The sequence below is a fragment of the Rhamphochromis longiceps genome, linkage group LG8 (assembly GCF_057381845.1).
Source record: "Rhamphochromis longiceps isolate RC_006_pf linkage group LG8, R_longiceps_female_GT1.1, whole genome shotgun sequence".
NCBI classification, from domain to species: Eukaryota; Metazoa; Chordata; class Actinopteri; order Cichliformes; family Cichlidae; genus Rhamphochromis; species Rhamphochromis longiceps.
Genome location: NC_140564.1, coordinates 14,843,016 through 14,900,656, shown reverse-complemented (window position 1 = coordinate 14,900,656; position 57,641 = coordinate 14,843,016). Strand labels below are relative to the sequence as shown.

The window sequence follows — 57,641 nt, the reverse complement described above, 5'->3', positions numbered from 1 at the left end:
TGCAGCAACATCCTAATGGCCAGTTTAAAATATAATGTTAAATAGAAAACCCTCATTTTTATTATCAGCCTTTAGAAATCTATACTGATTAAAAACTAACCCATACATCCTATCCAAGCCACAACAACATGCCTCATATGCTATAAAGTGTCCATCTGAGCCAGTGGCTCTTCACATTCCCAGAGATCTATAGGCAAACCATAATCCTCCCAACCCCCAGCCCATAGCGACACATCCCAGTCCTACCGCCCTGATCTTAGAGCCTGACACTAGGGCACAGGTAATAGATCACATTATAACCAACACATGAACATTTGCTGCAGGCTTGCTCAATAAGCAGCTAAAGGAAAAGGTGTAATATGCTATTGACGTAGCCACAATTACAAGGACGGTGAGAAGATGAATGTGATTTTTTCCGTGTGTATGCGTGTGCATGCAGTGTTCCTGTGCACACATGCGCGGCTGAGTTAATATATCTTTTTACAACGCAGATGTATCTTTGGTCAGCCTGACATGCCTTTGCATTTGCAGCATCCACCCTTCAGACTGTAGCTCTCTGGGGTTTAATAGTCAGAGTCACTGGAGTAGTCATAAGGCCTAAAGGAAATCAATTACACAGACACTGTGTTGTTAGTAGCAGAGAATTTTAGCAGAGAATTTGTTAGATGCACAAGCTTTCAGGTCAATAATGTGAGTAAATTTGTATTTACTGAACAGTCCGTGACCATTCCTGCTATTCTTTTAAATCGTACAGTATGCAGTAGCATTTGGGTTAACCAGTTGAGCTGACAGGATTGATTAGCAGTGAGTTCTTTCAGGGAAAATCCTTCTACATCAAATTATTCTTACATATAATGTAGGTAACCCAAGGCCAGAGTGGAATACCAGAAGTCCAACTCTGGTGGTCCAAAGTATAACGTCACTGACAGTGAAGAGGAAAACGACTTAGGTGGGGAGAGCAAATCAGGCGAGCCGGTGTCTCCTGATCCAAATATAACAGACTTGTATGTAGGTTCAATAAAGCAGGCCGGTTTTAAAGACAGACATGACTGTGAGCTGGTATAGAAGGCAGTATCGAGTGGCAAAACCCAGTTAAACAGAGAAGGAGATGGTGGCAAAATTGCTGAATTTAAGTCTTGAGTGAGAAGAAGCCCTGACTGCCACTGACTAAACATAAGTTTGCTGCCTTCACATCATGATGGAGCCATTAGGATTCCCTCTGTGCTGTAGGTCTAAACTAACCTGTCACCTCCTCCAGTGGCAGCCGAGCTAAAGACAGACATGTCACTGCATACAGAGACAAGGGTTAGGACCAGATCTGCCCACCCATGAAGTAAAAGCAGCCACTCTCGCTCCCAGCTGCTCTGCTCGTCTTCATCTGCTCTATTTAAGGGCAACATTAATCACGGCAAAGCTACTATACGTTAATATCTGTTATGTTATGTTGACTAGTGCAATATATCACTTTTAATAGCTCTTTAATCAGAGACCACTACATAAAGAAATATGCTAAAGCCAAAGGGTCATTGCTGGGATTTCTGTGAAAATCTGCAAAATAAAGATGTAAGCTGGGAGCCAGAATGTCTCCATGATCTTGACAAATAAGAATCCGCATGTGGAAAGCTTCACCAGCAATAAATAAACAAATACATAAATTCTGTGACTATTGTGTGTTTTCCTCATTATATCTGCTCCACAGTGCCATATATAGAATTTATATTCACATGTCAAAGAGTAATATTTTCTTTCCCAAACAAGTGGTGCAAGCACTCAAAAATGCTCTCCATGCATCTTCCATAATCCACTCGCAGATGAGACGGGGACACACAAGGAGCAAGGAAGAGGTCAGATCATCTGTGGGGGCAGCAGGCTAACGATTTAATAAAACGAAAACTGTGTCAGAGGTGTGTGTACTTGTATTACTTCTTCTAAAACGTGGATATATGTGTGTTTCTGTCTCTTTCTGTGGATGCACCTGGATGGAGTACTGCCGTTTTTTCTATTAATTACATATAAATCCCTACATGACCAGGCTCCTGCTCAAAAAGCAGACCCGCTGCTCATTCCAGAGCAGGGTGTTTTAACTGTTCCCACGCTCTTTATTTTAAATCTGTTGCTTTGTAACAGCCTTCCTCAGTCTATCAGGTCGGCTGAATCTGTGGTTTGTTTTAAGCGACTGCTGAAAACTCGTTTTTATTGGTTAGCTTTTCCTTAAGCTTTCTGCCCATTATTTTTGGCTCTTGTTCTCCTGATGTGTGTATGGAAGGGCGTATGCAGGATTTAATCTAAGAGCATATGTTTGACTGCGTGCTTGTATGTTTACACATCTACACTTACATTTGATGTGTGGGTTAATTCAAACTGTTAAGCACTTTGTAACCGTGTTTTCAAAGAGGCTATACAAATAAAAGTTATTATTATTATGAATTGAATCAAATCAAAAGTCGTAAGAAGAATTTTGAAAGTACCTCATTGACACACATTCAGTGGATCTTGGTTAAATTCAGTACAGATTATATTACCGATACTCTGTGGAGCACGGAAAAAGAAATCAAAGTTCTGCAAGCAAGCCTTTATTTTATTTGTATTCAGCACACAGCATGCTGAGCACTCGACACATCAGGGCAGCGTGCTGTTTAAGTAGCTTTTCTGTTCAACATTTGGTAACATTATTGCACCAATCAATTCAACAAGCAAGCCAACAAATTCAATAAAGGAGAATTCTAAAAGGTAAACATGGATGTGTACACCGATCAGACATTCTGACAACTGACAGGTGACGTGAATATCACTGATCATCTCATCATCATGGCACCGGTTAGTGGGTGGGATATATCAGGGAGCAACATTTTCTTCTCAAAGTTGATGTGAGAAGCAGGAAAAATGTGCAAACGTAGGGATTTGAGATTTGACAAGAGTCGAACTGTGATGCCTAGATGGGGGAGAGCATCTCCAAAACTGCAGCTCTTGTGAGGATGTTCCCCATCTGCACTGGTCAGTATCTATCAAACATTGCTCAAGGAAGGAACAGTGGCAAACCAGCGTCATGGGTGGCCAAGGCTCACTGATGCACATTGAGAGTGAAGGATCGCCCGTGTAGCTTAACTTGCTAAAAAAGTTAATGCTGGTTCTAATAGAGACGTGTATGAATACAGAGAATACACTTTTCATCACATGGATGGTTGGGTCCGTGCAAATTGCTTACCTGGGGAACATGTGGCACAAGCAGAGTAAGTTTGTGCTGAACATGGGGGTGGGGGTCAAGATCTGTGTCTAAATAAATCAATAAATCTTGGTAAATTCCCTGATGATTGAACATGCAACTACAGTGGAACCCCGGCTTACGAAGACCCTATTTAACGAAAGATTCAAGTTACGAAGACACTTAACGGCAATATTTTTGCCCGTGGTACGGAAAAATGCCCACGTAACGAAATCCGCTGGCTCTGATTGGCTGAGCCCACAATGCCCACAATGCCTTCCGAATCATGTGATAACCCCTTGGCTTTCGTACTTGCGTTTCGCTGTTCCACGTGAAAGATGTATTGTTGTTGCAGTTAGCAATTAGCCTATCGTTCATTCATAATGGGGCCGAAAAAACTTTCTGCAATTGATTCGAGTGATGCTCGTATGCTTTCTTCAGCCTCCACCACCTCCGCCACCTCTTCCTCCACCATGAACTTCGTCTAGGCCAGCATCGCCTCACTCAAAAGGCGATGGAAAAAGGTGATTCGACTTACGAAAATTTTGACTTACAAAAGACCCTCTGGAACGAATTAATTTCGTAAGTCAGGGTTCCACTGTATTTTGCTGGTAATACCTGAAATGAGTAAAGAAAATCAACAACCTATTTATGCAAGATAATACATAAATTTATTGGCGGGGTTATATTGGTTGGGTCTGACTATTGGGGGGGGTTATAACCCCCCTGGAAATTACGCACCTGTGTGGCACCAAGATGCACTATGCAAAGCAGGTATGCCAGTAGAGGCAGTGTGCTCATTCAGCAATGTTCTGCTGGGCAACCTTGGGTCCATGAGGATGTTACTTTGACACATGCCACTGACTTAAGCATTCTTTCATGGAAACGGTACTCCCTGATGGCTGTGGTCTCTTTCAGCAGGATAATGTACCCTGCCAGAAAACAAAAATTCCCCACATGTCAATTCACTCGAGTTAGATTGAGGCACCTGTGGGATGTGCCAGACCTGTGTGTGTGTGTTTAAGAGGAAACTAAGCAAACCTTGCAGAGTAATAATGGCTAAGAAGCAGAAGATGTTCCATTTTGATATTTTTTTCTTGCAAACCAAATTGTTATGGGGGTCACTGACGGGGTCTATCACCTGTCTGCAGCATGAGTTCTCTTCACTTTCACATTCCCTTAGCTCTGGATTGCTTGTTTTTCCTCTCATTCTTAAGTTCTTAGCTAAGAACATAGCAAGTTCTTAGCTCCCATTCCCATGGCATTCCTATGTTTTCACTTTTCTAGATGGGCGTGATTTTTTTTTTCATAATTTCATTTGGAAGACTCAGTTTAACCTTTGTCAAACTCCTCTTGATGTCCCATTACCTCTGGCAGAGGCTGTGTTTTAGCTGCCCACAGACTTCTCCCTATATCTCTCTGTGTGTTCCCCCTCTCAATACCACAGCACTGAACCCCAAGAGTCTGACTAGTTATTGCTGGGAAAGTCTGGTTGTTCCTAGTCAGCCCCCCCCCCCCCCCCCCCCACGCCCACCCATCTCCCCTCTCCGTCTCTGCTGGTCTGGTCTGGCTGCTGAGGCCACACTAATGCGCTGCAGTACATGATGGCTCTGACTAGGATGGGGCCATAATTCGTTCCATTCCTTTTTATTAAACCCATAGCCACACTGTTATTAGTGTTTGGTGAGGAGAGCTGCTCTGTAACAGCGTGATGTCTTCCATATGTGATGTTACTAGCATCCAAAGGAGAGACAGGACTAGAAGAGACAGATGAGGCGGAGCCTTTTTCCCTCTAATGGTAGAGTTTGGTTTAAAAAAGCCCTAAATGACATCCAATAGGATTTGGGATTAGAGTGGCATGTCTTGGTCTTGCAGGCAGATAAAGTAATATAGCAAAACACGACTTAAAGTCTGCATAAAGAAAAGTCAGTTTTCTAGAGTTCTCACGGGATGTCACCTGGATATTGCTCAAGACTTGACCAGCATATTGGATGTTTACAGACATGTCGGCATTTCCATGCAAGCGACCTTGGCAAAGTGCTAACAGCCAAAGCAAAGGCAAGGTTTTCAGTGCAACACCGTACACCTCTCTGCAACCAGTTTCTCATTGCAATTGCCATAAACCTCCAATAACCTTTCATCAACTAGGCAAGTTGCCCGAGCAACAGGTGGTTGCCAGAGGGATCACTGACCAACCTGTTTTCCTGTGGCCTTACTTGACCCCACAGCATCATATATTCAAAATGGCAGATGAGTTCAAGGGTCACATGGCAAAACCTGAACTATGTGAGCATATTTCCAAAAGTGCCAACAAGCACTTTTGTGTTTTAGACCCTTTTATGCAAACACATCCAATGCTTGACAACTTTTCAGTCAGTCACTGGAAACTGGGCAGATAACTTAAAACAATGTAGATCCAAAAGTGTAATGTTTCTGATGAATTAATTGGTTTCTGATGGATGAAGCTGCTTCTCAGTGGATAGAATTGATTTTTAATGGATGTGACTCATAAGCACAAACAGAGGAAACCTAATGACTCTACTCAACGTCCTTTGCAGAGACACGCTTGGACTCTAGAAATAAGCACAGCGCAGACAAAATGTATCTCTTGTTAAGGGGCAGAACAACGAGGCCCCTGAAAACTCAGAACATGAATGTTTCTGTTTTTCCTCATATTAAATCCTTAAAACAGATCGTAACGATGACAAAACTGAGAAGAATGAAAGTGCAACGCTTGAACGCACCACGCAATGAACATAAACGGTAGATAGGCATCGAAAAACTTATGTGGGATTCATGTTTTGTTTTGAATTGTTACAATAAGATTCTAGGCTGAAGATTTCTAACCACGGCACCAGTAAATTAGAGGATGTGAATTTCAGTTTGATCATTCTGCTTTTGAGCAAAAAAAAAAAAAAACACAAATGACTCATCCCTAAAACGTTCCAGATACCCAGTCTTTTTGATTTTTATTCCAAGGAAATCAGTGAAAAGTTGTTTTCCATTGTAAATAATACAGAAAGAGTTTATCTGCATTTCAACTCAGTACAGATGATTCTTTATATAGGACATTGGTTCCACATGCTAAAAAATCAGCACCTAATCAAAGCAACACTGAAATCATTAAACAATAATAAATAGCATTATTGTCATAACGCATGAAACTGTGTCCTGCTCAGTGCCATTTTACTCCACAATATAATGATTTCATTGTTCAGTGGAACACATGCAGCACAGAAAAGAAAGCTTCTGTTTCATATATCACTCGGCAATAATTGAAGAAATGTGTTTCTCACATATTTGAGGAACAAAAAAAAAAAAACAAAAAAAAAGGGGCTCTTTCTTAATTTGAAAGCGTTTGGGTCAAATCTAGGGCGCAATATTTCTGTCAGGGTTTGTCTGAGGGGAACTACCTAAGCAGTGGATATTGTGAGGACGTTTGTGATGGACTGGGACAGCAGCACTGGCTTTGATGTAGCTGAAGTACAGCTCCAGGTCTTTCCACAGTTAAAATGATGAATGGATGAAAAATCTCTCTGGGTAACATTAAATTGACAGTGGCTGTATATCAGGCCGGAGTTTTGTCCTAGAGGATAAAAAGTTTGAACTGAGTGATGCCCTTTGACTTGATATTAAAACCCCAAAACACACACACACACACACACACACGCAAATATTCATTCATATAACCTGAAAAGACACACTCGCTCCAAGTCACACAACTTCATACCAGACATTTGCGTATTACATATGAGGAAAAAGATTTAGTACTGCATGGACTCCAGACATAGTATTTCTGGTTTGTCTGTTTTTCTGGGCTGTTTCAACAGATATTGGCTCAATTACCATAAAATTTTTTACTATTAAAATCCATTACCCTGAGAAAATCTCCATTCTATTCATGGTATTGCATCCAGAACTGAAAATCAAGCCAGCATTAAAGGTCCAAGAACTGCAGTTCTTGGACTGGCCACTTGAGGCTAGCTCCAGAAGCGAGGGAAACTCCCATGTTAAAAAGCGCAGTTTTACAGCTGAACAGAGCATGTTTACAACCATGGATTCTGTTGATAGGTGTCGATGCACGCTGCTAGAGCACATCTCTGTGCCATTAGAGGCTTTTAGAGTATTTTTTTTATGGAATTATCTTTCAAATACGCCTGTTGTGTGTTTCAGACCATCCAACAAACTGAGCCCCAGTCTTAGCAACTCAAATTCTGATGTTACATTATTACTTTTTGCACCAATTAACACGTATCTGTGTATATCTCATAGCATTTATAGATGCTAGAGGTAACTGAAAATTTTGCACTTCTCCCGTCCAAATTTTGGTCTGTTCTGACTCAAAAAAATGCAAAACAACATGATGCAGACAATAAATTTCCCCTTAAGAAAAACTAGTAGCCGTTTTTACTACACAATCATCAAGTCAGTCTGCTACGTTGGCGACTTCTAACCAGCTGCCATCAGAAATAATGGCATTCCCACCAGCCTCTTCGTTCTAATCATCGGACTACGAAAAATAGTGAAAGCTGTAAACTTGAGGTATTGTTCAAGTTCTTTTCTTGCATTTATGCATTACCCACTACATGGACTCGCTATTTACAAAATGTAATTTCAACCAAATCATCAGTCTGTGAAAATCTGCTATTAGATGTATGCAGGGAATAGATGTCACAGTCTCTGACTCACTGCAGCTTTAAAGAACTTGGACTTTGTGTTGTTCTCGTGCCGTCATGTCTTTTAGGGGATCTTTGGTGTCTGTTCTTCCTCCACTGTTCTCATGTTTTATGCATGGTTTGCATGGTTTTACTATAAATCTTCTGTCTGGTGCCTTTACAGAGAAGTGGAAGAAGTATTCGGGACTTTAAAAACACTCAAATAGAAATATGTGAGTCTTAAAGTCAGAAAAATGAAGTTAAAGTCTGCAGGCTCCTGGAAAAGCTCCTTTTTAAAAAATTAATTTCCATTATGTTAGGTGCAGTTTTTGCTACTGATGCATTAACGGAGCAGGATTTTATTTTTTTTAATTAGTCTACAAACCAGTGACATCACTGCAGCTACATCCTTCTTCTATACAGCCTCGTCGTTTCATATTTCAAAATTATTTTTAGTCACAACCTTTCCATAACCCGAACCACATGTTAATCACTGTAACCACACTGTATACTCTATTATAACCCAAACCCTGATTAAACGGAACCAATATTTTTGGACCTAACTAAATAAAATCTTACAATTGATTGCGTTCACAGAAAAAATTAAAGGCGCACAGCCTCGAAAACAGAAACTTCTTTTGCAGAAAACAGCCTTTCTATAGTCACATTTTGGTTTAACTTCAATAATGAAAAATGGTTGATGAAGTTTTGCTTATACTCTTCACCTGTCCAGTCAAACCTGTGAGTCAGCACACCACAAATGGGATAAAGGCCATAAGTGAGCAAGCCTCACAAACAGAAAACACCCGTGATCTGGGTGTGTAAGTGGTGTAACCGGTTTTGTGAAAACAGTTTCATGAAAGCTCCTGTTGTGCTGTAATATTCAACAAATTTCCTTTCCTTCATATTTCTATTTCCTCCTCATCAGTATTTCAGTCTTCGCTGTACTGAAATGCTTCCTCTCTAACTAACTCCTGCAAAGTTTAATCTGAAAAACAAGACTTTAAATCTGCTAACAGCACATCAAAAAAGCCAGCCGAAGCAATCGCATGACAAACGCCGCAGTGTTCCTCCCATTACCTCATGGTGGCATAATGATGAGAGCTGACATCATGCGTGCATGCCATCGATTTCAGTCTTCGTGTTGCTTTTCAACAGCATGTTATTAACATCATTTAAAGTTTCCTCCACATCCCCATCTCACTGGGCACGAGGACGAGGAGACGGAGCGCATTGTTCTACCAGAGCTGGGCAGATCCGATGGCTTTGAGCAGGCCCAGTGGCTCAGCAGCAGCAGCTCCACCATAGTCAGTCACACAGGTGGCAGGGAAATTACAGTGTACGCATACTTGTAGCTTGGACGTCTTCCACTTGTGGAAACCAATAAAGACTGCTCAGGCTCCTGCCAGCGACTGCAAAAGCTATAGTTGGATGTTGAAGTCTGAGTTATGCCAAGATATTGCTCACCATGCGCAGAACAATATGTTTTAATGGTCGGATACAATAAAATAATGAGGATTGGTCCCATTTTTTCCTTTTTTTTAAACAATGGCTCCCTTGTCTCGCATGTGTACAATCATGGGTACCTTCTCACACGTGAGTGCAAACCATCTAAATACTACAACCTGTCTACCCACTTCCTGTAAAGCATTTTGCAGCAATGTAAAACCCTGTACAGGATTTTTTGGTACATTACCAAACATATGGATATAGTGTAAACACCGGCTCTTTCACTTCCTGATTGCAAAAGGTCATTTCAATCAAACCATCAGTCTGTGAACCTCTGCTGTTTGATGCATGCAGGATATATGAAGGTGCCACAGATCTGCACTTCTGAATCTCTGCAATTTTAAAGGATTTCAACTTGGTTTTGTGTTGTCTTTGTGTCGCCTGGTCTCCAAGCAGGTCTGTGGTGGTTTTACTCCCTCCAGTGTTCTCATGTTTTATACATGGTTTGCAGTTTAACTATAAATCTCCTGTCTGGTGCCTTTACATAAGGTCCAGGAGACTGCTGTGAAAGAAGTGGAAGAGCTTTAGAGCTGCTCTAAATAGCAATACCACAATGTAAAAATACTTAAATACAAAAATCCAAGTACTGTAAGAGAAAAAACAATCTGCAGGTTCTTGTCAGCCTTATTTAATTTATTTTGATTATACTGGGCACCGTTTTTTTAACATTAAATTTTGAGCAGTATTTAGAGGTTGAAGCTTACACAACTTTTCACCACTGAGTAAAACAGCTCTATAGATATATTATTGTATCACATTTTACGTGCTCAGATAATTTTTTTAATGTAAAAAACCCCAATATTTTTTTGAGTCATAATGTACGTCTTCCTAATTATACCTTTTCAATGCAAATATATTTTTATTCATGTTACTTTATGTATTTTCATAACTTTCTTTGACCTTTTCAAAAGAGGTAAATTGTAGAGGTGAAAAATAATTTTTACCTTTGACTCCTGATTTTGGAAAATTTAAGCAAATCTAAAATGAGAAACTTATTATAGTTGCACTACCATGTAGTTACATTTGTTTTTTTAAATGTATTTATTTGCCTGAGCTCTAATGCATTTGATTCTGAATCATGTGAAGCACGAGCCTTTTCAGTCTGTTAAGATGCTCAATAGATAAACACTGAAGCATGCGAGATGTAAGCAAAAGCTAAGCTGGTGGAGTATTTACAGTCATGGACATTATTCTTTATGAAATTAGCTTTTAAATGTGCTGTTTGAACAGTTTTTTTTTTTTTTGTAAGTTTACAGATTAATATGAATCTAGAAAAGCAATTTTCTTGAATTAATCATGACAGTTCATCAGGACAGTAACTGATGCAGCAGCTGCAAGATATGAAATTTCCTGCATGAACGTTATTGTCCATTTGAATATCTGTTTCTAAGCAGCATCACCTCTGATTATTGCAGTTATCGTTCTTGTTTTCTACAGACATTCTTTATGAACTTTGAACTGTCCTTTTGATGACAGTAAACATAGATGTGCTGTATGCACTGAGATGCATGGCGCATCTACAGAAAGGAGCTCACATGAGATGATGGATTAATAGTTGATTAGTGGCCACACGGCTGCAGGCCCTCTGGGGAGCCGACCTGAGGCAGAGAGGCCACGCGATCACAGCACATTCCTGCGGCGACTGCGTGCATGCGACATCCTGCTCGGCTCTGCATAACGTCAGGTTTTTGGAAGGTGACAAGCAAGACCTTAGCTGACTGCTTTTGGTATAGACATTTACATAGTTTATTCAAATTACGTCAAAAGAACCAGTTGAACGTTTGATCGGCGTGTGATTGATGACAGGTGAATTCGTTATGAATAATTCATCAAACCAACAGTAAGTTTCACTTGATTTATCTGATGACACTTTACAGTGCTTTGATTAATGGACTCACCAAGTTTAGTCAGAAAAACCCTAATGAAATTAGAATTTGAAATTTTTCTTTCATTTGAATAGCCTGCCGCTGCTGCAAAAAGCAAATCGATTCCTTTTTGTGTAGATAAAAGTTCAATGCATTTAACCACTTCAGTTTAACATTACACAAGATTATACAAAGCTCACGAATACACTGATTGATAGTTACACATCAGGCTATCTGCTCAGGTATAATCTACCTGTGTTAGCTGTTTTCTTACTCTGTTATTACGCACATAACTGCTACTGTACCCCGCCTTCTCTTTTTTTTCTTCTTTTTTTTAGCAGCAGCCATAAAATCACATCACCAGAGACATTACTGTCTGAAAAATCAACATTAGTCACAGGGATCAGTTATCTGATCTGACTGTGAGGATTAGTCAACACAGGAAATGAGCAAGGGCTCTGTGAAGCTGAATGAGGGTTTACTGTTACACCTTTTGATTCCTGCTTAGGTGCATGAGACAGTATCATATGTCAAACACGGCTTTGTGCTATCAAAACAAACCAGGAAGCTGTCAAATTAATCTCAGCATGGCTGTCTGAGCACAAATCCCATGTTGTGAATGATAGCTGGGTAGGATCATCAAGCTAATATTAAAGTCTAAGGTACAAAGACACAAACAGATGACTCAAATAAAACGTGTGCGTGTTTCAGTGTGCATAACTGACAGCTTTCAGTCATTGTGGCCTTTGCAATTTCATTGTTACTCCTGTTTCAATGCATGTTTGCGCAGCTGTATCGGTGTTTACCACACTGAATGCGTGTTGAAACTGTAGATTTCATCTTGCGCAACATTAAACAGTGACTAACAAAACATTAGGTGAATAGAGCCTGGTTTGTGTTCGTTATTACGAAATCAAGATTAATGCAACTGATCAGTTAGTGAAATTGAGAAAGAGTAGGTTTAAAGTGCAGAAAGGTGAAACAGTAATGATTTGCTTAAATTATAGTAACAGTCAGTGTTTTTTATCAGCATGAAAAATGATGATTAAATTGGGGAAATAAATTTAATTCATTTTGTATTTTCTGAATAAAGAAGTTGAACTAATGAGGAGTTCAGTAGCACGTACATATTTTGTTGCTTGTTGGGCTATGCTTAGTTGAAAAGAAGTTAGTTAGTTACTAAATGTCAACATCCATGTTGTTGATAGTATCTCTGGATTTAAATTCCTCAGTGTCCCCTTCTCAGAGGATCCTGAGCCTCTGCTGTCACTGTCAAGGCTCAGCAACGCCGAGATCTCATGAGGAACCTGAGGAAGGTTGGGTTACCTCAGAACCGGCTCAGAAGGCACTACAGAGGATTGCCAAGGAGACCCAGAAAATCATTGGGATCCAGCAACTCCAATAGTGACATCTTCAAGCCCCACTGCCCAAACCGGGCCACCAACATCGTAGGGGACCAATGAAGTGAAGCTGCTAAAAGACTTGAATAATATTGCATGTATATATTTGTGTGTGTTATTATATCATTATTATATATAAATATTTTATGTTTGCATTTGATTATTTATATGACAGTATTTAAGACTTTTATATTTATTAGTAGTAGTATTATTTGTATTTGATTATTTATTGGGTTGTTTTTTTTAGCACAACCTAATAGCGGTGACCATGTGATAGTGGTACAATGACAGTAAAGTCTTATGTGATTTTAACCGGCATAAAGCCTTTATTACGAAATAATAAAGAAAACTCCTACTTCACACTAACAGTTGTTCTCTACGTTTTACTAATGTATGCCACTATGAAAGGTAATTTTTAAGTCTTTTTTTTTCGTTTGTGTGTGTATTGTAGCCTGAAGACGCAGCTGTATTAATGCAGAAATTTCCAGCAACAATGAAGGCAGCATCAAAGCTCCGTTATACCGTCGCGTGCAACAGCTTCACCGCGAAAATCTTATGTCACGTGACAAGAGAACTGCTGGAGACAGGTAAAAACCGCAGACAGCAAAAAACATGCTGAGCTTTAAATTAATTAGTATTAAAGCTAGAGTAGAACTGTAATATTAGTCTGTTTGAATCAAATTTAGCGTTAAAATGACTAAAAATAATCCAGCGTTAGCTTGCTACTTATATAATTACTGCATTAAGTTAAATTTAGCTAGTAAATGTATGTATGTATGTAGCTCTTACACATTACTCACTGTGTTTTAGTGTATTCAGAGCTGATGTAGAAACCGTCTTGCAGAGGTTGAGCTGAAGCCCAGTTCCTGACTTCTGTTTATTTTTATTTTTTTTTATTTATAGACTGTGCAGAGGTTATAAACAAAATGGCTGCTCACACCTATATCGCTATCTCTGAGCTGCATCCCAACATCTCTCATTCAGTGAGTTCAACTGATTTTTTTTTTAAACTTCATGTCCTTTATTTTCTTTTTTTTTTCTCCTAGGGCTTATACCCTAATGTAGCCCAGTGCATTTTCAGGCTTGTTTTAGCGAGTTTAATTAAATAGTATAATGCACTCCCGTTGTCCTTGTAATGTTTTCCAGAAAGTGGCAGGCATCATCATTGGAAAAACTGACGTCAAAAGCTTCCCTGACAGAAAAAGTTCGTATCCTGGCTGTATCTCTATCAGTGCATCATTATTTTCAACATTCCTCCTCTGCACTTCAGTGTCTTGTACACCAGCGCCCTCTCCTGGTGGTGATTTTTAGGTTTCTTTTTTTCTCCGTTGAACTGCATCACTACACTAACCCTCCATTTCTGAAATACAGATATTGGTATGGACAGATTCACCTTTGGCTTCACTGTTAAAGACTCTCCGGACTTCTTCATCAACGTGAGCACTTGGGGAAATGATGCCTATGTCAACGGGCTGGCCAGCAGCTTCAACATTGGGGACTGTGGTGAGAAAGTCTCTCTCAAAGTTGTGTAGATTTCTTTTACTGTCCTCTTTCCCGATTAAAGTAATTTTTTAATAAACTGAAATATTTTTAATGTATTTCTTGCCTATAGAAATTACATAATGATGCTTGGAAACAGAACTGCTTCTTTTTCTTCCTTTCCAGTCACAATTGAAAACCCTTTAGTTGCCACCAAAGACCTGGAGAAAGGAGATCGATTTTGTCCTGCAACACCGAGGTAATTTAGCATTTTAAGACAGATGGTATCTAAGAAGCATGTTCTCCTTACTGTGCTTTTAGGTAGCTGATGGCAAGTGAGGCAAACATAATGTAACACTGTGCAAAGCACGGTGTAACAGGGAGTAATGTGTAATGATAGCATCTGCTGTCTCAGCCACTACAGGCTGCTGGTGACGGAGGCTCATTCCCAGGTGTGTCTGTGTGCTGATATGGACACCATTGACAGACTGCTGCCATTGATTCACCTGCCTGTTAAGGACTCCAGAGATTTCTACTCTCTGGGAGACATAGTGGCCAACGGGCAAAAGCTGGATGGTTCGGTGATAAATATACTTGCTGCTGTAAAATCGGTAGGACACTTTAAGGCTTCAGTCGCTCAGTGTTACACAGGAGTTTGAGAAAAGTTCCCTTTTATACACTTAAGGTTTTGTGTAGAGTGCTGAAAGCTGTTAATCACAAAGACTTTTTATTTACATATTTATTGTGCTGAAATTTTCATGACCCCACCTCACCTGCTTTTACTGAGGTTAGTGTGTTTTTTCCTGTTTTTCCCAGAATGCTTTTCTATACATGCATGGACAAATCTGAGAACACTGCTGCAATGTGCAGTAAAGGCAATGAACATTACACTAACTAGGGAAATAAATATTTGAGTTCTTGAAAAATGACATGTATCAAGATTAACTTCACTCTGATGTCAAATGAAAATTTACTCTCAGTAGCTTAGCTTGCACTATTTAAAGATTAAAAAACTGCTGTCAATGTCTCTGTAAGATGATTATTTTTTTAAAAAATGTGGCCAGAATGTGGCATAAAATGTTGATTATTGAACTCATTTTTCTGGATTTTGTTTTGTGGCTAAATCCTGGCAGCTATATATTTACAGTTTAATTATTACAGTAGTTTTTATTCTATATTCAAATTCTCAGCAATCAAATAGGCAATGACCTTTCCAAAAGCATTCCCAGTTTTCCATAATGGCATTTTAAAGACTCTTTAAGTGGGAAAGAAAACGTTCTCTCTTTCTATATTAGCGTGCAAAAGTTTTGTGCCACTGCTCATCGTCAGTCTTTAACACTGAACTCTCTTAGGCAGCTTTCCTTCTTTCTGTAGTCAGGAACAGTTCTCCAGGCTTCTGGAAGGACTTTCAAAACTGGCTGCCAATTGTTCCATTGTTCATCAAGATGATCGCACACTGCTTTAATAATGTTGAGGTGGGGTCTCTGGAGAGGCCAGTCTGTGACTGATAGTGTTACTGATGATGATTTGAACCAGACATTTCAAATTTGTCTTTGTCACTCCAGAAGACCTGTTGGGCTTTTAGTCCAGTTCTTGTGTAATTTTCATACCTCAGCCTTTTCTCCATGTTTACCTTCCTTAAGAATTGTTTCTTGACAGCGACACTTGCACTGAGACCATTTCTGATGAGGCTTCAGTGAACTGTAGATGGATCAAGCGTTTCTCAGATACTCTGTCAGGTCTTTTCTGGATTGTTTCCTAGATTCTCAGATACTGTTCATCTGCTAAACATAGTTTTTGCCCCTCAGCTGTAAAAGGCCACCTGTTAGACACCCAAAGTTGTGAATGTGATAACTCGAGAACCAGGTAACACAGGATTTTGAAATGCATGCCATAGGTGCATCTACTAAAAATCTCATATGATCTCAAATCTCAGTGACGTCAACCTCCAGATTAAGGTCAGATGGTTAACTTCTCTGAAAATCATCTAGGATTTTCACATTGAACTGAAAGCCTGTGTTTATTTGTTCTGTAGCATCACAGGTTGTGTAAACTTAGTTTGACACTAAAGAAGAAATAAATAAACGATAATCAACCAAATTCTTATTGACCTGGTTTGACCCAGTGTGCTCAAAAATTTAGATTTCCAAAGACAATGCAATAAAGTAAAAAACGCTCAGTAGAAACATTTATAGCATGTTTACGTGCTTAGTAGATTCTTTGTCAAGTAACAGATTGCAATCATATAAACTTGAGTATATTAAATGTATTCATATTTTAAGAGGTGGTTTTCAGTTAGTAAAATATGTATTTTCCAACTTTGCTCCCACATTGATTAGATGGTGTTTGTTTGGTTTTGTTTTTTCCTCTACCATAAACTGAACTATGGTGGAAAATAGTCTGTTAAAAGTTTCCTGAGCTGAAAAACAACTTTAACAAGAAAAGAGAGGGAGGGTTGTTAAAAAGTGGCTCGATGTTGGATTATTAAAGTCAGTCACGGAAAAGCCACATAACCTGTCAGAGAGACGCTGTGGTGGGAACCCTGATGTGTATGAGTGTGATGAGTGAGCGATCAAATAAGTTGAGTTTTCATTTACATCTTATAAATTGTCAATTAGCCTACACTGTGTCTGTGTTTGTGTGCGTGTGGTTTCATGGTGAATGGTTGTTGGTTTTGGAACATACCAGCTCACCATAATGGCCCCAAAGTTCACACACGGGCCAGACCTGATCTCAGTGTCACATGAAAGGGAGATAGTGTGATAGGAACTTCAAGCGACCGTGTTTGCATTTTCAGATCGGAGACACAAAGCAGTTCACCACTTCAGACGGACGCAGAGGGCAGAGGCTGGAAGTGAGGCTCTTTGATGACTCCGTCTTATCCTTCCCCCTCGTCTGGTGTGTCAAAGGCATTTATTAATTTGGAAAATGAACGTAGATTTATTACTTCTGTTGCTTTTGTGCCATATTCCATCTTTACTGCCTTTTGTATCACCGCTGTGTCTCCTTAAGCGACCACAAATTTACATTAGCGATACAACGTCTTAGATTGCCCCTCTGAACTACATGTGTGTTTGATTTTTGACTGTGCTCTCCCCTGTGTGACTCCCTGACCTCTGTCTTACTCACAGCTGGGACAGAGAAACCATTCAGCTCATGCAACCTCTGATACCCAGGGAGACGGGTAGGTTTGAGGGCTGCTGCTCTTTCTCCGCCGCAGAAATGAATCTTTATTTAACTGTTATTCCTGCCCATCATGTCCCATTAGCATACTGTGCTGAAGACAAACACAGCGGTGGTTACCTGAGATCCAACCGCGTGTTTGCGTTTAAGATGGTTTTCTGTTGTTTCAACTGTTTTTCTTCATTCCAAGTGCTCTTCATAGCCGACGCGAAGATCAGCTTTGACAGCTTTCGCAGCGGCATGGTGGCAACTGTTAACTCGAAAAGCATTATCACTGTCAATCCTGGTAAGAGATCACAGCGGCACTTAAAAAAACACAGGCTCTGATAGAGATTTAAATGGTGTAACTGATTAAAACAAGACTGAAATGCTGGTTTTGGACAACCAATCAGTCATGGTAGACAGTGAAAGAAATGGAGCTTTCCTTCCTGCTGTGCAGGGAGAGAAACATGCTAGAGTCAATCATAATTTGTTTTCAGACACCCGAGAGGCCAGCCTGCTGTTCAGTTATGCTAAAGAAGTGTCAGAGTCTGGAGCTCTGGATCAAGATGACATGCCAGAGGATGTCCCTGGTAAGTTATAATGAGTTCCTGCCATGACTTCCCCATATTCATATAAGTCAGTCTGCCCATCTAAATGTAAAAGACTCTTTGAATTTGAGGCATCAGAAGCTGTTATTTCCCCTGCTTTTGTCTTGGATCTTTAAGCAAAAGATTATATTATATAAAATAATTATATTTTCAGTTACAGAGGGCATATAGGAAAGTTTAAAAGGTGAATGCAAGATGCTATTATCAAATCATAAAGTCATTTTCCCCACTTTTGGTAAATCCCCTAAAAAGAGCAAAACTAACAGGATCCGACAGACGAGTACGGCTAACTTGTGGCTTAGACCTCCATCACTGACCAGTGGTAGCACAGTCAGTTCAGCTCCTCATTAAAAGCACATTACCAAGCCACACAGTTACACTAGCTGCTGTTTTTCTAGCTGCTGTTTTTCTTCTTGAAAATGAAAACCAACAGTTCATTTATTTTATTTTTTTCTCAGTCCACATAGAGACCTTCTGGTGTAAAGATTTTCAGGCTTTAAGAGTGTTTCCAGAGGAGGTATTTAGACTATGATGCCAATACATTTTTGATTTTGCCGTTCACTGAGACATGCGAGTGTGAGATCAAAAGTTTTAGCTTTAATTCCCCACATCTAGATGTGTTAAACAACATAGAAAATATGACTTACCAGTCCAAAAACATGTTTTCCCACCGATTAAATTGCTGAGGAGGAATTTCTTTTTTTAATATTTAGTATATCAGTATCCTGCCTCCTTTATTTTGCAGTGGAAACACATCAGGATTTTCTTTGTATAAAGACTGCAGACTGTGACAGTTTATTAAGTATACCTTGCTAGTAATTTGGTTGAACCCCATTTTCCTTCAAAACCACCGTAATTGTTGCTGGAAACGTTGCTCAGAGATTTTGGTCCATATCGAAATGACAACATCACACAGTTACTGCAGATTTTCCGGCATCACATCCATGGCAGGGCTCTAGACTAACTTTTTGCCATGGTTGCACTGAAGTTAGGCGCACTCAAATTTTCAACCGCATCGCTTAACACCACAGTTTTACATGTGCACTGTTTTGGGGGGAAATTGCAGTCCATACAGACAATATTCATTTGTAAATGATTAACTAACAATCTTGTGCTTAAAGTGCTTTGGCACTCTTTCGTCTTGATCATGTCTACATGCTTAAATGCATTTGGCTGCTGCCATGTGATTTACTGATGTGTGCTAATGAGCTTTTGAGCAGGTGTACCTAAGAAAGTGCCCTTTAAGTACACATGTATGCTGCTGTTTTGGTCTGCAGTAGAGTCCATCACCGACGTTTACACAGTGAGCCAGCTGATGCAGAAGGCCCGAGAGAATCCCGAGGCTTTATTTGGCATCACATATAGTTTCATCTCCAAGCTCGACCTCGACTCGTCTGCTTCAAAAGTCATCAAGACACGGTGGTAAATTCACACATTGTTTACTAACTATAACCATGACAGCCACTTCCTTGAACAAGAACAAAGAGCAGCTTATTGCTTTGTCTTTGCTTCAGCTCGAAATGCAAATTCCTGGTGACTGAGGACTTGAACAGCTGCACCAACCAGTTATGTCCAGGAAAGGGTCAGATTGTTTCAGCCACTACAGGCTTTGATCTCCTGGTGGACTTCACAGACCACACCGGCACTCTGCATGCCTGCAGCCTCAGGAGCCCAGTGGCAGAAAAGGCTCTGGGATGTACAGTAAGTATCAGTTCATAGAAAGACGATTCTCCAGTCTCAGTTCTAAACCTTGTGTTCCTACACCTGTGCTGTATGGCTCAGATGTCAGTTACAAAATTCTGTAAATATTCTTTATTTTGTAGCTATTGCTCAGATGAACCTCCACAATCCAGTAAATGAATGGCGGTGGTTGATAGCTTTGCCACATCACCTTTTCTGTTTGATCTGATTCAGACAGAGGAGTTCATCAGTTTGACTGATGGTGAGAGGACTGCAATGAAGTGGAAATTTCTTTTGGAGAGATGCAAAATATATGTGAAGGTACCTTAGCTTTTGATACCAAGCTGCAAAAGCTATTAGCTGTAAAAACAAAGTGTTGAAAAAAATCTCATGTGCTGTAGATCATTCCTTCTCCTAAGATGAAGAGTGGAATCAGGGGCATGGTCCTGGACTGCTCGTTGGCAGATCCAGGAGAGGTGAAGCAGCACATGTCTGCCCTGCTGCAGCAGCGCCTGTGATCAGCACCCTCACTCACAAGTTTCAGCTTCCTGCCTCACCTGCTGTTTGGTCTTTGGACTCACATGTTAACAAGAGGCTTTCATGCATGTGCACCTTGAGTTTTAATTATTACCAATTATTTATTAGGACTCCAGATTATTTAATGTATTTATGTAAAAGTATTTATTTATAAACATGCTGCTAAGTTGTTTGACTTTAAAGCTGTTACACTAACTTCATCAGCTCCATGTTAATGTGTTATGTTTTACACTGCAACTTTTATGTTCCATTATATGAAAGCTAACGAGCAGTCTGGGTTCAAAACATCTCCAAATATGCACAAGTTAGACAATAAGCTGTGTTCTTCATGTTCTTCAGTCATTGGAGCCCCTAGAAGTGTGTGATACATACTTTTGAGGCATTTTTAAAGATAAGGTACTGCTCTGTTTAAAAAATTAAGTCAAGTTGACACCATTTAATCTCTGAATTTTATGCATTAGTTGATGAAAAGGTTTTTCTGTTCTTCAGACCAAGAGTCATAAAAATATAATGGATTTTCTGGTCTTTTGTTTTCTTTTTTTTAGCCTTCATTTGTCAAGTTTTCTAAAAAACTGCAAAACAAGGAATCAATCAAACCCAAACTTGGTGCATGAACATGCAGAAGAAATATTGCCATACTTCTGCACACCAGCAGAGGGCAGTACTGTTCTATTACCAATAATCTGTACCCAACTCTCCAGTGATCCAAAAGTGACTTTTTTTTTCTTTTTTTTTTTCTTTTCTTTTTTTTGGCCTGTCCCGTTTGGCTCTTTTGCCATCAGAATTGTTGTCTAAAGGCAAAGAAAGATGCCCAGCGGATTTACTTTACCAAACTGACCATCCCAGCCTTGCCGTAATGGTCCATTTGATTCACCTTTTATTGTTTATTTTATTTTCACTTACTGAATACGGGACAGACTTGACTGGGGGAAAGAAGGGGAGAAAGAAAGAAGGAAAGAGAAACAGCTGAGAAGAGGGACGGGGGAGAAGGGCAAAAGACAAAAACCAACAGAACGGGCAGAGAAAAAAAAATGCATATATCAATCACCTGGATCACCTGCTGAGAAAGAAAAAAGAAAGCAAGCAGAAGAGAACAAGAGTAATAGAATAAACAACATCACAATGATATATGGGAATATGACAGTAAATACTAAATGTTAAACATTATTGTGCAGCACATAAGATCAACAGAACACAGTGTGCTTTGAGGTAGGAGCCAAAAAGGGTGTAGTTTGTGGGTGTGATCACCCGTGTGTACACCTGTGAGCATGGACGCGCTTGTTTTTTGTTTTTTAAAAGGTTCCTTCATGTAATAATCTGCTAGAGGGTGTGGGGGGGCCACAGCCCCGTCCTCCAGGGCGTGAAGCAGGTGTGGAGGAGATCAAAACTCCAGACATCCAGAGGCCCCCAGAACACAAGAGACCAAGGAAGACCAACAGAGGGGCAGCTGCGCCACTGTCCCAGAAAGAGCTGAGGAGAGTCCCAGATGAGGGCTCACCCAGCAGCCGCGGAGCAGAAGCCAGGGGGAGTTGCAGTGACGCGCCCGTGAGCTCCGCCGGCAGCCAGCTGCGCCTGAGTGACCGAGCCCCAGGCCGAGAGGCCGGGGGCACCCCACCTCCGAAGTGGCCCGAGCGAGCCCCAGGCTCCAGGCCCCGATAAGCGGCCGCCAAGGAGTGAGCCGGTGTGTACCTGGACGCCCATCCCCGGACACAAAGAACCACCAACGCACCGATGTCTGAGGGGGTCCGCCACTGGCAGGGGAAGTGGTGGTAGGGGGAGATAGGCCTCCAAACCTTGGAGGGCCTGAGATGTCCCCAGAGAGGTGGCGCCTGACACCCAACCTGACATATAGACACAGACATACAGGCACACACAGATACAAACATCCATTCCCACCCTCATGCTCTCATATGCACTTACTCCACACTCAACCAACGTGGAGACAGACATAAAGAGACGTTGTACACACGATCACACTCCCCAAGCGTACTCTACAAACCGGGTCTAGGTGCCCCCGCCCCTGGAGGGGGGAACTGCACCCAGACCCAGGTGGTGTTTCCCTTTTCCCTGCGGTGGGGGGAGGCAGACCACCCCGACTCCGCAGCAGCAGGAAGGCTCCACACTCCAGACCGCAGTCGGACGGCCAACTCCTCCTCCTAGTCCTAGCCCCCCTGCTCCAGCAGGTCGCAGAGAATGGGGGTGAGAGAAGACTCCAAACCTCCCTCCACCCGCTCATTGTAATGTTGATGCATGTGTGTTCTAAGGTGCATTTAAAACCCAGGAGGGCTTGGAGCTACCTGCCAGAGAGCAGCAGGTAAGCGCATGGTCCCTCCTGCTAGCCCTCAATGTCTACGTGTATTTAAAATTGAGAGGTGGGCAACGATGCCAGGGGTGGGGTGTACACCCTGATGGTACTTTGGACTCCGTGTATCGTGCCCACCCCCAAGATCCTATATGTATGTGTAATGAGAGTGTGAGTAATGTGAATGTCTAAGTTGTGGGATAAAATTGAGGCAGAGGCAGCCAGAAGGGGACAGAGGGGGGGGTAGCCTCCTCTGCACCCTGGTGACATACCCCTACTCCAAGGCCCTGCATGTGTGGGTGGTTGTGGTGGAGCGGGAAGAGGGAGGCAGCTGGAGATGGGGAGGGAAGGAAGGGAGGGGCAAGTGACCCCTCCCTGGGGCCAGCTCCCCCGCTGACCCCAGTAGGCACCCCCATACTCCGCGACCCACCAGGGAAAGGGGGCCCAGGCCCATCCAGACCGGGCCCAGTGCAGCAGCGCCGCCCGGCCCCACAGAGCCCGGGACAGTCCACCCAACCCCACCACAGAGAAAACTGCACCCACCCCACCATCCACTCATCTTCCAGACTACATAAGACAATAAACACCCAGGCTGAGATCTTCCTCCACCTCTCCTGTATCTCCCCCTCCTGCAGAGGGAGCTCCTGAGGAGAGGAAAGCTCCTGCAAGATGTGACAATCTCCCCCACCAGTTGAAGAGCCCCCCAGGTGGCTCGACGCACCGGCGGCACCCTGCTCCAGGGCTGGGCCCCCATGCACCCACCCGCCCACAACCCCGGCAACACACCAACCAGGACCCAAGCCCCCGAGGCCCGGTCCGGGTCCCAGCCCAGAGACGGAGCGCCCCCAGAACCTCACGCCCATCCCGGACCCACCCAGGGGCAGCCAGGCTACCAGGTCAGTAACCCACGTCCGTCAGCACAGACCCTCCCCTAGCCCCGCTGCACGCAGCCGCGAGGAAACAGTCACCGGAGAGCCAACAGAGCCCCTAACCGGACATGACCGCTACCCCGGGTTGAGCCCCCCAAGGAAGATGCCTCCGGGGAACCCCCCGACGCCCTAAGCCTGTCCCTACCCCCACACCAATCACAACAGTGAAGGCGGGACCAAACTATGACCCCCCACCCCCACTAGGTGATGGACCTGATCAAAGGAGCCCAGAGCAATTGATCTGAGGCAGAGGCTGTATCAAGACTAATGTAATCTAATAGATAATTTCTATATTGGTTAGAGTTAAGATTATTTTTATTTTTCCAGTTCATGAGGACTGTTTTCTTGGCAATGCATAGGGCAGTGAAAACCATATTCTTTTCTGAAGTGACATTATCTAAGCTGCCCAACAAACACACTAAGGGGGAAGTTGGAATGTTACATTTCAGACACTTCGATAAGTCTTCACATATCTCGCGCCAAAACTTCTGAACTGGTGGACAGAACCAAAGAGCGTGGATATAATTGTCCGGTGAATTGGTTTGGCAGTGTGAGCAGTTGTTGGTAGACGTAAAGCCCATCTTGAACATCCGATGACCTGTATAGTGCACTCTATGTAATATTTTGTATTGAATTAATTGAAGACTGGGATTTCTAATTAGATGAAAGGTTTTTAAGCAAATCTGAGACCAGAAGTTTAGGTCTAAGTTAACTGATAAATCCGCTTCCCATTTTGCAATAGGAAGTGATATTGATTCATCTGTTTTAGAAAGCATTCTGTATATTTTGGATAGTAATTTGGGGGGTTTAAGAGTAAGAAATTGAACCACACTTGGTGGTGTTTGTAGTTCAACTTGACCCGGTTTAAATTTCTTTTTTACTATGGATTTAATTTGTTGATATTCTAAAAATCTTTTCTTGTTGATCCCATATTGTGTAACTAGTCCGTCAACGTCCAAAAGTGACTTTTATTGATTGGATCAGTTTGTTGTCTCAGTGATATTAGTCATCAATGTGTTTTATAATTTCAACTCATTTTCACACCTCGTTTAAATTAGAATGAGCCATGATGTAGACACTGCTTAATTATACAGTGAAAGCACTTATACCGTAAACCATGAGTGTGTGTTTGTGTGGTGATAAATCTATAAAAATCTTAATTCATTTCGAAATAATTTTGGAATAAAGACAGTTCAGCTACTTTTTATAAGAAGTTTATTCCTTTACATTTTAAAGGTTTGATCATTTAAAAGAGTGCATAAGATCATGGATCTTGGTGTTTAAACACACCTGTAATGCAGTTACTATAATACTACTAATTGTAAACAACGTGTGTATGTCTGTAGTATTTATCTATATATAGTGTTTACCTATAGTTTATATAAACAACTATTAACAAAGGAACTGTTAACATTTAAGTGAATTTCGTTAAAAATGTTTACAGTAAGATAAAAGTACATAGGCATAAAAATTTTAACATTTACAGGATATCAGAAAATGTCACAGTAACAGAGAAGTATAAACAAAAACAAGTCTAAGGTATGAAGTGATTTACAAGTGGACTCCTTCGGTGGTACCAGCTGAGCTGGATATGACGGGTTCGCCTGGAGACTCCTGGGGTTGCTGCATGATGTCTGAGGATTCAGTCTTAGGCCTTTTCTGAAATATTTAAATATTGTTGTGTAAGATTTTATTTCATTTTAAGCGTGAGAAATCCAAGATTTGTTTAGATTATTATTATGTGGCAGAATTAATACTGGATAATCCATGGTCAACAAAACAGTTTTCAAGGTATTTTATTAGCATTTTTCCGATATTATAGGATACTATACACGTTCGCCACTAAATACCTTTTTAAAATGAACTATATAATTAACGTCAGAGATTCCTGTGTTGTAATGATTTATTATATTTGAAAAATAGAGGCTATGCTGTGAGACATTCATGCACTATATTGCCATTTGCAGCTACAACAGCTTCTTCTCTTCTGAGAATGCTTTCCACCAGGTTTAGAAGTGTGTTCATGGGAATCTTTATTTGTGATGGCCTTGCTCGCAGTCTCCGCTCTAATTCATCCCAAAAGTGTTCTATTGGGTTGAGGCCATTCTAGAAGCTTAATCTTAGCCTGCCTTATCTATTTCAAACATAGTTTCTGATGTTTACGATCATCATCCTGTTAAACACCTGTGTCCAAAATTCAGTTGTCTGGCAGTTGACTTGAGGTGAAGTTGAAGACTTTTGAGGTAGTCACCCTTTTTGATTATTCCACCTACTTTTTATGTACCGAAACCACTGGTAGTAATATAGCACCGGAGCATGATGGTACCACCACCATGCTTAACAGCTGTCAGTGTTTTCAGGTTTCAAAAGGCCATAAATCAACACTTTTACAACCCATCTGGTTAAGAAATGATTTAAAAAGTTTAATAAGTCAGGATGCCGTAAGTTGGGGAAAACCCCGCCAGAACACCATATTTTATGCCAGCGAGTGGCTTTTTGAACGCCTCCTTCTGAGTGGTGGGGAAAATGGCATTTTTGGAGCACTGAGCATGCTTTTTCCAGCGCTCAGTGACAGCTCTGACAGCGTTTTCTTAAATTATGCAGGGCCCTACCCATGGTTTTCTCATCCACTTAACCTTCCTGCCTTCTTGGGACCTTTTTGTGCCACTGCTATGTGTTAAATGGCTGCCATTTCCACTGTGTTCAGTGGAATATAACCAAACTTGCCACAGGATAGTTTTTACCTGTCAATGTTAATATTCCAGTGTGAATTCCTTAAATCAGCCTAAAATGGCTGAGCAGCAGAAATCCCCACACCCATCACCCTGGGGACCATTTTCTGCCCATTGACTTCCATTATAAACGCTATTTTTCAACCCCAAATTATCATCATATGATTTTATTTTTTCTTCTTTTCTTGGATGTCAATGAAGACTCAGGGCCTTGAAGTTTTAATTTTTAAATTGCAAAAAAAATGCAAAAAAAATAATGGCAGGTCAAAATGTATGTTGGTGCCAATCTTTGGTCCATCTAAAGGCCTACTTATAATGACAATCACATATTACTTCAACTGGTTTTTTGTGGAAATATTTAGTTTCGTTTTTTGGTTTTTGGGGCTTATAACACAGGGCGCTCATGTAATAACACTGGGATTTGAAGGGTTAAAACAACGAAAATATAATTAAAACTTTACATGAATATTTCAGGGAGAAGTAGTTTTACAAGGTTGGCTAATTTAAAGTGGAATAAAATATGGATATATGGTCTTTTTATGGCGTGGCTGAGAATGGTCCCTAGGGTGATGGGTGTGAGTTTTTTAAAGGATGGCAGGAGGGTTAATTTAAATTCCATGATGAATTGGTGTAGTCTGCACTTCTTCTTTTCCAGGTGATCAAAGTTTAACTTAAGTGGATGAGAAAACAATGGGTAGGGCCCTGCATAATTTAAGAAAGCACCATCGCTGCTGTCACTGAGCACTGGAAAAAGCACACTTTTTCCAGTGCTCATAAACGTTGAGTGTGATGTACAAAGCGGCATTCAATGACTCAGAAGAAGAGGTTCAAAACTCCACTTACTAGCGTGGAGTTTTCACCAAATTTTACAGTGTCCTGACTTAATAAATGTTGATTTTTCCATTGTTTCTTAAATGATTTGTAAATGTTTATGGCCTAGATGGCTTGCCATTCAAAAGCCACTTCCTGTAATGACTACCCACTAACCAATTTTCCCTCATCTGAGGGTGACAGTTGCCAAAATGGTGACATATCCAAATAATTATATTAAATTGTATGTTTGCATAATTGTTTAAACTGACGACTCTGGATGACACTGCTTAGAAATGGCCCATTAAGCTTCTAGGATGGCCTTCCCAAAGCCTCCGGCCACAACATGTTGAAAATTTGTGATTTATGCTTGAAATCTGGGTCTGTGCCAACAAACCAAACAGTTTAAATTGATTCTATCAATTCTGCCAAGAATTACCTTCAGCAAATGTCCAGCAATAATTTTAGCACGAGCTTATTGATGGCTATTCTATTTAAGGTGTGACTTAGGTGTACAATAATTGCAAACCCAAGGAACAAAGTCTTGTTTTTCAAGGCATTAGAATAATTGTACTCTATATCAATAAACTGTTCAAAGAAATCAATAAAATCCTCAAATTATTATGACATTCATGCCTACATTCATGAATATGCATAAACCTTTGGCCATATATATACTAGCTTGACAACAGCTAAAGTTTAGCCTGTACTGTTAGATTACAGATGGAAGGTGTGTTCTTTCCTAAAAACAAATTTCAACTCGCACTTCTCCTTCAAACCTCTGGGGGGGACAATCACAAAAGCTCTGGTGAGGCATTGTGTATGTAGTTACCGCTCTAGCACATAAAGTGACCTAGTGTTTGAGTGGTGATTTGCCATCAAAGCTGACAGATACCAAATGCACCAACCAGGTTGTCTATTAACTGGTTCACAGCAAAGGATGATGGGGCAGGAATAGGATCTATATAACAGGAAATTGATGTCCTCTTATCAAGAACCTGCTGAGCAGCTTATGCCCACTGTTCCAGCTTATATGGAGGAGTTGGTGTTACTGTGAGTGAGCTTTAAAAGAGAACAACTGGTTATCAGCGTGATCCTGGTTTCAAAACCAGATCTTCTTATTGGTGAATACCTGCATGGTTGTGGACTCTCTAAGTCTGTTCACATGTAGCAACACTACCTCTTTGCTTTCCTCCAATGCTTGCACGACAGCTGCCACCACCAGGTTTGCCAGAACAAAATGAACCAAGACCACAAAGGTGGCGAAGCAGATTGGCGAGGCCCACCACAGGTAGCTGGGACAGGCTTTATCATTGGGACGGCATGGGCGTAATGTGTCCTTTAGACACACAGAGCAGGTATAAATGAACCACAAAACCCTGACTGGAGATTCAAGTGTTGATTATTCCTTACTTACAGGTTTTGGACTTCACTGTTTAAAAGACAACATGTGCAGAGTTTGTGTGCATGGGTGAATGAGTACAAGCGTACCTTCAAAATGCCACTCCAGTTGTCCCCTGTGCACACTTTGTACAGTGTGAGCAGCGCCATCCCGAAGTTCTTAAAGTTAGCGTACTGATTTATGCCTTCACATGGATAGTCTGGGGTGCATTCTGACAACACACACACACACACACACACAGTGATTTTTCTGCACTGCCTCCTTGATAAATGCAATAATTCAGTTTAGCACATTTTTAACAACCTCAGTTGACCAAACTGCTGTACAACTTACGCAAATATCTCCCTTCCTTGTTTTTCTACTTAATAACGTAGATGCAGTGCAAATAAAATAAATCATCTATCAGGTTCCTTTGCATCATGCACAATACATTTATGTGTGTGTGTGACTGTTATGATAGTAGTTTGACTGACCGAGGTTGCCAAAGAGCTCCACTCCCAGTGCAGCGTAGATGAAAAAGAAGAACATAAAGAGCAGACAGAGGTTTCCAACCTGGAACCAAAATGCCTGTGAAATCCTCTTTGAAGATTTGAATGTATATATTTATATATCCTACTTTTGGTTTGTTTTAAAGACTTCTAAGCATGGGAAGTAAAATCAGCTGGTCTTAGTGAGTTTATTCTGGGTGTTTACCTGTGACAGTGTCTTAGTAATGGTTCTCAGCAGAACTCTGATCTTCTTGGCCTTCAGCACTGAAAAGGGAAACAAGTGTTGTCTTCAAAGTGTTTGTAGATGTGTAGAACACACAAATGCCTTAGTAATAAAAAAGATCTCATATTGTCAAGTGTGTGTTTGTGTGTGTGTACCTTGTGCTAGTCTGAGCACTCTAGTGACGCTCAGGATGCTGGGATTAATGGGAAGACGGTGTTCCATATTCATCTTGGTGAAAATGATAACGATGAAGGAAACCAAGACTATAGCGATGTCCAGCATATTCCAACTAAAGACAAACACACATCATGCAGTCAATCAGGCCTTTACAAAACCCAACAAACCACGTAAGTTAAATTCTTGGGCATAATTGTGTTACCTGTTTTTTATGAACCTCAGTACGCCAAACGCCACAACCTTTAGCATGATTTCCAGGACCAGGAGGACAGTGAACACATAGAAGGAGTACTCTATCATCTGATCTACATACTGAACACACACACATTTCTATCATAGATACATGTGCATTTTTTGAAAGGATTGTGTGTGTGTGTGTGTGTGTGTGTGTGTGTGTGTGTGTGTGTGTGTGTGTGTGTGTGTGTGGATTTGCATTACCAAAGGCTGATTATAGTGTTCCGAAGCCATCAACACGACATTAATGAAGACGACTACTGTCATGAATAACTCGAGGAATCTGCTGGTACTCAGGTCATAGATACGGCGACGCACGAGGGAGTAGTGCCTGAAATAATTCTCCTCTCTACCTGGAAGAGACATGCACACATGTAAGGGTACAGGTATTTAAACATCCACCAACATCTACACTCTGATAGGTGCATCGAGAGGAAGTCTCAGAGTTCAGTATCTTGCCCAACGATGCTTTATTTTCATCAACTTTACTTTTATCCCGTGAGTTTCCTCCTCTCTGCAGCGATTGTTTTTGCTGCTGCCGGCACACGTGGAAGGTCTCCACCATGACGCCGATATACATGTCGAGGAGGAAAAAACTCATTACCATGAAGGAGATGAAATAAATGAGCATCCATTCGTTATAGTTCTTCACAGGCTGAAAAAGAAACACAAGAGGAAAGTCTGTGAGAAATTTAAGAACTAAATAATCGGACTTTAATAATCGTTCTATAGTGACATTAGACTGGACATTAGAGTGTGTGAAGGACTGGAAACATATAAAGAAGCGCTCAGAGAGCAAACCTCTGTCAGGGCACCTCACTCTGTGGGAGGTATTTACTTGTAATAGTAACAGTAATAGTGTTGTATTTTGTATATATTCATTGTTTTCTTTGTTATTTTTAAATGTATTGCAAAAAAGTTTGGAGTGCAGTGAAAATATTGCAATACAAATATTGCAGAGGTCATGTGACATGATATTTTAATTTTTTGTATGGTACTTTCTATATGTTGACAACAAACACCACAGTCTTAGGAACTGTAGTTTCTAAGTTACAGTGTTTTGACCTTTAAATTATTGAGGTGACCTTGAAGACCTTGGTGGATGTCAAATTTTCAAATTTTCATAGATCATGACACCACCAGGTCTTAAAATGGCATAAATATATCCTCAGATGAACAACAGCACATCAAGCATTAGTCTGTGTTACTATTAATTTACAAAAACTAAACAAAAATGTAAAAATAGTATGTGAAAAACTAAGGGCACCCTTACTTCTTCTACATGAATTTGTTGATGGGTTTTTTATTATGTCCTTCAGACCTTCATTTATTTCCTGGATCCTAAGAACTCAGTTAGCAAACCCATGAAACTTGCTTGAAAAACAAAAAAAGTAAATTCAAACCATGAACTTAGTTACATCATCCCATATAATCACAATCCTTTTACTTCATAATGTGTGTTAGCAACAATGCAAAACATACATTAAAGTACTGGTAGCAAAACTACCTGTTGATCTACTCCCACAGCATCCAGTCCATCATACATGATGTTCATCCAGCCGTCCTTAGAGTACATCACAAACAAGGCTATCAGAGCCTGAATAAGAAACACAGAAACAGCTGTTAAGTTGACATACATTTATTTTCCGGGTGCCAATATTAATAGAACATTAATATTAATAAGTCACAGTCTCCTCTGGAGGTCTGAGTTTGAATCCTACTTCTGAGATGAAATGTTTTAAACTCAGCCACAGAGAGGCTGTACCTATTGTACCTATCTCAACCTCAGATAAAAGGGGAGGGTTAACTGTTAACAATGGCTACAGTGTTGTTGGGCAACAGATCCAGTGGAAACCATGCTACTGTTAGCCGAAGACAAAGTAGGACGAGAGGGGGAAGGGGAAGGTTGACTTAAATATGAAACTTGATTTAGAGACAAAGGTAGAGATGGAAGGCCGAGATGATTTGGACATGTGTAGAGGGGGGAATGTGGACATGATGGACAAGTTGTGTTAAATATGGAGCTGTTGATCGTTTCTATACTTGTACTTAACAACAATGTGGAACTAGTCCGTACCTGAGGAAAGTTGTCAAAGTTGTACTCCTTCCGAACCCACGTATAATTAGCAGAGAGACATTCGGCCTTATTGGTGATGTTTGAAGTGTTTTCACCCTCACAGTAGAAGAACTTTCCTTTGAACAGCTGCAGCGTGAGTGTGAAATAAAGACAGAGGCAGAGGGTTTATTGTGATGTCAGGTTATTACACTGTTGATGCCAAAAGGAGTACACACTCTTGGGTGTTAACTGTGAATTTTTGGCTAAAAGCTAACAAGCAGTCATGCTGTAATTTTGTTCAAAAAGTCTGTGTGTGTGTGTGTGTGTGTGTGTGTGTGTGTGTGTGTGTGTGTGTGTGTGTGTGTGTGTGTGTGTGTGTGTGTGTGGTGTGTTTGGGAGGGGGTGGGGGCTAACCTGAACCCCAAGGATCCCAAAGAAAAAGAAGAGGACACAGCAAATCAGGACAATGTTCCCAATTGGTTTAGCAGATGCAATAAGAGCTTTGACAGCCAGCTTCAGTTTTGGGGTTTGCTTGATCATCCTGGGACACACAAACATACATGTATGTATTAACGCCAGCACATCTACACACAGACATATACAGAGAAAAGTAAGACAAATCTCAAATGAGGTGCTGCATATGACAACAAACATCTATTTACACAGCGTGTGTATACACACGGTACCTCAGCGTGCGAAGTGTTCTTAGCAGCCGAAAAACTTTGAGGATGCTGAGCATGTTCTTTTTGTCAGAAGTGACCAAAGTGATAATAAAGTTGGTTGAGGACAGAATCACCAAAAAGCCGTCCATGAGATTCCAGAATGACCGGCAGTAGCTGCCCTTCCCGATCACCAAGCCAAGAGCTATAACCTTGTGTTAAAGCAATACATCAACAGTATAAATTCAAAACATCCCTGATTCCCAAAGCTGAAAGTACTCACAATCTGAGGTTGAAAATGTTTGATCAAAACTGAAGAACATTATTTTGAAAAAATAAATAAAAGCAAATCTGGTGTTTACCTTAATAACCATCTCGATCAGGAAGACGGCAGTAAAAACAGAACAGGATGCATTCAGGATCAAGCGTTCCTTTAGAGCAGAGCGACATTCACTTGTAACCTACATGTGTTTTCTTTTAGAAACATACGCTCACTTGACACTTCATTAGGTATACTAAAGAAGTTTCACACATTACGTGCAAGTGTGAAAACCTCTATAGAAGCAAAAGTACTGTCCGTTTGCTGGTCTGGGGAGTTCGAGTGAGTGTTAACACAATGCCACAATCTTCTCAGGAGCAAGTTCGCCCCAAAGTCAGACCGTGCGAGACTCAAAGACCTCAGACTCTACAGGCTAAATCTTTTTACGTTTTTTTTACAGGACTGCACAGAGGCTTGAAGTGTTCATCACCCAGCTTGGCAGCATGTAACTCCACACAGATGCCACATCTGAAATGTGTCTATATATTTGTGCTTCTCTGACTGAGTATATCTGTAACTGCTCCAGATGTGGGTCTCACCATGCTTTTAGGGTTTATACTGGGCCTCTCCATAGCAATGGTGACACAGTTCAGCAGAATGAAGAAGAGAATCACATGGTCAAACACCTTGTGAGACATCAAACGCTGGCAAAATCTACGCAACCTAAAACAAACACCGACACTGTAATTACAGTCGTTTAAGAACGAAACAAACACAATTAAGGTCAGAAAAACATGAGGCTTGAAATGTCCCGAGGATTCCTCTCACTGTTCTGTAAAACCATTTGAATATTTTAGATAACTAATTTTAAATTTAGGTATGTGTATGCACAAATTCACCTTTCATCGAATATACAGGTAAAATATGTATATGTTTGAATCCAGTTGGTCCTCAGAAGTGTAGAATTTTATACTTTTACCTTTACTTTCTATAAAATATTGATTTGTCTTACAAGGTCAAGGAAATCAGGGAGAACCTGTGCAGTTCATAACAAACAGGACATGGACAGTAAATACACTATTCAGGTACCGTCATTAGGACTTTGTCTATCCAGCTAAACATGCTGCTGTTAGCCCTCTGAGGCCACTTTCATCATACTGTAAGCATGGTTATCTTATTAGCGTCAATCTATTTTCATGGTGTAGGACTTATTTGCATCAAAGTGCCATTAACATCCACATAGCTGCACTGTTAGGATTAAAACTTGTTCAAACACCAGTTGAAACAAAGACTCAGCGTCTTGCTGCTAACGTGTGAATGATCTGAAAGTGCTGCCGTGTTCGGTGACTCCAGAGCGTTAATGCCAGCAACAGATAGGACAGGAGCGAAGGCGGATTAAATACAATTTAAATGACTGTTGATTTGTATCCAAGTAAATTACAGATTTGTGGAGCCGCACAGGAAAAGTCTTTCTAAGTTCTGAGTAACTATTAACTAGTTTAGTGGACCTGAATGAGCTTCAGTGTTAAGGAAATCTCAGCTAGTAAAAACGTAAAAGTCAGTGGAGCTCTGTCCAGTCAAACGTAATAAAGTACAGAGTAAAAAATCTCATGAAACTAAGTATGAAGTGTGTGTCCCTTGTTGTGTGTGAATCACTTACCTGCTCTGTGGGGACAGCATGTACAATGACCAGTCTTTATGCTGTTGGCACCACAGCAGCACTTTCTGAATCCTATTCAAAAATCTCTGCAGGAGTCAACGGTCACACATCGGTCACTCCTCTTTATCCAAAGCATAAATAAAATACTGAAAAAAAGCCAACCTAGACCTTAAAAACAATCATTTTTATACTTACAGTGAAACTGTTGTTTTTTGTCTGTGTGGAGGGAATCTCAGAGGCTGAGGCACTCCCACTGGATCTGCTGGGCTCAGTGGCAGGAACAGAATATTCTCCTGTGATTGTTCTGGGGCCCTGGAATAACATGAGCAAAGGTGTGAGTGGCAGTGTGAATGTTTGAACAAAGGCACCTTCAGCCAGTTGCTGGATTTATAAATCAGCAAATAGCAAAGTCAATTAAAAGCCTTCTCAGTACCTCCTCAAGGGAGCTTTCGTCCTCACATGCCAAGCTGGGACAGCGAGAGGAGTCTTGATGAATGTTTTCACTGGGCTGTCAGAAGGTACATCAGGAAACAGAGATCGGCAGCGGTGTGTGTGCACACACACACCTTTAATGTTATCGTAACTTAACATTAAACTCAAGAAAACTGAAACAGTTCTTACCCTGGCCTGGAAGCTGTCAACCCCTATGCCCACCAGTACATTAAGAAGAACATTTTTTCCAAACACAATGATGGCAATAAAGTAGATAGCTGCCCACGGGGAGGTGGCAGCCACGGCATTATAAAGCACCACGTTCCAGTCGTCCTGAGTCAGAATCTAGATAGATTAACAAAACTTTCATTCTTTGTGGCACAGATTCAACAAGGTGCTGGAAACACAGCTTGGAGATTTTGGTCCAAATTGACATGAGAGCATCACATGGCCAGAGGGGCTGCAGATTTGTCAGCTGTACATCAATGACATTGATGACATTCCCCCACATCCTACACTACAGCCTCATTTTCATTGTGTTTTCCATGTTCTTGAATATTTAGAAGTTCTTTGATAATATGTAGTATAATAAAAGATTATCTATTAACACATAGCACATCATTTTCCATGCATAAAGACTCCGGCCATACACTCACTGGACACTTTATGATCCCCCACATCCCGGAGGTTTCTATTGATGGTGACACATGTTCCTAATAAAGCGCCCATTGAGTGCACATGACAATGAAACAACACACATCCCAAAGTCAAAACCTCACCTGGAACACAGTGACCATGGACCACAGCAGGCTGTCAAAGTTTTTTCGATCATCAGCGGTTTCATTATATATTGACCTGAAGTGGAATTTGCATCCAAAGAGGTGCATGCCCACAATGCTGCAAACAAACAGCAAGCTGCAGTGAGAATCACATGTATGTAAATATGGCATCTGAAGGGTGACAGAAAATATAACAACTAAATCAGGAACTGTATTTAAAGAAGCAAACAGTCATTTTGAAGCCTCAACTTGTGCAAATTCTTAAATATATTTATTTATTCATCAAGTTTTTTTAAATTGTAACTAGTAGCTCTGACTGTGGAGTGAAGGACACCGCATGCTCATATGTAAATCACTTGGCAGGCGCAAAGTATCAATGCTTTAAAATCATTTTTCTCCATCATTACTTTTCATAATTTATCAAATTAGCACCACAATGTATTAAGAATTTTAAATAATGTCTATATCAGGAGATTATTTACTGATGCGAGTAGGCTCACTCACAGACCCATAAACGTCCAAAAAACCTTGACGCTAGAGGAGTCGCCCCCTGGTGGCTGTTAGGCAGAATGTAATTTAAAGGAACTTTGGTATTGGCTTTACTTTTCAGCCCAGTAAACAACGTCTATCGTTTATATACAGTCTATGAATATAACATCTTAGAGCTCACAAATGTGTACACCGAGACTCTTGGTGTGTGGATACATACCTAAAAATGAAAATGACAAACAGCATTAACCAGCACAGAGTGGATGCCTCTCTAATCGTCCTCTTCAGGACCAGCAGTTGCCTCTTCAGGTACGGGAGGAAGTGAAACACCCTCACGAAGCGCAGCACATAAAATGCTCGCACAACTGACAGCTTGCCATCAGCTTTGGAGCCTAATTCCCATAAACTGAAAACCACAAACAAACACATTACCGTGCAGCTCTGTCAGATCACTTTGTCCACAATGACTAATAACCGTATGCTGAGATGATGCTTTATTATACTGATATCATTAGTCTGACCTGTTGGAAATACATCTAACATGATATAAACACTAGGATGTGGCTTCAGAAATATTTATAAGAAAAATAAAAATGACAAAAGTAAGAAGAGCGAGAATAAAGTTACATTTATTTAAACTTGAGAAACCCCTAAAGAAACAAAGAAATGTTTGCGAATGTGACACAATAAAACAATAAGCAAAGTTTCAAAGTCAAAGGATAAAGGTTTATACCTGGTGAGAACAACCACAAAGTCGAAGATGTTGTCAAGGTCCGCAAAGTACATCCACGAGAGGGCGATCAGCTTTATTATCATCTCCACCACAAATATAATGGTAATAATTATGTTACTGACAATTAATACTCGCATCAACTCCTGAGGCTGCAGGAGGAGAAAATGGAAATAAATAAGAAAACAGAATCACACACAGACAAGAGAAATAAGAATCATTTAAATGCATGAACGTAAGGGAAGAGTCATCATTAGATGCAAAAGTAAATATGGATTTTTTTAATGACGCCTCTTATCTCTTCTTACTCTTAATCTAACAGCGCAAGCTTCTTATATCACTGAGATCAAATTTATGTGATAAATAATCGCAAACATGTCTCACCTGGTTGTAGTGCTCCATCGCCATGGTAACAATAGTGATGAAAATAGCAATAATGATGATTCGATTAAAGAATTTAGTGTTGATGAGAATGTTAAACTTTTCCTTGAAAGGGATCCAGACCTGATGCTGGAAGATGAGACAGTTGGTTAGGCGAATCACAAACAGCTAACGCTATTATGACTGATGTTACTGCACCCAGTTGCAAACTGGTCTTACCAGTGTGGGTTTGACATGTGTTGAGCTCTTGACGGGCTGCACCCTGTTATGATGTAAACACACATTGACCTAAGCTGTGGCCTATGTTCTTCTAGTACTTTCTGTATTCTTATTCTTAAATATTTCTTCTTTTTACTTCCATTTGTAAAGAAAGCTCAACTTTGTTTGTTTTTTTTTTACCTAGCCTGACATGACTAATACTTTTAAAACTACATTCCTGACACAGTCTTACATACTTTAGCACCCTGTAAACTACAAATCTGACCTCAAACACAACAAAGTCTAGATTTTAAAGCCACAGTACTTTTCTTACCTGGTGGTCATCATCTTCAGGAAGGAAACAAACTTCCTGAAGAGAGTTTTAAAAGACAGAGGACCAGCATGCTGCTCTGTTGTGACTCTTGCGAAGTTCTCTGAGAACTGGGTTGCAATGATGACTGCACACACATTCATTATGATAAAGGAGCCAATCTAGTTGAGGAGATGAAGAATTAGCTATAGAGTTTCTGGGGAAATTGCACAACCAACTATGAAGGGTTGTTGAAATCTACACATAAGAAACAAAAAGTTCAGCATCCTCTGATTTAGTAGTTTTGGTTTCCAGAAGGGCACGTCAATACTTGTTATTGAATACATAATAAAAATGATTTAACAGGTGTGGGTACTTACAATAGTGACAAGTATGAAAAACACAAAACTCCAGAAGGAATAAGAGTCCATAACATAATACATGATATTGGTCCATCCTTCAAGTGTCACAACCTGGGAGCAGGGAGACACAGAGAGACATAAATACTATCCCTCTACATTACAGATGGCAAAACAGCAGGCAGATGAACAGATAAACTGCACTATATGCCAAAGAAAATGCATTTGTTTTATGAATTTTGAATCTTTGAATGAACTGCCATACAGAGGTCGACATAATCCAGATGTTTTTCTGTGCATATCAACAATTTCTTACCTGGAAAATGGTTATCCAGGCATAGCCGATGTTATCAAAGTTAATAACTCCCAAGTCAGGGTTGTGGTCCCCAGCACGGCATACATTGTAGTACATGTTCCAGTTTACACATTGGCCGGCTTGGATCGGCTCGTCTGCAGCCAGTGTGCAGATTTTGCCATGCTCCTGGTAGGGCGGCACATCACGGCAAAAGCGTCCTCCACCCTTGTCGTCAGGTGAACAGATGAACGAGGACCGTCCACCAAAGATGGGCACAAAGTATGGACTCAGAGACACGTTATAAATTCTAGATAGAAACAGATAACAATGTGCACATATTATGTAAAACAATCATTTAAATATAGTCAATCATTTCAGTGTTGTATGTATGAGAAGCTGCTGTATATGGCAACCCCTCCCTGAGCCTGGCTCTGCCAGATGTTTCTTTCTGTAAGAATGTTTTTTTTTCTGTCCCACAGTCATCTGGTACTTGCTCATGTCAGATGTTGAGGTTTTCTGTCTAATATTGTAGGGTTTTTGCAATGCCATGAAAATGTATGCCCCTTCCCGATTTGTTCATTTTTTGCATATTTGTTACACTTACTATTAGACAGAAATGACCACATTAAATAAAGAACACAGTTTTTAAATGAGGCATTTGACGGCGTCCTTTTGAGTATCCTGTGGGGGTACTTTGAGTGTATGGGACTTCTCCAAAGGGTGGCTTCTTCCTTAAAGATAGATTGAGGAGTTCACTAGTAGAGCCATTAGTCCTCCACATCGAAAGCAGCCAGATGAGATGGTTCAGGCATCTGACTGGAATGCCTCCTGGGTGAGGTGATCCAAGCAGTCCCCACCGGGAGGAGGTCCCAGGATAGACCCAAGACAAACTGGAGAGATTACATCTGTCAGATGGTGTTCCACTGGATAAGCTGGGGTGTGGGAGGTTTGGGTTTTATGCTTAGGTTGTTGCACCCACGACCCTGCCCCCAATAGGCAGTAGAAAATGGATGGAAGGCATTTGATAAATTTAATACTTACAGACATTATTTGCTATAGGCAGAGAGTTGGATTAAATAATTGGTTAAAGTTTGTTAGAAGCTTGTGCTGCCCAGAGAGAAAAGAAAAAACATGAAAGTCTTAGAAGAGCAGATGAAGCAGTTTACATACGTCAGGATGTCGTCGCCCAGGAAGCAGCGGTTGCGCAACTTCCCCGCCCACATCTGAACTCCAATGACTCCGAAGATGTGGATGACAAACGCGTAGAGGATGAGAACATTACCAAGCATGGGGGCCGTTTCAAGGAGTATTGTCACCAATATCCGCATACCTACACAAATGAGCAAGAAAATGGTAGCTTACGTGAATAATAGTTCGACTTTCTCTGAAAACTTTAATTTGTTTTGTAATTCTGGACTAAAACCCTTCTCCTTGGATCCAGCAGGTACTGTGTAATTGTATAGATCATAGTAAAAAGCTTAACAGAAACTCAATTACTGCATTCCATATGCTCGACGATGACCAAACAACGAATCCATACACTGGGGGAAATAATTATTTGATCCCCTCCTGAAATTGTAAGTTTGCTCTCTGTGGTCTTATGGTGTCATGGTCCCCGTGTCTGCCCGGCTGACTCAGGTTGGCTACATATGTTTCTTGTTTACATCTACCTCTCTCACGCTTGCCGTGTCTCGCCGGGGCGGAGCTCATTGCGGGCTCCCGCCCCTGGCCCTCGCACCTGAAGTTAATCACACACCTGTGGCTCATCGCCTGAACTCATCCACTACTTAAGGCAGTGGCTGGAAACATGTCGTCGCTGGACTATTGAGTAACCTCGGTAGTAAGCTCCGAAGTACTAGTCTCTTGTTGCCTTTTCGTATCACTGACCCTTTGGATTTATCACTTGTTGTCTGTAAACAGGAATTCCGTTTCCCTGGAACCCTTGGTGTGCGGGCTTGCTGGTGTGCTGTGTTTTTTGTGAAGTATGCGCTTGAGTCCATCCCACTTCGTGACATATGGTTATTTCATTTTACTGGAGAGGGACAGAAAATCAACCAAACATCCTGAAGAAATAAATCCGAAAGTGAGAAATTTCACTAATTTCTTATTACATTGTTTTCTTATTGTTTTGAAAAGATTCCACGAAAAACGTCTCAGAATTTAATTACTTACATTACTTACTGTGAAATCTTAAATATTTAAAAGATACTTTATTGACGTTGTATACTTCAGGGAGATTTGTCACAACGGTTACAATGCAGTGATGAAATGTTAAATTTTCCCCTTTATAATCACATATAAATTAGCAAATACCTTTATTCACAGTATTCAGTTACAAATAAACAACCTGTGGAGCAAAAATCTTTGTTACTGTTGTTTAACTGGAGTGCTTCAACATTTTAAACTAAATCTGATTTTAACAAAGAAAAAACACTGCTACCCCTCAACCTCCCAGTAGACACACCTATGGATTCAATTACAAAATCCTACGTCACCTTATTCTCGAATTATCGCAATCACAAGATTTTCAGAGAACTTGAGCTTGAGGTCAAGGTCACTGAGATTTGAACTAGTCCAAGATTTTTAGTAAATACATCTATGATATCATAGGTGATGTACTGAAACTCATACATCACTTTGTACTTGAGTTATCAAATTCACAAACTTGGATGACCATGCTACATGCTCGCCTGCCTTTTAAAACTCTCCTTGTTTAGCCCTCCAGTCTAAACAATGTAGTGTACATTCAAAATAACCATACTAATCTAAATAATGACAATCATCAGGCCTCTGTTCTATCCAAACTCTGTAAATATCGACTTACTTGGTACTCGGCTGATTAGTCTCACTGGCTTGATGGCATGAGATGCTTCTACGTGGAGATTAAAGAATCTAAACGTATAATCCATTAGCCTGAGGGGGCAGTTACAGACACAAACGAGAAGAAGAGCTTTACTTTCTTTCATTCATAAAAATAAGTGTGCCTTCCAATAATGTAAAACTGCATCTTTTTGGAGTTGCCCTGCAAAAGTTTTTAAACTGAAACTAAATTCTAGAGACACATAGATATAGACACATGGATACTAACTCTGCAAAGATGATGAAAAGATCAAACTTGTTCCAGTGGCTGCTCAGGTAGCTTCCTTTATGGCCGATGAATCCCAGGGCTATTGTCTTAATGAGCATTTCCATGATGAAGTAAAGAAAGACGAGAGAACCCAAAATCTGTATACAGAGAACGAAAAACAACGTCATATCAAATATCAAAACATACAAGGCATACTGTTAACATACAATCACTGGTAACAACGGCAGTAGCACAGATATAACATACTATATCCAGATGCTGCATCTGAGCTTTTAAGGAGGTCTTGGGGTCAGGCTATGGGCTCTGATCCATTCCTACAAGATTTTACTGTTTAATTTGACTTATTACAATAAGTTACCTCCACTTTAAGATGACATATTGTTAAGTGACTGTTCTGACGCAGTTAATGCTGACTTATGTCAGGTTAAGAAAAAAGAGATAACCATTTTAATTAAAGTCATTCAACAGAAATATGTGGAAATGAAATACATGTATGTCATTCAAAATTCTCTCTTTCTGTGTTAAATCTGTTTTTGGCCACAAATAAGACAAACCAACAAATCCTTTAAATGATGTCAGTAATCCTGTCAGTTTTTAAAGAAGAACATTTAAAAAGCAGCTGCAGAATTGAAATATTAAGTGTAGGACTAGCACTGTTAGTATCATATATGGTACAAAAACTCACATTTTAAACTTAAAACCTGTCCTTGACAAAGCACTTCAGGATTTTTCAGCGGGGACATCATGAAGCCAAGAATCAAGATTACGCAAGCACATTATGGTACTAACAAATGAGAGAGTTTACGAAGTGTGTTATAAACTACAGCTTATCATTAGTCTTTAAAGGGACAGTTCACGTGTTGTACATTTGTATACTTTCTGTTGGACCTGTTGTGCCATCTTCATCTAAATTGCTATGATTTGAAGTTCAGCCGTAGTAATATTAGCAAAATATTCATGATTCCCAAAATTTACATTTTTTTCTACAGAACTAGAACAGCCAACCAAAGATGATGAAGATGAAGATGCATAATTTCTTCTGCACAGTGATAAGCATTGGACTAAAACATAAGCAGGTCTCTAGTAAACACTTCTAGTCTGCTAGTCTCTTCTTCTGACGCTCAGCTCATTATAACAACCTCTCGGGTGAAGCTCTCCTCTTCCACCTCTACACAAGGCTGGTACATGCCGTCATTCACGCAGCTGAGCAGGACCACCAGTATGGACAAATAATCCAACCATGTAGAAGAAGAAGAGGTTAAGGTCTAAACACATTCAAAAAAATTCATCAACAACAGATGAAGCTTTCATACTAAAAGTATTTTACGTGGACATATTGAGTGGTATACAAGAGAAAAAAAACCATAAAAATAAATAAAAAGGTTTGAAATTGAGTTAATGACATTCTTACTTCATTCAGTACAGAAAGGATATGGGCCAGAGACTATTTTGAGGAACCATTTGCGGGGTCTACTCGTCTGCTTTAGTCTGAAGCACACAGGCGCCACCTCTGGGAAGGGAAGCTGCTCCTCTACAACGATGCCTCTACATCTCTCATGGATTTCATGCATAATGAAACCAGAACCGCATCTGAGAGAGGTCAGGAAAAAGGGGTAAAGAAAACCATGATATACAGATCTATTTGGAGAAACAACTTCCTGCATAATTTTTCAGAGTATGAAGAGCATGGCGAGGTGTTTTCTTGCATAAAAAGGTTAAGTAGTCCCACACTAATAGAGTTGGCTTTATATGGATTTCTGTTAAATGTTTGGATACATTTCATTACACCTGTTCAACTGCTCCTTAAGTCAAATACTTAATCAGACAATCACATGGCAGCAACTCAGTGGATTTATTAATGCAAGCATGGTCAAGAATAACAGTGGAAATTTAAACTGATTATCATAATAGAGAACAAAGGGGATTTAAGTGATTTTGAATGTGGCTAATTGTTGACCCCAGAGGAGCTGGTCTGAGTATTTCAGAAACTGTTGCTCTCAGACATATCTGCAATCAGTTTCTGTCAAAGTGACTTTTATATATCATCCAGGTAAAATTTTCCATTGACATTAAAAATGTCTTGAAATCTCTTTGAAGAAAGTTATAAAAAAATGCAGAGGGTGCAGCAGAAATCCAGTGGCCAAAAGGATCTGTATTGATTATAATGTAGAATACAGAGTAGATGAAATAGCGCACAGCCATTTGCAAGGATCCTTTCAAAACACGTTAATCAGTAAAAATCTATTACAGTGCTTACAGTGTGTTAGATGGAGAATTAATTAATTATATTAATAATTGGAAATATAATAAAAATATTAGACAAATAATAATAAAACTAATAATCGCGCGCACATAAAATCATAGGATTAATGTTTGGCATGACACCTGTACCAGTTACTGTGAAATGTAAAATAAGTGTAAAGTATCAACCTGGGTAATGATAGCTGAGTGTTAGCAACATGTCAGAACCAATGAGTTAGGAAAGCTGTCAAATAAATGTAAAAAAAAAAAAAAAATGATTGTAGTTCTCACTGAAATGAATTGACAACTTTTGACTGTTTTAAGTTGTATGTCCGGAAGAGCAGTGACTCAACACATTAACCTTAAGTGTACCTTATTTAGACGACATGCTAACATTTTAGTGACTTCGCATTAGCCTAAAGCTACAGTCATTGGAGGCTACATGATGGGGCTGTTAGTATGACACTGTCATAGACATGAATAGGCGACACACAATCATAAACTCTCAATTTGTTTTCTACTTATCCAAATTTGGTTGGATTAGCTAACTGGTTTTGGATAAAAGAGTTGCGTATGGCATTAGCTAGCTAACTAACTAGCCTCTTTTAAATAATAACTATAGGCACTGGAGACAAACATTTAACAGTTTGCAAACATGTTACCCTCAGGTTCAGCAGTAAACATACAATAGTAAAACTTGGAAAACCCTTTCCTAATTTAGCTCAATCAATCAATTAATCAATCAATCAACAGAAAATCCAACAATGCTTTGGGGACATTTCTGTACCCTAATTATGGTACTACAATTTATTTTAAACAAATTTAAAACTACTTTATTACACTTAACTCTGAAAATGTTCATTTTTACATTTTCAAAAACACTTAAGTTACATTTCCCCCCCAAACAGACTCACAGGTTTCTGATTGTGAATTCTCCTCTTCACCTTCACTTCGGCCAATCAAAGGTAAATGAGCCAAACTCTGACGTGAAGCTGTAACCAACAGCAACCATTCTGAAACCGGATGATGACAATGAAGAGCAAGAACTGTTTTATTAAACAGTAATTTCATCCCTTTAAGTTTTTTTATTCTTAGAATGTATCTTATAATATTTTAATGTGTGCCCAAGAAACTATTGATAGCGGGTGTGTTGAAGCTAATATTTTAATCATTAAAGTACTGGCTGAAAAGGTGGAGACTGAAGCTTAAGTTTACAGCACCTAAACTTTTTGTACAAAATGTTGCTTAACTGGCAACACTTTTCTAACCAGATCTGCCCCAAAGAAACACCAAAAATTGACGCAAAAATTAGGAATAAATACTAAACTAGGACAAAAACAAATAGTAAGCATGTTGATTGTGCCTCATGTTTATTTTTTTTAATCACCTGAGTTTTTATGTTGTTGTTTGTTTTTTTATTTTTAGATAATGATCAATCTTAATTCAATCTTAATAATTTTATATTTTGTACATCAATGCATTCCAGACGGTAGATCATATGACAATATACCATGACGATTTTTGATTTATAATGTCTTTAGTTTTATATCATTTTGCAATAGTTTTTGTTTCATTTTGGTTTTTACATTGTTAATAATGAGTCTTTCATAACTGTCAAGTTGATACTAGATGTGTAGTTAATACCTGTTACAGCTATTGTTGATTGTGGTACAGAGTACAGTATTTGTGAGGGTTTTCTGAGCGGTTCTAGAAACTGGTTGGACATACAGAGGATGATGTCACGAGGTTGGAGTGTAATTTTTTATAAACCGAAAAAAACCCTTACTAGTTAAGCAACAATCGTGTATCCATATTGGCACGTTTCTATACATCCAGCTATGTTTCTATTCAACCCTTGCCATTTGAAATGTACGAAAAGTTTAGTAGTACTTAGAATAACACAGGATACAGTGATAGAAGCGATCATCTTAAATCCTATTGACTCAATGGCATTTTTCAACTTTCTATTATTTACTTTCTTTTACTTTAGTACCGAGTATTAGGACTGAGATGTCACCATATTGACACAAGCAACTTTCCAGACGATGCTGATAAAGCTGAAATTAAAAGATGTTGCAACATTACATAATGAGATCCGCTTAGTCATAATTAATATTATGAATTATTGGTGTACACTTCTTTGAAAATCATTGTATTTAATTGCAGCATGTCTATTCCTCGTGGACACACCAGCAGAGGGCAATACTGATCTAGTGATTAAACCGGAACTCTTGAAACACTATTATGTTTCTAAGGGACGAGTTAAAGAGACGTACTTCTTGGTTGACTTCAACACTAACAACAACAAAGGGAACTAAAGAAATTTGTCCTTTTAATTTTATTGCTGTGTTGTTACAGTTAAGGGATCTAATGGTTTCATACTAGAAGCGTTTATTGTTTATTGCACAGCTTATAAGTTTGGCTAGCCTCTTTTGCTAAGGTTAGCTTATGATACGTTAACAGTTTAACCGTTTTTTGTGCTTTAGCTGTGTTTTGTATTTTACTTTAATTGTTGCAAATTGAATTTCCCTGCAGTATCCGCCAGGAGTTCGTCATGAATGTGAATCAGGGGACGGTGGGTAGCGACCCGGTCATTCTGGCCACGGCTGGATACGACCACACTGTCCGCTTCTGGCAGGCCCACAGCGGGATCTGCACCAGGACGGTCCAGCACCAGGACTCAGTATCCTTACCCTGATATATGGAGGCTTACGCAGAATGTGTACTGTCATATTTGAATAATTATAGGTTATGACCATTTATAAATCTCAGGTTTTAAGTTCAAAGTTAATCAGATGTTATCTATAGCTTCTCACAAAAATCCACGTGAACGCAAAAAGTGCTTTTGTTTTAGTTCTGTGTTTATAGATCTTCTATAAACCCTTTAGGGTTTGCCACAGTGGGTTAATTGCCTTCATCTCACATTGTCCCTGGCCTCCTGTTTTGTCACACCAACCCTCTGCATGTCCAAGAATCTCTTCTGTGGTCTTCTTGTTTTCCTCCTGCCTGGCAGCTCCATATTCACACTACACAGGTCTCCTTTACACTATCTCTCTTCTGCATATGTCCAAACCATTTCAGCCTTGCCTCTAACCTGTCTCCAAACCGCTGTCTTTACTCCGAATGAATCTTGAAATCTTCATTTCTGCCACATCCAGCTCTGTCTCATGTCTTTTTGTCAGTGTCACCATCACTAAACCACACATCATAGCAGGTCTCACTACCATCTTATAAACCTTCACTTTCACTCTTGCCACCTTCTGACACTCATCCCCACATTCTCCAGCCTGCCTGCTCACTCTTTGTCATCTCTTGTGGACTGTCTTTTACTTTAGTTGGTTGACTTCAGGTATCTAAACTCAGCTACCTTCACTGTTATGGCTGTCTCTCTCTCATTCACACATGTATTCTGTCTTGCTTCTGCTGACTTTCATTCTTCCTCTCTCCAGACACTCTTCCACTTATTTAACTACAGATCACAACCTTGTCTGTGAACATCATAGTCCACAGAGACTCCGTTCTGATGTCATCTGTTCACCTGACAGTAGTACCCTGACCTTTAAATTTGATGAGCTGTAAAATATTATTGCAGCAACCTACATTGTCCACTTCCTTAACATTTACTCTCAGCAAGTAAATTCCCTCGAGGTCACACCTGACAGAAGTATGATTGCAGCTGCAGGTTGGTTACAATTTTCCCCACAATCCTTTTTCTCATTTCTCACCTTAATGTTACTTTGCTTCATAGTAATGTTTGCATTGTGCTTTCAAGGTTATCAGCATATCCGCATGTACGACTTGAACTCCAACAACCCCAACCCGGTCATCAATTACGATGGAGTTAGCAAGAACATCACATCTGTGGGCTTCCACGAAGATGGACGCTGGATGTACACAGGAGGAGAGGACTGCATGGCTCGCATATGGGATCTGAGGTACTGAAGGACAAGCTCACTGGTCTTTGTTTATTTAATGATCAGCAAACTAAACTCTGATCCCTGCTCTACCTTGTAGGTCAAGAAATCTGCAGTGTCAGAGGATCTTCCAAGTAAACGCTCCAATCAACTGCGTGTGCTTGCATCCTAACCAGGTGAGACACTCAGTACACACAGATGAATCAGGTGAGGCTGTACTCTTGGTTACTATCTGGCCCATTTGCACTTAATGCCGAAGATTTCATTATGTTTTTTTAGGCAGAGTTGATAGTTGGAGACCAGAGTGGAGTGATCCATATCTGGGATCTGAAGACAGACCATAATGAGCAGCTGATTCCAGAGCCGGAGGTCTCAATCAATTCAGTTCACATTGACCCAGATGCGAGTTACATGGCAGCAGTCAACAGCTCGGTCAGTTGCCTAAAAGAATCTGCAGAACATGTGGCGCAGGATAATACATTCACTCTTTTATAGCATGTTATATTAATGAAAACCTTGTCCGTCCGTCCCCCGGCTGTCTTTTACAGGGAAACTGTTATGTGTGGAACCTCGCTGGAGGCATCGGGGATGAAGTGACTCAGCTCATTCCCAAGACCAAGATCCCTGCACACAAACGCTATTCCCTCCGCTGCAAGTTCAGCCCCGATTCCACGTGAGTGAACCTTTTTCTCCCATTTACCCCTCATTTCCCCACCGAAAATACGACTTGACATTTTGCATTCGTCGTCGCTTCCAGGCTGCTGGCCACCTGCTCGGCAGACCAGACGTGTAAGATCTGGAGGACGTCCAATTTCTCACTGATGACGGAGCTCAGCATCAAGAGCAATAATCCGGGAGAAACATCCAGAGGCTGGATGTGGGACTGCGCCTTCTCCGGAGACTCGCAGTATATTGTTACAGGTCCATACAGCAGCACACAGCAACACCAGATCTCTAAACTGAATAAGAGTTGTTAAAGTAAAACATTGCAGTCTATCTGAGGGCTGCAGATTTGAAATGTGGCTGTTTTTAAGATAAAAAGGACGTCTCATTTCTGATTTTGTCCTCATTTGTCATACTAACCCCTGCCCTGCCATTACATCTGGAATTATGTAAAAGGGGTTTAAAATGGTTTAAACATGGCTGTAAGTTTGTTCTCAGATGATGATTTTTTTTTTAAACTTTTAGACACTTTCATGTAAGGCTAGACATTGCTTTGTTTTAATTCTACTTTTTCACTCACTCCACAGCCTCCTCAGACAACCTGGCTCGCCTGTGGTGCGTGGAAACTGGTGAGATCAAAAGGGAATACAGCGGCCACCAGAAGGCCGTGGTGTGTCTGGCCTTTAATGACAGCGTGCTCGGCTGAGAAGGAGGAGGAAGCAGAAGGAAGAGATAATAGGTTGTCAGACAGGAACTAAAGACTCTTATGAGGATGCCACTCATGTCGCGTATGTCAGCGCCAGTACAACAATCGACTCGGGGAAGCGGGCACAGTGGCCATCTCTGGCACATATGCCGAGCGACACAGCCAAAATAAAAATCTGTAAAGCTAAAATCTGTTTTAATGGACCTATTTTGTTTCCACAGACGTACAGAAAGAAATCTGTCAATGACGAGGCAGACATAATAGTTTGTTTGTTTTTATTCAAATTGCAAAACTCTGTTTTTACAGAGCGCTGTATTTATTGTAAAAAAGACCACATTAATCGCGGGTGCTTTGTGTGTGCAGCAGACTTGTTTAATCTCTTACATGTGCTATGTATGATTTATTTGAATAGCTGTTCTGTTCTTCGTCATGTGGAGGAGGACTGCTGAATAAATGGTGTACAGAAATGTCTTTATACCCAACAGGTTGTGTCTTTTATTCTCAGAACAAAACAGTCACGTTGTAACAGGAACGGTTACACACAGCAGTCCGTTACAGGACATACAGTTAGAGGCATTTACAACACAAAAGGGGGAGCGGGGGTTCTTTCTTCTTTAATCTCTGAAGCGTGCCACCAGAGAGGGTATTATACATGAAGAGAGTGATGATGGGGATTTGGCGATAACTGTGACAGCCCGTCTCCAGCTCAATTCTTTCTCGGAAGGAAGAAAATGGTTTACTGGTGGCTGTATGGCACAAAGGAAACAGTCAAAGCTCGCTTTTGTTCTTGAAGAGGGAGCCAAAAAAAAAAAAAAAAAAAAAAAAGGACAAGTTTGTTTCCCTGATCTTTTGCCGGGAGGATCGAGAGAGAATGCAGAGTCACTCTGGAAGGTAGTAGAAGCACACGGACACGCAGATGTTGCTGGGGAAGCAGATGTCGATGCAGAAGTAGACCAACCTCTGTTTGCCTGGGCCTGAGAAAATGAGAGGTCATGTGACTCATTAAAAAATACACATTTAGATTCAAGTGTCACTTGAAAACAAATCATTTAGAAATGCAGTCATTTGCATGAATCATTCATGGTTTAAAAGCAGCCAGATTTAGTTTGGTGTTCAGAATGGGCTCACGTACATGCTGTTGAGGGAGCACACAGTAAAGTACATAAAAAGACTTTCACCCCGTGGAAAGGTCACATTAGGCCACGAATCAGGTTTCAGCCTGACACGCTGCAGCGTTGAGGAGCGGCCGCAGGGCTAATTGAAAAACCTCTCTGCGCGCAGGCTCCGGTGACCCTGACAAATGAGCCCTTGTGTGAAAACTTCAGCATAATTTCTGTTCTGTTCTCCCAATTTGTGACTCAGGTGTCTGGAAAAAAGAATCGATTCATAAATGAGTCTATGAAACTAGTAGGGAACAGTTCTGGGGTGGTTATAGAAAATTCCACTGTTTTCTGAATATTTAAGGGGATCATCATCAGAGTAGAAGACGCCGCGGTGCTCTTTGGTGCAGCTTTGTCAAACAGCATCAGAAATTGCTTTTTAAGCCGAATCTGAAGCGCTTGTGAAACCAGTTTTTATTTGTTCCAAATAAAGACACATTTCATCAAAAATCCAGAGCGTGGTCATGTATTTTGAAATGTACCTGTTCCTAAAGCACTTTAGGTCACCTTCTGTTGTTGATGTGTCATATCCCCAAAAAATACTTTTCTCACCACAATTCAGTGAGCTACATACTGAGAGGATAGAGGATAGGATAGAAACAAAGTATCAATCCAGTACCGATACTAAAGCTGGTATCGATACTATTGATATTTGGATGTATTGATACTGATACTATTGATATCCCACCTCTAATAATGCAAAAAGATGTCACACAGTGAAAACATGAGGATTTGTTGACAACAGGTAAAATTCAAAATATATCAGCTTTGTTTTTTCACTAGTTTAACTTTGTTTTCTAAACCTTATCAGAATAATTGTAAACCTTTTTTAACTCAACATTTGACGTTTGAGCCAAAGCAGCCCCCTCACCCTCGGTCCTCCTGGTCCAGTGGACCGACCTGTCCTGACACAGGGCCTGGAGAGGCTCCTCCAGCGAGGACACATTCACCTGACTGGCTGCCAGGACTCCCAGGAACTCCATCTGCCTCTGGGTCTCATTCCCAGACAGCTGGAACTGGCTCTGCCGAGGACAGCACCGCAGTATCAATATCCACAACAAAGAGTTCTTATTTTCAGCGGAAAGTATTTTAATTACTGTGAGGAATCATATTAAACTCATAAAGGAGAAAAAGCGAGAAAAAAAGATGGAAACTTGAGCTCCTATTAGCCTGATATCTGCACTGATGAGGCCAACTTTGAATTTGTGCTCGCATTCACCCCAAACACTGTGCGTAATTGCGCCTCTTACAACTCTGATTGGCTCTGATAACAAACCGCTTAAAGTCCTGTTGTGCTCGAGTAGCTCACACAGCAACCAGTTTTCCTTTTCTGTTAAAAAGAACCAATAAGACCATTGTGCCTCAGCACAAACAAGCCACGTCTGCTAGCCCCAATATCATAGATTAAATGGCTACAGCAGCTACGTTTGAATACACAGAGCCTGTATGAGATATGTGACACCATGAGACAGGATCACAGAAAAGCAGCTTCTGAGACGAGGAACTTGGGTATTGTGTAAAAAGATGATAAGAAGTCCCTCTCAGTTTACCTCCAAGGTCCCACAACTCATCTCAAGGTCTCCATTCAGCCAGGGCCAGCACCATTCACCTGATCATATTGTCAATTCATAATTAAGAATCAGATAATGACACAGATGAAAACTTTTTAAAGACTGGATGTCAGTGTTCAAGATCCAGGCATTTGTCAACAAGCAGATACACGCTGGCCCTTTAATGCATCAACCTGTATTTTAATCCAAAAAGAAGCGCCTTAAAAGTTGAAAAGCCCTCACACAGAGCGGCCATTGTGCCCAGGCCAGGGCTCGGGCTCGCTGCCGTAACCTCCTGTAAGAATATCCTCGGGCACGCCGAGGGGGCTGAAGGGATCAGATGTGCTGAGGAATTCAGCCATCGGAGTAACAGAGACAGACTATGAGGCTCTTCAAGGCCCTGTACGCTTCACCTCTCTCTTTGTGCGGCGTACCCAACAAAGTCATGCAAAACCACCAAGTCCTGGCTCAGTGGTGCAGTGCACTGAAATGCCAGTTCACACATTAGTGCGGCTGCTACCTTAGAAACACCTGGCAGAGCTAAAAGGGCAACTTTTTCTTAATATGCCTGGTGCACTTTGATGTAATGCAGTAATGCAGTGGGGAAGACCATATTATGTAACATATCCCCTGCCCGCTACCTTGCGTGCCGACTCGTGGAGGACGGAGTTCACATTCTTGTAGTCTGACTGCTCCATCTTTCTCAGGAAGCAGCTCTCCTGGCTGACGGGCTTGTAGCAGATCAGACTCTGAAACACAGAAACACATTTACCCATCATAACTCGCAGATGTTCCCCCTTTTTTCTAATTATTCAGAGTAATTCAAGTCATCTGGACATACATGTTTTATATCAAAGAGCACAGTGGACGTCTGATTCAGCGACGAGGTCACAGAGAAGGTCACCAAGTCATTCTGCTGGTCAACAACTGCTGACTGGTTGATAAGCGCGCCAGTCTGATCTGAAACAGTGAACCTCACAGTCTGCAAAGGCTGAAAAAACAGAGATTTGTAAATCAGAAGTTGGAAAATGTAAACCAGGGCATGATAAGGGAAGGTGTGTGTCATACCTGAGTGTGAGGCTGAGACCTCCCGAAGTGCCCCGTCAAACCCAGGGCGAGGATGGCCAGGAGCAGGCAGGCTGAGAGGCTGACCCAGAATGCCTTGTGCGGGAAGTGGAACAAAGGGGACTCCTCAGGGCCCCCATCCTGAGAACACATGAACCAGCAACAGGCTTTAAAAAAACCTATTGGATGGTTATTTGGGGTATTTAAATCCCATGCTGTGGCAGAACAGGAACCCACCCAGCAATAAACTTGTAAACTTGTAATACAACAAAAGTGGGGTCTGTAAGTAACCAACATATCCCAGCTATTTCAAATCTTCCATCTTGTCTGTAACGCGCTTACCGTGCACTCTTCTTCCTCCAGGCAGTTTTCTGAACGCTTCCAGCACCTCACCATCGCTGTGTCCCTTGGCGGCTCCTCACTCGGTCTGCTCCCTTCTCGTAGCTACCGGCATGGAGCGGTGGTCATGACCAGCACTGGACTGAGACTCGGCACACCTGAGCGGCTTCTCTTTTCTTTGTCCTCACAAACCTCACACCTCCCCCTCCCCTCATCCCCTCCTCAGGTCTCACAGATTCCCTCCCCCCAAAAACCGGGGAAAAAAAGTCACGCTTCACCCAAAACTTCCTAACCTCGCCAAACTCAATTTCCAAGTTTTGCCTTCCAGAAATTACCTTCATTTTTTTTTAATGTCTTCTCTAATGTGGCTTAATACGCCTCTTTAACATGATCCATCTCTTTATTGCCCCTGTCCCCCCACTCCTTTTCCCCCTTGCTCCAACATACACTTACACGAGAGGAACTGGCTTCTCCCCAACAGTCCAAACAATGGACAAAGAGGTAAGGCAGGCACGGGCTGGGAAGCCTCTCTCGTCAGGTGAGGGGTGATATGCTGCCGCTGGTGCTGCATCCAGCCGATGACAGCTCAAGGTGACTGAGGACTTTGAGAGAAGCTCTAAACCTAAAGCAACGAGGAAGTAAGTATGTAAGGTTTGTTTATATAGAGCTTTACAGGAAGCAAGGTCACAAAGTGATTTACAGAATAAGATACAACAACTAAAATGCTACAAACAGATACAAACAGATACAACTAACTAAAGGCATGCCATCACAGGTGGTTCTTGAGTTTCTTTTCAAAGGTATGAACAGCATCCACAGGAGTTAGGTTCAGGAGTAAAGGAGTCTATCTATATCAGCTGTGCACAATCCTCACTGAACAGAGATTGTGACTAATGACACCAGCTGTCAGCCAAGGCAGTAAATTATAATAATCAAGGCATCTACCGCACCGTCTGCCTGGTCCAAACGTTCCACTGTTGAATGCTATCAATTATTAATACTGTTACTCATCCAGGGTAAGGATTTAGCAGAGGGGGCATTTCTGGTTTTAAAAGGAGCTACCTTATTTAAAACAGTGATCATTAAAAGAATGCACAATTGAATTTACATGGCTGTCCAGGGAAGGGGAAAGGCATTATCAGTGTTAAAAACAACAGAAAACCTATGTGCAGAAAGATGATAAAAAATATTTTTCTGTATTTATATGTTAACCAGTAACAGGATTCAAATCGTAAGTGAATAAAAAAAGAACACACAAGTGGCCAGAATAAATGGACTTGATGTTCAGGCCTAGATTAAAAACAGCATGTAAAACGTGTTCTTTGTTGACACACTGTGAGTTTGACACACTGCAAAAGAGAGCCAGAGATTAATAATAACTAATGGTGAAATAAAGATTTATAAACACATTGTGAGTGAAAAAGAAACGCTCAGTGCATCATGGGAGCCCCCAGCAGCCTAGACCACTGCAGCATAATTAAAGGAGGGTTCAGGGTCACCTTATCCAGCCCCAACTATAAGCTTTATCAAAAAAGGTTTTAAGTCTAATCTTAAAAGCAGAGTGGGTGTCTATCTCACGAGCCCAAACGGGAAGTTGGAGGCTCTGCCTCCTATTCTATCTCTAAATAGCCACAAGTAGGCTACCAGTCTGAGTGAAGTGCTCTACTGGGGTGATACAGTACTATGAAGTCTTCAACAAAAGATAAGGCCTGATTATTCAAGCCAGTGATAGGAGAAATATGCTCTCTTTCTAGTCCCTGTGCATGCATTTTAGAGATGTTGTGCAAATGCATGAAAACAATTCGTGTTTACTATGAACACTGAAGGACATGTCCTGGTCAATAGTCTATCAAGCTGATGAATTTTGCTGCAGTATCTTCTATATGAAAATTAAAACCACCCAAAAATAAGAAGTTTCAACAACTTTAAAAGTAATAATCAGGAAATCAGTGAATGTGTTGAAAAACAAGAAACATGAACCAGGCAGAGGGTATGGTAGATCATGTAAAAATCGTTTATTTTTGAGTTTAACATGTGTTTTTTGTATATGATACTTACCCTTAAGGAAAGTCAGACATTTTTTTAAAATGTTAATGTGATTGTTTTATGAAGTAATAAATAACATGACGGATCCAAATATTACTCTTGCACAATCCCTTGAATCTAAATGCAGATATCGGAACATTGTGTTGAGGTCTTAGAATACAGAACAAACAAAGCTCAAGTTCAGCGCCTTTCAGTCTGCTTTTGTCCGTTGGAACAATGATGTAAACCTTATTACTAAACTGTTGACACTTCATGTGTGCTCACCTCTCTTCCAAAGTTTGACTTGTAGTTGCTCAAGAGGTTACATTGCATATCTGGTGAGGGCCTTTATAGTTCACTGACATCTTCTTTTTTAAAAAAGAAAAGGAACACACTCATTTTTGCAGCGTAACTCAACGCTTAAATACATTGAAAAAATACTGAGGATTATTGTTCTCACGCTGTTAATAATCACTTAAAACATATTAAAATTAGGTTTAGCAGATAAAATAAAATATAGATATATATAGCTTTAGTCTCCTGTCCAAGCAGGTAAGTGCTGTTACAGTGCTGAAGCAGCAGAAAACAACACAAAACAAAAAAATTCCCTTTTTAAAAGAAAAAAACAAAACAAAAAACACTGGATCCTGAGTGTTGTGCAGGTTTCTCAGTCTCATCCCTGCAGAGCTGGAAGGAGGTCCGCGATGCTCTCCACATAGTAATCCGGCACCATCCCCTGCCTCTCTGGGCAGCCACTTTTCTGATGGGCTTCGGCATCTGCCACAGTGCTGACCCCCGTGAGGGTTAGAAGGGTCTTCAGGCCGCAGTTGGAGCCCAGCAAGATGTCAGTGTCCAGACGGTCGCCGACCATCAGGCAACGGTCGGCTTTCACACCAAACTGGGAGGCCACACAGTCGAACATGAAGTGGTTGGGCTTCCCAACAGTCCGGGCCTCACGCTGGGCTGCCGTCTCAACGGCCTGAAGCAGACAGCCGGTACCTGAGGGTTAAGAGTGACAGTCAGTAGGTGAGGTGACAGTTTACTCTTTAATCCAACAGAACAGGTCTGTTCAGATTGACAGGAAAGTCAAAAATTGAAAATAAATTGTTGCCAATACACTTAAAAGCCTCTGCACTGCCTCTATTCAGGTGTTCTAACATCTGTTTAGGGTTAAACACGGCTGAACAATAAATCCCTTGTGCTGACATCACCCTGAAAACAGTTCTGTGGATTATCTGGCCTAAATAAAAGCAAATAAAAGGTTTTAAAAATGCGTTAAATGGAACAAAGTGCAGAGTAACTGTTTACCTGCGACGGCCTTGCCTCCTTCCAGGGGCAGCCTGGTGTCCCTGTTGGTCCCCACAAACAGACAGCCCTGCTGGGTCAGATACTGCATGGCTCGGTTCAATTTCATGTAACTGAAATGCTCATCGAAACCGACCACCACCGCCTTCACCTCGGGGTCCAAGGTCACGTTGGCCCAGTCAATCGGCTTTCCGCAGATGTGGTCGGGTCCCACCCCGGTCTGCTGGATCCCCACCGCCTCCAGCTCCTGCCTCATCGCGTTGCTTCCTATCAGGTACACTTTGCCCTCCAGCTCGCAGACCGTTTTCAGGTACATAGCGCAGCAGTACGCGGTCCCGAACACTTCATCTTCCGTCACGTCGAAGCCGAGTGCGGTCATTTTATCGGCGTACATTTTCCTGGACTTGGTGCTGTTGTTAGTGACGAAAAACACCCTCTTGCCCTTTTCCTTGAGAAGGTTTATGACTTGAGGCGCTCCGGGAATGGCCTGGTCCCCCCGCCAGATGACGCCGTCGCAGTCGAACAGGATGCTGTCCACAGAGTCCAGTAGCTGCTTCACCAGAGCTCCACTCAGCCGGGTGCATTTTGACACAGACATCGGGGAAGACTGCGGTGAACGGAGCGTGAAGAAATGTAAAAACGGGAAGCTTACTTACTCAAGTAAAGTAGTAGCGCTATGTCAGGAGTCAAAGAGGCGAGTTGTAAATGTTAACCGTTAATAACCGGTCAAAACAACCGGTTTTGGTGTGCTGTGTGAGGAGCTCCGGAGAAGCAGGCTGACCTTCTGACCGCCGAGTGTTGCATCAATGCAACGACTACTTCCGCACCGGCTTAAAGTGACAGGAGCCACACACTAAGAAGTCCGGTCAAACTTCCGCTTTGATAAAATTAAAGTAATAAAATATTTTTTCTTTTTCTTTTTTAATGAGAAGAACAGGTGCTTTATGATGGTGTGAATAACTTAATCAGCAAACACATTTGTTTTCTAACCCACCTTCTGATTTTTTTTAATTGCTATGTTACTTTGTATCGTGGTTTAATAAAGTTTAAGAAAAAAAATCAAAACACTGGATGCTGACGATCAATGACGATCCACAGTTGTTGTGATTCAGTGAAAGTTGTGTGGTGGATGTCAAACATGTAGCCTACTGGTGCACTGCTTTAACCTACACCAAACACTTTTAAAATCCTCGGTTTAAAGTTAGAATGTCAAGCGACCCCCCCCACTGTGTTCTTACCGGGTTTTCCATGATGGCTGGAAAGCTATGCTAATGTAAATGTTTATGTAGCTTCACTGATTCACCTGCAGATACAGAATGGTCACATGTCTGTCTTTACATTACAAGTGATCACGCGCGGTGAGTTTCAGCCACCAAAGAGTCCATTCAATTTTTGTTGATAATTTAATTGAATCTTGTTTTTTATTAAAAAATATTTTCATTCCAAGTCTTTATAGCCTATAACAAACTTACACAACAGAAGCTGACCCAAACTCCTTTAAAGACAGCACATTTACATTTCAGGTCTCTAAAAATCCACAGTATCAATACACAAGAAAACTGTGTTAACTAGTATATTACT

The 57,641-nt window shown here is 40.8% G+C and overlaps 5 protein-coding genes across 12 annotated transcripts; 2 read left to right on the top strand and 3 right to left on the bottom strand.

The window, feature by feature from the left end:
• Positions 1-12,991: 12,991 nt before the first annotated feature.
• meiob (meiosis specific with OB-fold) lies at positions 12,992-20,081 on the top strand. The gene is made up of 14 exons (XM_085415249.1): positions 12,992-13,218; positions 13,535-13,614; positions 13,778-13,835; positions 14,003-14,134; positions 14,297-14,369; positions 14,526-14,721; positions 16,908-17,008; positions 17,242-17,294; positions 17,484-17,579; positions 17,773-17,865; positions 19,161-19,305; positions 19,398-19,584; positions 19,798-19,884; positions 19,965-20,081. Exons 1-14 carry the CDS (start codon positions 13,104-13,106, stop codon positions 20,079-20,081), a joined length of 1,533 nt encoding a protein of 510 aa, XP_085271375.1. The 5' UTR covers positions 12,992-13,103.
• A 4,476-nt stretch (positions 20,082-24,557) lies between these two features.
• Positions 24,558-44,336, bottom strand: LOC146663262 (voltage-dependent T-type calcium channel subunit alpha-1I-like). Of its 6 annotated transcripts, none has more exons than XM_085415927.1 (33): positions 44,248-44,336; positions 42,528-42,682; positions 42,232-42,335; positions 41,093-41,229; positions 40,829-40,917; positions 39,175-39,334; positions 38,026-38,311; positions 37,731-37,823; positions 37,375-37,532; positions 37,062-37,104; positions 36,846-36,971; positions 36,465-36,613; positions 35,952-36,137; positions 35,243-35,360; positions 34,653-34,808; positions 34,465-34,539; positions 34,227-34,343; positions 34,032-34,117; positions 32,971-33,094; positions 32,475-32,543; positions 32,140-32,324; positions 31,868-31,994; positions 31,475-31,600; positions 30,905-30,994; positions 29,887-30,052; positions 29,602-29,750; positions 29,366-29,475; positions 29,142-29,275; positions 28,969-29,027; positions 28,749-28,827; positions 28,365-28,486; positions 28,054-28,212; positions 24,558-24,990 (listed from the first exon to the last, which is right to left on the bottom strand). In XM_085415927.1, the coding sequence occupies exons 2-33, from the start codon at positions 42,661-42,663 to the stop codon at positions 24,883-24,885; spliced, it is 4,026 nt and encodes a 1,341-aa protein (XP_085272053.1). In that variant the 5' UTR covers positions 42,664-42,682; positions 44,248-44,336; the 3' UTR covers positions 24,558-24,882. The 6 variants fall into 6 exon arrangements, 4 of the variants coding, with proteins under 4 accessions (XP_085272053.1, XP_085272054.1, XP_085272055.1 ...); XM_085415928.1 differs by having other exon boundaries at positions 29,366-29,403; XM_085415929.1 differs by lacking the exon at positions 28,054-28,212.
• A 1,241-nt stretch (positions 44,337-45,577) lies between these two features.
• Positions 45,578-49,087, top strand: mlst8 (MTOR associated protein, LST8 homolog (S. cerevisiae)). Of its 2 annotated transcripts, none has more exons than XM_085415922.1 (9): positions 45,578-45,690; positions 45,869-46,016; positions 46,964-47,015; positions 47,106-47,268; positions 47,348-47,423; positions 47,527-47,679; positions 47,796-47,920; positions 48,005-48,168; positions 48,498-49,087. In XM_085415922.1, the coding sequence occupies exons 1-9, from the start codon at positions 45,578-45,580 to the stop codon at positions 48,614-48,616; spliced, it is 1,113 nt and encodes a 370-aa protein (XP_085272048.1). In that variant the 3' UTR covers positions 48,617-49,087. The 2 variants fall into 2 exon arrangements, with proteins under 2 accessions (XP_085272048.1, XP_085272049.1); XM_085415923.1 differs by having other exon boundaries at positions 45,589-45,773.
• On the bottom strand, positions 49,088-52,911 carry bricd5 (BRICHOS domain containing 5). Of its 2 annotated transcripts, XM_085415924.1 has the most exons (6): positions 52,734-52,904; positions 52,395-52,532; positions 52,168-52,317; positions 51,968-52,075; positions 50,648-50,798; positions 49,411-49,590 (listed from the first exon to the last, which is right to left on the bottom strand). In XM_085415924.1, exons 1-6 carry the CDS (start codon positions 52,785-52,787, stop codon positions 49,496-49,498), a joined length of 696 nt encoding a protein of 231 aa, XP_085272050.1. In that variant the 5' UTR covers positions 52,788-52,904; the 3' UTR covers positions 49,411-49,495. The 2 variants fall into 2 exon arrangements, with proteins under 2 accessions (XP_085272051.1, XP_085272050.1); XM_085415925.1 differs by lacking the exon at positions 50,648-50,798 and having other exon boundaries at positions 49,088-49,590; positions 52,734-52,911.
• Positions 52,912-54,721: 1,810 nt separating this feature from the next.
• Positions 54,722-56,877, bottom strand: pgp (phosphoglycolate phosphatase). The gene is made up of 2 exons (XM_085415921.1): positions 56,064-56,877; positions 54,722-55,754 (listed from the first exon to the last, which is right to left on the bottom strand). The coding sequence occupies exons 1-2, from the start codon at positions 56,656-56,658 to the stop codon at positions 55,429-55,431; spliced, it is 921 nt and encodes a 306-aa protein (XP_085272047.1). The 5' UTR covers positions 56,659-56,877; the 3' UTR covers positions 54,722-55,428.
• Positions 56,878-57,641: the final 764 nt, after the last annotated feature.

Coding starts and splice junctions, on each gene's coding strand:
- meiob (XM_085415249.1), top strand. CDS start 13,104: ATGCAGAAATTTCCAGCAACAATGAAGGCAGCATCAAAGCTCCGTTAT. Junction 14,135..14,296: donor CTTCAACATTGGGGACTGTG/GTGAGAAAGTCT, acceptor CTTCCTTTCCAG/TCACAATTGAAAACCCTTTA. Junction 17,866..19,160: donor CATGCCAGAGGATGTCCCTG/GTAAGTTATAAT, acceptor TTTGGTCTGCAG/TAGAGTCCATCACCGACGTT.
- LOC146663262 (XM_085415927.1), bottom strand. CDS start 42,663: ATGCATGAAATCCATGAGAGATGTAGAGGCATCGTTGTAGAGGAGCAG. Junction 36,972..37,061: donor CACATGTCAAACCCACACTG/GTAAGACCAGTT, acceptor CTCATCTTCCAG/CATCAGGTCTGGATCCCTTT. Junction 29,028..29,141: donor AGTGCTCAGACTAGCACAAG/GTACACACACAC, acceptor TTCCCTTTTCAG/TGCTGAAGGCCAAGAAGATC.
- mlst8 (XM_085415922.1), top strand. CDS start 45,578: ATGTTTCTAAGGGACGAGTTAAAGAGACGTACTTCTTGGTTGACTTCA. Junction 47,016..47,105: donor AAGTATGATTGCAGCTGCAG/GTTGGTTACAAT, acceptor TGTGCTTTCAAG/GTTATCAGCATATCCGCATG. Junction 48,169..48,497: donor CTCGCAGTATATTGTTACAG/GTCCATACAGCA, acceptor CTCACTCCACAG/CCTCCTCAGACAACCTGGCT.
- bricd5 (XM_085415925.1), bottom strand. CDS start 52,787: ATGGTGAGGTGCTGGAAGCGTTCAGAAAACTGCCTGGAGGAAGAAGAG. Junction 52,076..52,167: donor TGCTCTTTGATATAAAACAT/GTATGTCCAGAT, acceptor TCTGTGTTTCAG/AGTCTGATCTGCTACAAGCC. Junction 49,591..51,967: donor TCCACGAGTCGGCACGCAAG/GTAGCGGGCAGG, acceptor TCATTTTCTCAG/GCCCAGGCAAACAGAGGTTG.
- pgp (XM_085415921.1), bottom strand. CDS start 56,658: ATGTCTGTGTCAAAATGCACCCGGCTGAGTGGAGCTCTGGTGAAGCAG. Junction 55,755..56,063: donor AGGAGGCAAGGCCGTCGCAG/GTAAACAGTTAC, acceptor CTTAACCCTCAG/GTACCGGCTGTCTGCTTCAG.